Consider the following 72,089-nt stretch of genomic DNA (forward strand, 5'->3'; position numbering starts at 1 on the left):
GCTCCTGGAGCGCAATTCGATCCCCGAGCCCTAGCTTAGCACCTAGTCACAACCAAGATAAAGGATACCATCAACAATCTTAAATGAGTTTCTAGACAAAGTTCTAGTCTCTGGAACATTGAATTTCACCAAACATGGTAAAAGATTCAATTTCGGGCACCCTAGGTTAAATTCCCAAGCCTAGAATCTTAAAATCCCAAAATCCCTTAAGGGCTACGGCGTTAGCCACCCATGCCGCGACATGGCCCCAATCAGAGACCTCCCAATGCCCAAAAACAGCTAAGGGCCGCGGCCCTACTCAGACCATGCCGCGGCCCGCCCTCCTTCCTCAGCACACTTCAGCTTCGAAGGGCCGCGACTCACAAAGAACTATGCTGCGGCCCGACCCCTTCGAACCCAGAAAAACCTCCATTTTTAACTTTCAAACCTCATGCAAAAACTCACTCAAAACTACCCCAATTCCATAACTCAATTATCCAAAAACTTCCCACAAAATTCCAACAACACAACCCAGCTGAAAACCTAGGCTAGAAACCCATCAAGAACCCATTTCAATTACTGAAACTTTCTAACTCAAGAATACAAAACCCAGCCATGAAAACACTATAACTCAGCCATTAAACCTTAGATTAGAGCTTACCTCAGCTGCAGAACCACTTCTCTAAGGAGAATCCAAGTCAATTCCCAAGCTTTTCCACCTTAATTCTGCCCTTAACATCAAAATCACAATCACCTCATTACTTAGCCAAAAGCTCAAAGTTTCTAACTTCAAAACATAGTTTAACTCTTACCTTAGCCTTGATTAAATGTTCCCTGAATAATCCTTGAGCTAGCCTCTAATTTCCCCTCTGAATTCTTCTGAAATCCCAGCTCAAATTCCAGCAATTCCTCCAAATACCCCTTGACTTGTCAAAAGTCAAGCATTAAGCCCCGTTGTGACTTTCTCGCTATCTAGCTCCCTAGGATCGCCTTAAGTCGCCTGCTGCAGATTTACCCACATAATAATGTGGTTCTCACAAGTATAACATTTAATCACATTTATATTCATATAATCATGCAAGCATGCCTATTATGTAATCGTGCATTAAATCAATAAATTCACACATAAGCCAATTATGCCCTCCTGGACACTAATCAAGGCCCTTAAGCCATATTAGTGATTTTGGGTCGTTACATGGATTTACCCTTTGAGAGCCAAATCTGATGCATTGGGAGCTTTCATTCAGTTCAAAAAATTAGTAGAAAATCAGTTTGATTTAAAAATTAAAACTCTTCAAACTGATTGGGGAGGTGAGTTTCAAGCATTCAATCAACTTGTCAATGATAGTGGCATTCATTTTCAACACTCATGCCCTCATACTTCAGCCCAAAACGGAAGAGCTGAACGAAAACACAGACACATTGTCGATATGGGCCTCACTCTTCTGGCACAAGCAAGCATGCCCCAAAAATATTGGTGGGTTGCCTTCCAGACTTCTGTGTAACTAATAAACCGTCTCCCCACTCTTGTTCTTGAAAACAAGTCACCATTTGAAACACTCTACTCAAGACAACCAGATTATCATTTTTTAAAAACCTTTGGTGTTGCATGTTTTCCTTGTCTTAGAATCTACCAAACCCATAAGTTTCAATATCATTCTACTAAGTGTGTCAATTTGGGGTATAGTGATGTACACATAGGTTATAAATGCTTGAGTAGTACTGGCCGAGTCCATATTTCACGACATGTTATATTCAATGAATCTGAATTTCCATTTCAAACAGGTTTTCTTAATCTTCATAAATCTGAACAACCAGTTCAGGTTCAGATTCCCTCTTGGTCATCTTTTGTTCCCACACCAACACCTATTTCAGCCACATCACCTTCTCAACAACCTTCACAACCTTTGGCAAGTTTCCATGCTTCAGCATCTCATGATTTACCACCTTCTCTGCACTGTGAGTCACAAAATTCCAGTCAGGTAGAATTTAATACTCACTCATTTCATGATATAGAAATTTCTAATGCACCTTATATAGTAGCTGACTCTCCCGATCACTCATCCTTTGAGCTACAACCAGCAGCTACTTCTTCAGCAACTGATCCATTAGTTCCCTCACCTCCGATGATGACTCGCTCTAAAGTGGGCATTTTTAAGCCTAAAGTTTACATGGGACAGTCACGTTGGACTCAGCTCACTAAAGAACCATCTTCTATAGAGGAGGCTTTAGCTCACGATGGATGGAAAGGTGCAATGCTTGAAGAACTTAAAGCCCTTGATAGAAATCAAACGTGGACCTTGGTTCCACAGCAACAAGGCATGAACATTGTGGGCAATAAATGGGTGTTCTGAGTCAAGAAAAATTCAGATGGTACATTTCAAAGGTTCAAGGCCCGCCTTGTTGCAAAAGGGTTCAATCAAAGACCTAGACTTGACTTTGGAGAGACTTTTAGTCCTGTGGGAAAAGCCTCCACAATCAGAATTGTTCGTACAATAGCTGTATCGAGGTCTTGGGATGTGAGACAATTAGACATCAACAATGCATTCTTGAATGGGAATCTTAGTGAGGATGTTTTCATGAAGCAACCACAAGGCTTTGAGGACAAAAATAAACCAGATTTTGTATGCAAGTTATCCAAGTTTCTATATGGTCATCGACATGCACCTCATGCTTGGTTCGATAGACTAAAAGAAACACTTCTTAGCTGGAAGTTCGTGAACTCTAAGGCTGACTCCTCCCTGTTCTTCTACAAAATAGACACTTTAATTATTTTGGTACTTATCTACGTTGATGATATAATTGTTACAAGCAACAATTTGGAGAAACTGAAACAATTCATCACTAAATTGAACCTAGAGTTTGCACTGAAAGATCTTGGGCCATTACACTACTTCTTGGGAGTGGAAGTCTATCGAGACCATACTGGTATGTATTTGAACCAAACTAAATATGTAGAAGAACTGTTGAGAAAGAACAGCATGCTTCACTTGAAGCCGTGTCCAACACCAATGACAATTGGAAAGATGATTTCCATCTCAGATGGGGAACTGTTGGAGAATCCAACAATATATAGAAGCCTAATTGGTGGTCTTCAATACCTTACTCATACACGGCCTGACCTTAGTTTTGCTGTCAACAAACTAAGTCAATTTCTTAAAGCTCCTACAACAAGCCACTGGAACACAGCCAAAAGAATTCTGAGGTATGTGAAGGGTACTCCACACCATGGATTGCACATCAAACACTGTGATCAACTTGCCTTGACTGGATACTCAGATGCCGATTGGGCATGTTGCCCGGATGATAGAAGATCAATAGCAGGATATTGTATTTATCTTGGAGACTCACTTGTTTCTTGGTCATTAAAGAAACAAGCGATTGTTTCACGCTCTAGCATCGAGTCAGAGTATCGTGCACTAGCACAAGTCTCAGCTGAGCTTTCATGGATTCAAGCTCTTCTATAGGAACTGAACTTTCCATTACCGAGTATACCAGTCACATGGTGTGACAACATGGGAGCTAGCGCTTTGGCCTCGAATCCTGTCTATAATGCTCGAACGATGCACATCGAGTTAGATGTCCATTTCGTTAGAGACAAAGTCACTGGGAAAACTTTAGAAATCAGATATATACCCTCACATGATCAAGATGTAGATTGCCTCACTAAAAGTCTATCACACTCACAATTTCAATTCTTAGTAGACAAACCTGGTGTGATTCAATTCCCACAAAGTTTGAGAGGTGTTAAGAAATGAAAATAACCCAACTCAGTGTCGTTTGATGTGAAGTGCTACAAGTTGTTTATGCTGTTTTAATTTCTTTGACAACTCATTATTTAATTATGTTTGTAAAGATATTTGTTAGGATTCTTCTGGTTAGAATATTCTTGTGTAGTCACCCTAGCACTGAATATTGATGATGAGCTGTACCTCAGTGCAGTGTATTCTAGAAGCTTTGTAATTGTTTACCCTACTAAATATAAATATAAAAATGTTATCTCAGCCTCCACTCGAGAAGGAGAGCTGAACCTTATTCATTACAAATTTCTACAATTTTCCTCTCATACATGTAAAATTGTAAATAACACATGTAACAATATTCTTGACGTTTTGATGTGTAATATCTCACTATCAGTGTACCATATAGGTGGTATAATAATAATAATAATAATAATAATAATAATAATATGTCAGTCATATGTATATAAAAAAAGGCCTTATATATACACAAGGAATGCTTGTTGAATAATATGGCAGTCATATGTTATCTTTGTTTGGTTACAAAAGTTACTGTTAGTGTAAGTGTAATATAGTATTAGATATACTGAGATATGCCAACGACAACCAGGAGTTACAAGCCTGTCCTTTTTTTCAACAATGTTCTGTGGGAGTTTACACATAAAATCACAAGATCATTAGAGGTCTTATCTTATTAAAAAGAAAGAAAAAACAAATGTATAGGGCCAAGCCAATAGGTGCAGTGGGTCGTTAGAACAACTTTATTATTATTATATTCAAACTTTCTTCTAAAGTCGTAGGAGTGATTCAACTCCCTCTTGTATTATTGTCGAATGTCTAAGTTATTTTTTTAAATTTAATGCAACTTTCGTTACCATATATTAATAATTAGTATTGAACGAGGTAGGAGTCTATAGTTTTTTTATTTAAATTAAGAAGGTGTCTCACACTTATTTTTTGAAAGGTAAATAAAATATCTATTAATAAGTCAATCAGACATAATCCATTACAAGAAGACAATGCTCATAAAGCAAAATCAACCTTTTAGACAGTCCATTAATAGGTGTCTCACACTTGTTATTATTGGATTTATTCGGTTGACATTCTCACACTCATAAACACATTCACCTTTCCATTTAAAAAATATATATTTGTGGCGAAAATACTTAAGTTTTATATTTTGTAGAACTTAAATATCTATTTTTTTTACGGTTAAAATACATTTCATCAACATTTTTTGCAGCAGTATGTACCTTGCCGTTAATGCTAGTAGACACATACGTGGCAGCTTCTGATTGGTCAAACTCAAATAATTTTTATTTTTTATTTTAAAAATTAATTTAAATCTTAAAAATCAAATAAAAAATTAAAAATGATTTTAAATATTAAAAAATTAAATAAAAATTGTTAAACATATTCAAAATGCATTTTTAATATTAAAATTTGTTGACGCGATTCTTTTGGTAACAAGGGATTTAGAAATTCGATAATAGGGAGACTAGGCTTTTAATAAACTGAATAGAAAGAAATGACAAAAAAATCAGAAAACAAACAACAATAGGGCTCTTGATGAAATTGTTTATGACAATTTCAACAGATTTTTGCATACAGAAAGTCGATCCCTTTTTCTGTCAATTTCAGCAGATTCTCAGGGACAGTTTTGGGTAACCGTACATTAATATGGTAACTTACAAATTTGGGTAACTTCCCATTTAAATAAATACATAATTGCATATTAATTCTATACCCGTTATGTCGGGTGATAAATACATAATAACACTTAGGCATTTTTGAGAAGTATAAAGAATCTTCGAGTCTTTTGGGATCCTTCATTCCGCGAGCTGAACACACTCCTCGAGCTGGATGGTGTAAGACCAATGCGAACTAACGCGAGTCATGTTCGGAGTTTCACGAGGGTGATCCGAACGATGCGTACCTCGAAATAAGTTATTGGCGTAAGGGGCGATCAAGAGACTCTCTAGTTGTCGTAGGCTGTCAAGTAAGATCGAGCTGTTCACTCTAGAGTTAACAAGATACTCTTAATGTATGTTTTGTTCATACGTTTGTTTGCCAGCTACACCTCGTGTTGAGTTATTCAGCCTGTAATTTTGGGGTACAACATTTGGCCCCCAAGCTCCTGTTTGTTTGCCAGCTACACCTCGTGTTGAGTAATTCAGCCTGTAATTTTGGGGTACAACATTTGGCCCCCAAGCTCCTGCTCATGCATGATGTCACTTTTGACATGCACATCAGGGGCTTTTCGGCTTCTACTATGAGGAAACGTGCCCACCCACTCACTCGAGTATGGGACACATGTTGTCTATCTATAATAGGAATCTTTTTGGGTTTCGAGTACTGTGACAACTGTCTTGTCAACTCTTTGCCGCCGTTTGGTTTATTTAATTCAGGCCATTGGATCTCGAACTAATCTAATCATGTGGCCTAGATCGGTTACCGAAGTTTATGTATAAATAGGAGAACCAAGCCTGAGCCTTACCACCTTTGCATTCAATATTTTCCTATTCTCTTTCTTCCTTTTCAAAATATGCAAAGCTCTCTGCACTCCCTTGTGTCCCAAGAATTTTTAGACTTTCACCTCAAATTCCTCTAGCATTTCTTGTTCTTCCCTTACCTTCTTCATTTCATCGACCAAGAAACCAAACTCTGAGTATTTTTAAATCTGGTTTAAATTTCATTTTCTTATATGCTAATTAGTTTTACGAAATTTTCCAGAATTTTTTTTACTTGTTTCGGTCTAGTACGAGTTTATTTTAGGTTTTATATGTGGCCAAAGCTGATAGCATTAGGAACGGATAGGAATAATGCACAAAAAAATGGGTCAGTTTCTGGGTTTGAGAGAGGAATGTTTGAACATCTGAATTTGAAGATTTGAGGGCTTTTAGGTTCAGTTCTAGGTAGCTTAAAGGTCATGGTATCTAGAGGGGTTTTGCATTAAATCGCTTTCTAGAGAGGTACTAGGTTTAACATGTGAATCTCGAAGTATCAGGGTTTCCTGATGTTATGGCGCTTGATTTTTGACGGCGCGTGAACTCATGTAATAATATTATGTGAGAATTTAGCTCGTAGGTAACATAGGTCGAGTAGAAAAAATCCAAAACTCCAGGTTGCCCTCACTTCTATTATCGAAGCGAGATTATATCTTAGGTCACCTTTAACAGGCCGCTTTGTCACTAGGCAAACTAAATTATGGCAAGTCAGAAGAAGAAATCAGTGGGAAACTCCTCCTCCCAAAATAAAAATAAAGATAAGCAGGTCACCTCTAAGACCCCTATTCCCCACTTTGGCCCAATGGTGGATAAACAACTCGAGGTTGGCCCCGACACCTTCTTCGAGGCCAAGCACATCGAGTCTCGAATAAAGACTCAAGACAAGGTGAACAAAATGTTTTTCAGTCATGGGATCGAGATGGGTTCCAAAATACTTGTTGCCCATCCTCCATTGGATGGAGAGCAGAGCTGCACCCCGCTCTAGGACAACTTTGGGGCTTGGAGTGATGAGCACCTGAAGGCAGGTGTGTTCCTTCCCCTGGACCTGTACTTCATGGAATTTTTAAACTACGTTGAACTGGCACTGTTCCAGCTCCCCCTGAACTCATTTTGACTCCTGGCGGGGTTGAAGTATTTATTTTTGAAGCACGAATGGGAGGTCGCCACCCTACCGATTGTAGGGCAGTTGTAAATGATGCCAAAATGGTGAATTGTGGTATGATCAAGGAAGGTCAGACCTTGAGGCTGAGATCTCGAGCTCTAGTTAGAGCTGTAAATACGGGCCGGGCTTTTGAGCACGGCACGAAACCGGCACGAGCCCGGGAGGCACGAGCACGACACGGCACGAAAAAATATGGGCTTGGGCCAGGCACGGCACGAAAAAATATGGGCTCGGGCCAAGCACGGCACGACACGGGCTTAGCACGGCACGGCACGACAAGCCCGAAGGCACGACACGAAAGCACGAACAAACTAGCCCGAAAGCACGACACGATAAAAAACCCGATATTTTGACATTAATAATCATAATAAATTTTTATTTGTCAATAATTAATAAATTAAAATGATAATATATGTCTTATTTTTTTCAATGTTTATATTTTTATAATTATATTAATTTATTTTAAGATTTGTTAATTAAATTTTTAGCATTTATTAGTAGGTATTAAAATTCTAATAATTATCTTTGATATAATTTTGTGTAAAATATTGTTAAAAATTATATAAAAATATCTAAAATTATAATTTAAACAAAGAAATGTATTTGGTTTGGTGGTAAGTCCATTGATGGTTAAAGATGAGGTGGAGGGTTCAATTCTCCATCCTCACATTTTTTGGCAAAAAAAAAGTGGGCCTAAAAGTGGGCCCAAATTTGGGCCTGAATATAGAAAGTGGGCCTAAAAGTGGGCCCGAATATAGAAAGTGGGCCGGCCCGAATAAGGAAAGTGGGCCGGCCCGACTTGGGCCCAACACGGCACGAGCACGGCACGACATGGGCCGGGCCCATGGGCCGTGCTGAGCCTACTCTTTCAAAAATGGCCCGGCACGAGCACGGCACGGATTGAATATGGGCCGGGCCCGGCCCGGCCCGAATTTACCGGAGGCACGAAAAATGTGGGCCGGGCCGGGCCGGGCGGCCCACATTTACAGCTCTAGCTCTAGTCATTGAGGAGATTGAGGAAGAAGAACAGAAGGAGGTCGCACCCTTAGTGCGCAAGAGGCCTGCTGAGAGGGCCCTGGGAATTGAGGAAAGACAAGGGCAAGTAGAGTTGGGGGCAACAGTCGACACCATTGACCAAGGTAATAATGATAAGGACATAAATCGAGCTGCTGCCGAATTTATTTTGGCTCGGCATGACCTGAGATGGGTCGTGAGTTGCCATTGTGAGAACTCGGACCTAGATATCATGGTTCAACAGTGCGTGGATCATCTAGTAGTCTATCACTATCTGTCTCTCCCTAATACATTGTAATAGTATACAACACCTGGTTTAGGTCAACTATTTTAATCACAAGGGGACCAACCTTCTGGCATGGGAGTCCATTCATCGGCGAAATCATGCCTTTGGAATTTCCCAGCCCGAGTGTAACACCCTAGATAACCAAGACCGCTACACTGTGTGTTCAAAACAGTGCAAGACTTGCCAATAAGTCATTTAAATAAAAATGTGAACCTAAAGCCATAAACAGGTTAGGTTTAAAAGATTTTGGTCATAAACTGATAATTTTCATTAAAATAAATGTTTAGTACATGGGATCCTAAAATATGGTTTAGAAGACATAATTACAAGAATTCCAAGTGTTATAAATAAATAAAGCCACTCTAATGGAAAAATACAAATTTTAGGTGTTCAGTCCCTGTATAATCCTTCGACCGTGGCGGCCGAGCAGCTGACAATGTACACCTCGGCCCCAGAGCTCTCCAACCCATGGTTGAACCATCATACCCTTGCCTTTACCTGCACCACGTAGCACCCATGAGCCGAGGCCTAGTAATAAAACCATAACATCATAGCATGATCAATATCAATAACCAAATAATTCATAAAGAATAACCAGATAATCAGCAGTCCATAGAATTCACATAATCAGTGATAACAATTGACAAATCAACAATCTATTATCATGGTATTCAACATATCATGTTCATCAAATTAACAACAATAGACATAACATACAATAACTAGGGTTGACGCCCGTAGGCCGCACCCTCTATTTAACCCACTGTCTTCGGCTAACTTAGGTCGAGTCCAGTGTTCAACCCACTGACTCTGGCTTGCTTAGGCCAAGCTCAGTGATTATTTAATTAACCTCAGCTACCAGTGGCCGAGTTGCGTCCTTGTGTGCCAATATTAATTCCGACACTCTTAGGCCGTTTATTTCATGTCCACATGGCATAACACCATATGGCATTGCATACGAGTATCGGGAACTCTTAGTCCCAACATAGCCACACAACAAAGTGCAATTTTCTTACCTTTAATTCCGGGTGCTTTAGTTACTACGAACGGTCCTCAAGTATGATCCCATTCTGAGCCTTGGCGTACACCTAGTCATAATCCATAAATAATACTTCAATGAGTTTGAATTCCAAAGGACAATCTTGGAACAAAACTCGCACTCTCGGGACCCTAAATTCCACCAAACGAGGTGGTGAACCCGTCCCCCGAGCCCCCAAGCGAAAACCCTAAGAAAATACCCAAAATCCAATTTCAGGAGGCTGAGGAGCGCTACAACGCTACAGAAAGAAACCCGAAACCCCCAAAAAGCACAGCCTAGTGCTGGAGCGCTCCCAACCTAGAGCTACAACGCTAGTGCCAGAAATACAAATTTCTGGGTTTTCTTTCTTCGAACCTCCCCGAGCCAAAGCTCCAAAAATCCACTCCAAACCTCAACTAAACTCAAAATTGAACCTACAATACACTATAGCTCAACCAAAACACCCACAAACCTTGACTAACAACTTCATCAAACACAAAAATCACACTTGAGCACTGAAGCTCAAGAACACCATCTAAACTAGAAACCCAGATAATCAAGGTCAGAAATTGTTACCTCTGATGACTGAATCCGACCATAGGTTGCCTTCAATGTTTCTCCTAGCCATGATTCGTCCAATTCCCAAGTTTAAATCCTTAAACTTCATCCCATAATCCAAATTTCAGAATTCTTAATCACATTCCTCAAGAACAACAAGCAATACCCAGAATCATAAAAGGAAACTCTTACCTCTTCTTGAATTTTGAAATTCCTAAGGATTGATGGCTGTTAATTCTCCTCCATAGCTTGTTTCTATTCCCAATTTCCTCAAAATTCAACTACCTCAGGCTTTGTTGTTTATTTCTCCTCTAGAGATTTTTGAACTAAATAGTTATGGAGATAAGTGACAAAAACGTGAAATGGTTTCCCTCAGCCATTGGTTTTTTAACTCTAAACCCAAAAGACTACTCCACCCTTCCCTCTAACCTAGTTCTAGGCTAACCCATAAGGGTATCTAGGTCTTTTCACCCTTTTGCAAAAATACCATATATCCTTAATATTTCAGTAACAACACTAATACTTAGGTTACTAATAGTTATCAGTTTCACAATTAAATATCAATTAATCCCATCATCCAATTAATTACCATTTATTTTTCCCAATGTCTAACAATCCCCAATATATTTTCTAAATTCCCAAAATACCCCCCAGGCTTCCCCGAGTCGGTATAAATTCTCGTCGTGACTATTTTGCCAATCCGCTCACTAGGACCGTCTCGAGCCACATGCTACAAATATATCCACATAATAATGTGGTCTCAACAATTAATCACATAAAATTACATTTATGCCCTTTACGGGCCAAAATTACAAATATGCCCTTAAAAGCAAAACAGGGCCCACATGCATATTTGATACTCATAAACATGCACTTAATCATTCCCTTGTAATCATAAAATCACGCATTTTATCATTAATTCACATAAATACCAATTATGCCCTCCCAACACACTAATCAAGGCCCTTAAGCCTTATTAGTAATTTTGGGTCGTTACACCGAGTATGAACCTAGCCTAATTGAGGTGCCCAGTCCTAGTGAGCCTCACGAGATTTTTAGATTCACCTCTTCCTCTGGCTATTTGAGAATTAGAGGTCGAGTCTGGCCTAGATCATAATTCGGAGCTAATCATAGTCGTCTCCCCCTTTAGCTCGGAGGGTAGGGTTTTCTCCTTACTTCTTTGTATTATCTTGACTCATTCCTTGGATCTAACTTTTTTGCTATTTTTCCTACAGATGAAAACATGGACCTAAGGAGCGCCTTTAAACCTGCTGGGGCCGGAGCTGGGCCTGTCATCAAGAAGTCGAGAATATCAAAGAAAACCACCTATGGATCCAGAGCTGCTACCGGATCCCTTACAGAAGATAAAGGTGCCAGCTCCACCGAGAAGCAGCTGCAACCAAAGCAGACACAAGATTGGGTAACAATCGTTACAATTCATGAAGCCCCTCTGCCTCTTCCTCATGAACATGCATTGATTCCTCAAGATATACAAGGTGAGGCCCCATCTGTGCAGCTTCTAGTTATGCCGCTCGAGGTCGGAAGGGTCCTGGAGGTACTTCATGGGTCCCTCCATGAGATGAAAAATCACTTGGTGGGCAATGCCAGTCAAGTGAACATCAACGACCTGAGGGCCATAAAGGAGCATTCCCCAGAGAACGTCCTGGAGTTGGCCTTAGGAATGACTCTGACTGTAAGTTATCCTTTTCACATGCACCCTTTTTTTTTGCTTCCCTCCTTTTTGCGAGCTAATCCTGATTTTTTTTTCCCAGTATTATTTAGCCTAAATCCGCAGCATCGCCCAAATTCGAGCTAAAAGAGACGAGGCTAGGGGCTGCTCTGGAGGCATCCCAGGAAAACGAGTTAATTGCTAAGGGACATGTCATGGAGGTGAGCCAACATCGAGAACAGTTGCAGGTCGAGATCAACTACCTAAACAAGAAACTTGAGGAAGTTGACATGCTTAAAAAGAGGATGCCCGAGGTCGAGGAAAAAGCCAAGCAGGATACTGAGAAGGCCAAGTAGGAGGTTACTGAGGCGGCAGACTTTCTAGGGGAAATGCTTATCGATCGAGGAAATGATTTATTTGAAAAATCAATTTAAATCTTAAAAATCAAATAAAAATATAAAATGATTTTAAATATTAAAAAATTAAATAAAAATTCTTAAGAATATTAAAAATTCATTTTTAGTATTAAAATTTGTTGACGCAGTTTCTCAGCAACAAGGGATTTAGAAATCCAATAATAGAGAGACTAGGCTTTTAATAACCCGAATAGAAAGAAATGACAAAAAACAAGAAAACAAAATGCTCACACGATTTTACGTAATTCAGTGGTTAAAATCCACCTAGTCCACGAGTCACTCTTATTAATCTGTTTAAGGCTCTTGATGCAATTGTTTATGAAAATTTAAGCATATTTTTGCATATAGAAAGTTGATCCCTTTTTCTGTCCATTCCCCTTGTATTTATAGGAGATTCTCATGGACAGTTTTGGGTAACCGTACATCAATATGGTAACTTACAAATTTGGGCAACTTCTCATTTACATAAATACATAATAGCCTATTAATTCTATACCCGTTATGTCAGGTAATAAACACAGAATAACACCTAGGAATTTATGAGGCGTATAAGGAATCTCTGAGTCTTTCAGGATCCTTCACTGTGCGTCTTAGTCAAGCTTCCGTGAGCTGAACACACTCTTTGAGTAGGATGTTGAACACACTCCTCGAGCTGGATGTTGCAACCCTTGATGAAGCTTCAAAACCCTAGGAAAAAACCACCACTTTGAGCAATACTTTAGAACAAAGCAAATTCACAAATCCAAGGCTTATACACGTTGCAAAATGTTGCCCTAATACTCTATTTCCTAGCCACCATGGATGCTTGAGGCTTTTTCTAAAAGGAAATGAGGATTGAGATTGAACAAGCCTTAAACTCTCAAAGTCAAGCACTTTCTTTGAGAGTTCTAGGAGAAAACTAGAGATTCTTGGAGCTAGAGAAAGAGAGAGAGAGAGAGAGAGAGAGAGAGAGAGAGATTGGAGAAAGTGATCAAGTCTCCCAAAACACTATTTTGACCCTTATATAGAGTAGGCATCGTCATTAGTTTGAACCAATAGGATTAGACTTGTAAAACACGTCAATAAGAACATTTCACATAACTTGTACGTACTATAGTAGGCGTCGCGTTGCCTACATGCAGGTGATGTATTGCCTGTTAGGATTTTTGAAACCCTAAGCATCAGGCAATGCTACGCCTCTTTGGTGGCGACGTATCGCCACCCTCTCTGTTTTTGGACACTTCAAAAGGTCCTAAAATTTTTCTAAATGCTACCAAACTTTTTGGGAACCCTTAGATACCTTCATGCATCACTTTGGATCCAAAATTGCATTTTAAAAGTAACTACAATTGACTCTCAAATTTCACATCTTCACTATTTGAAATTTACTAAGTGTTTATACATAGCTTGTATTTTAACACTTATCTTTTGTATTTAACCAATCATAACATTGCCAACTAATCCACCTAACCTGTTAAATTACACGACAAGGCTCATTTAGCTATGTCGTAGGCACAATAATTAAAAGATCTAGGGATAAACTGAAACTCACAACTAAAAAACTTGGAGGCCAAATTCCTAGCAGTGGAGATGAAGTGTTTGATTTCCCAATTTTGAACCTGACCACTCAATGTGTAACGCCCTGCGTTTTAGGCACCTACGAGTAGCTAATATCAAAGTGCTGAGATGTATTTGAATATCATTTTGAATGATAATATATGCTTGAAAAAAACTCATGTTGCAAATGTTAGCCAAAATACGGTAAGTGCGGTTTGGTGACAAACCGAGCAGTTTAGTCCCGAACTGAAATGGAAACCCTAGTTGGGTAAATTCTCGGATAATCGGTATTTGATATGAATAATTATGAAAAATAATATTGGGCATTAAATTATTGGATTAATTTAAGTTAATGTAAAAAAATTTGGTTTTATTTGTTGTGAAAAACCATAAGAAATGTATTTTTGTGAAAAATGCACATTTTTAGCCAAAAAATGTGATTTTGGCTAATTAAATTATTTGAGTTATGTACATAGGGGTGTGACCATTTAAATTAAATATCAAGGCCTATTTAATTTAATTACCCTAAATTAAAATCTCAATTGGGGAGTTGTGGAAAAAAAAACAAATTATTGCTATGTAGTAACTTTTTGGAGGAAAACACAATTTACTTAAAGACTTGCTAGACTTAAGACTTAAGTTAGATTAATTAAAAGACCAATTAAGCTTGAATTATATTTAGTCGGAGGCGGTATGGTCAATTTATTTTTACTTCCTATAACATATAAATAGATACAATAGTCTAGAGTTTCATTATTCATAAAAACACAAAACTTGAGTCTTAAGTTTTCTCTCAAACATTCTCTCAACTTCTCCATTGTGACAGACTGCCTCAAGGTCTATCTATTTTGAGAATTTCCTTCACAAGTTTCTCAGTTATCATCTTCTATTTATCTTGAACTCAATCCTAAGAGTTGGGGTATTAGTTTGGAGCTAAGGAGAACACACAAGTTAACTCCACAAAGGTAAACACTAGACTATCTTTGTTCAAGTTTTGTTCTTGGATTAGTTATGCACTTGGCTGAGTTCCCATAGTTTTATAATCTGACTTGTGCACTTTTGGGGAGTGTATATATATATAGATTAAAAGCTGAGTGAGGGATTCAAAGTGCTAGGGAGTGTCAAAATTCAATCCAAAGGCTACAAGAGGTATGGCCACCTCTTATGTGCTCCTTTGACGAGTTTGTGTTGAGTTCTTTTCCAAGCAGCCATATTTTGTTTAATAGTTGTACTTTAATTGGTTATTAGAACTGTGTTGATGTTAAATTAATGGCTGATTGTACATGCATAAGAACTTACATGGTTGTTAATAATGGAACTTACATGGCTGATTGTACATGCATAAGAACTTACATTCCATATGTGAAAATCTTGATTTTGTAAGAAATAGGACCTGACTTCTAGTGGGTCAAACGAGTTATGGATCAAACTGATTATAGATTTACTTTAAATCAGATTGAAGTTTAGGATGTTTAGATATCCATAATGTATAAAAATGTGGAAGAAGGTTTTGAATTGACCAAGTTATAGCCTTTGCAAAATTTGTGTGCAGTCTGGGATTTTGACTTTCAAAAATTAGGTAAATGGTCGATTTTAGACAATTATTTCTGTAGGGAAATCATTGAATTTTTGGTTGATTTTTGGAGAGAACATTTTTTTAATATTGAAGAATAAAATTTCTAAATTTAAAAGGATAATTTTAAAATAGCTGTGAGTTATGAATTTTCAAAGTTTGATGAATATTTCTGAGAATTTTCCATAGTTTCTAGACAGCCAACTGTTTTACCAAGTAAAAATAGATCAAATGATTTAATTTTTAGTGTGAGTATTATTTACATAGCCTATTATGGGTCTAAGAAATTTTGGACTGAATTAATAAACCAGATAGATTTTATGAATTCCCAAAGTTTGTAAAAAAGATTGACCTATTTCTAGACAACCTTAAAGTAAGATTTTTGAAAATAAATGTCACTAAGTAAAAATGATTATTTTTGTGTGAAACTTTACAAGAAACTTCTTGGTGTAGCCAAGATAAATTTTGTAAAGTTTGAGTATTTTTGGAGCTATAGTTTTCCAATTATATTTTCAAACTAATCCACTTATAACTTAGGAATTATAAAGTTAATACTTAGAGAAAAAGATGAGGATTTTTTTTAAGTATTTAACTAAGAAAGCTACAAATTTATATTGGTAATGGTAAAATTTACTTTAGCACACCACATGATTATTAAGGTTAATTAGATATTAAAGGGCTAATATTATTGTAATTAAATGTTTTATTTAAGAGAAAATTTAAAAAAATGTTAAATACCCCAACTTTTAACGATAGGAATAAACTAATCTTTCCACAATAACAATCAATTTTTAACTTTGATAAATTGAACCTAGTTTTAATAATTCTTTTAAATTGTTTCTTGACTAATTATTTCAACTTGAATTGTCAAGGTTTGTGATTGATGTGATTTTACTTGAAAAGTGGAGTTTTTGGTAAAATCAAATAAAGAGTAAAGTTTGGGTAAAGCTTTAAGCTTTCGAATGATATTTTCCTGGCTAAGCTCGATAATGAGTGTGGGACGAGAAATTTGGTAGAGAACTGATTTTTAATAATTAGCCTTGAGAGGGAGGTTTTCTCGAAATTTTTTAAGTGTTGTTATGATTTAAAAACATGTGAGGACGAGAATACCCTTGGTAGGTATTTTGTTATGACCTTAATGCCCAAGTAGATTGTGATCTAATATTATGCCATAAATAATCTGACTACACTATATACAACATTGGCTAGTGAAGTGGGGCTCTCCGAAGGGAGGGTTTCGGTACGCAGCTAAGAACAACTGGTAAGTCATTTTATAATTTACATGTCTACAACATGAGTTAACTAGTGTATTGCTTGCTAGAGTTAGGGCTTATATGCTAGTTAGAGAGAGAGAGAGGGCTCATTGGGAGACAGTCTCTAGGGGTGCATATGCTTCACATGAGAATTTACCAAGAGGTAAGTAGCTAGGTAACCTAGGAGTTTCAATGATCCTAGAGGTGCTTACGCTCCACATGAGAATTGAACATGAGATTAGTAGGTAACCTAGGAGTCTGAATGATCCTAGGGGTGCTTATGCTCCATTATAATATGTTATTTTAATACAATTTACGACCGTGAGAATTGGCCAGGAGTTAAGTAGACCATGTAACCTAGGAATCTGAACGATCCTAGGGGAACGATGCTTATGCTCCATTATAATACGTTGTTTTATTAGTTCGGTTAGATATTGTGAAATTTGGCTAGGAGGTAAGTAGCCAGGTAAACCTAGAGATCTCCATGAGCTAGCGTGGATCCACCAACCCCAGTTCTTTGTTTGAAATTAGTATAAATTCCCTTGGTAACTGATAGTTACCCTCGAGAGGGATTTTTGAACTAGATATCAGTGTTGAGACGTGAGTCTCCACTGCGAATTTAGATGAGATGCTCGGGGATGCTTGGAAACTCCCGAATTGGCTTTTAGGGTCAGTTTTACTATTGGTTATTGCTATTATTCTGCCTTTGCCTTGGTATGGATCTCATATGCAAGATTTTATGCTTTGCAGTTTCTGTTTAAGGTATTATGATACCGCCAGGACGTTTATGCATTCTTGAAAATGTTTGTTTAGGGTCTGGATTTATCCAACATCTTAAGTGTGGTAAGTTATATGTTGCAAGAACAATGACTAGGTCATCGTTTCTGTTGTGTGCTCCTACTGTATGTTGTTAAATTTACTTACTAAGTGTTTTTGCTTACCTAGTTGCTCATGTTGTAGGAAAGGGCAAGGAAAAGCTGATGCTGTGAGAGTCGGAGTTTGCCTGCAAAAGTGTACATGTGGCCCATCCTTTGGGAAATTTGCACTTTCAAACTGAGTCTTTTGATTTTTCTTAAACTATGTTGGGTTTTCCCTAATACTTTTAAATCTTTTGTGTAAATGGTTTTAGTCTGCGCACACATTACAATAAAAGTTTTTTATCTGTATTTTTGAGACCTTTTTAAATGTTATGAATGGTTTAACTCCGCAAAATGAGTGTATGTATTTTCGGGTCGTTACACAATGTGTCAATAAGCACCTTTGAATCCCCTTCCAAGATGAAAAACTTGTGTCTCGATGCCACCGCAATGTTAAGGCCATGTGTTGTAGTCTAAGCCTCCCCTACCAAAGGAGAGGTTTGGGTCACTACCGTGATATTAATTGTTAGAATTTTACCTTCCTACTATCTTGTCACCACACTATGCATCATGACTCCTTTGCCAATCGCCACATCAATGTAACACTTAATCTAGCCACTAGTGAGAGGGCGCCAACTATTTATAAGGTTAAGAGAAGTCACCTTACTACCATTAACCAATAAGGCTCGACAATACTCCTCATAACTTAAGATAACTTAAGATGCCTTAATGCTATCAATTAGCTTAGCAATATTAGGAGCCATCTTTCATGAATAATTTGGTTCCTGGCCTTCTAAATAAGGTCCATTTCCAAGTACGTGTGCCGCCAAGGGTGGGACTCAGATTCCAAGGACAACAGAGGAGAGCCCTTTCCCCAACACTTGTTGGATTCCCCAATTCCCTAGGGTTCAGAATTCCCACCATGGATTCTTCCCAGGGACGGAGCCACATGGTGATGTGTGTAGGTTCTAGCCTACACTCGAATTCAATAAATATATTTTTTAGTTTAGCCTAACAGTAAATGCACTTGGTGTAATGGTAAGTCTCACTTTGATTTTTCCACCAGCTCCTAGGTTCAATCCCTGCATCCTTCTTTTTAAAAAAAACTATATTGATTTAGAGGGAAAAAAAGTCTAGGGCTTCTGTTGTACCATAAAAACACAAGTTGAACTATCTTGCTCGGGGTACAACAAACACATAATAAATAAAGGAGGCAAGACTTCGAAGATGTCTTGCTAACTCTAGGTCAAACAACTCGAGGCTCTGTCACTGAGTCTGGGACAGCCCGGGATCCTTCAGATCGTTGGAGATGCCAACGATAGAGATCGAGGTGTGCAGTGTCCAGATCGCCTTCATTAAGTCTGAGTATTATCTGAGTCAATCTGTCCTGCTCTAGTTATATCTAGTTCGAGTGTGTCATCTAGCTTGAGGTAATTCAAAGATGCACATGGAGGAATCCCTACAGACTTGGATGCCCAATAGGCGCAATAAATGCACACAATCGCTATATACAATTATTGATTGATGTAAATTGCAATAGGCTTAATTGAGGTATTTACGTATCCATTTATTTGGGAAGTTACCCAATATTGTATGTTATCATTTATAGTACGGTTGCCTAATATTCTCCATCATAATTCTCTATAAATATAAGGGGAATTGGTGGTAAAAAGAGATCGACATCTTGTATGCCAAAACTCTACTAAAATTGTCATAAATAATTTCCTCAAGAGTTCAAAAGAAGAATAAGAGTGCCTCGACTAAGTGTATTTTAACCACTGAACCACATAAAAATTTTGTGAGTTTATATTTACGGTTTATTATCAAGCTTAATCTCTCTATTTAGATTTCTTAATCCCCTGTTGGTGAAAAACCGCATCAACAGATTGCTGCTTTTATTGAGAGCAGATTGATTAGGCTTGAAATTTGTCAGAGAATATTTGACACAACTATCAACATGGTAGTAACTCGTTCTATGTGTGACAATGAATTAGAGAGACCTGGTGATCATGGAGATTACCATGCGGCCGAGCCAACTAGAGAGGGCACCTCTGTCCAGCATTTTCTGTGAAAATAACAAATGAACCAGGACGATACTGGAAGTTCGGCTTCGCGCCCACCAAACCCCGAGTATTTGACTACTTTCGAAATGGCGAATGCCCAACTAAGGAGCCACCTCGCCTAGGCTAACAAGCAAATAGATGAGGTCATGGCTTGGTTACATCCTCCTGCAACTAGCGGGAATGTCGAAAGGAGGCAAAGTGGGTCCCACAGTTCTCGGTCCCACATAAATAGTTGACCCAAAGTGAGTCATTTTATCAGAACAACAACACCGAGCTCCGTGTCTTCTGAACGGAATCCTAAAAAAATCCTCTTACTAATAATTGCATGAATGAACAAGTGGCTCGCATTCACATAATCAACCTAGTCAGACAGGGCGAGTTGAGACCACAACGAGAAGGGCGGAGTTCCGTGTGAATCCACCAGCACCTCAACCAACCGCTCAGGTACAAAGAAACAACTTTGTGTTGCCACCAACTCGAGAAATTGGACTGGACCATGGGTGAGCTAATCTGGTCCATCCCAATGGGACACGGATTGCTTCACTAATAAGCCATCCTCCCTTGCTTATACGTCATCCAACTCCACCTCGTCCACAGAGGAATGCTTAAGTGTGTGGGAATGAAAGGAGTTCTATACCCACAGAAGAGACGTATGTCTCGCGACCTCGTGGGAATAATCAGGTTCTACGACCTCAATCATGAGCAGTAAGCTTCGTGAATGGTAGCTATTGGATGGAAAGCCACCGTGGAGGACGAGCTGGGAGTGTACGCAACACGCCCTCCCAGAGATATGAGTGTGCTATGAGAAATTAGTTGAGCTCCACCCAAAGCTTGTGTTCCAATCCCCAGTCTGATTTGCACAAACATCTAAACATGCAAAGATGACAGTCAACCCATTTCAATGATTTGAGTTATACTCAGACGATGGGAGATCTGTCAATCATGCGTGAAAGTGGGAATGTCCCATCTAATCGAGCTTTGACTTGGAGGGACAATAACCCACATAACATGTAAGATCAGATGGGAGCTGGTAACTAGTTCCCAAATAACATAGAAACAAAGGATCCAACCCTTGAAGGACTGGCCTTGATGGAGGAACAAATGAAGAGACTTAAGTATGGGAAAAACGTGGACAATTGCAATTCTGATGAGGAGAACGAGCTTTTTTCTCCTCACATCACAGCCGCTCCTTATCCCATTGGCTTCAAAATGCCAAACATGCCCATGTACGACACAACCATCGATCTATCAAACCATGTTGGGACCATCAACACTTTGATTAAAGCCCTTAACATCGACATCGACCTGTGCTGTGTCTTGTTCCCAACCACGTTGATTGGACCAACCAAATTATGGTTCAACAAGTTTAAAAGGCACTTGATCACGTCTTGGAAACAATTATCGACCGAGTTCAAAAAGTAGTTCGAGCCGCGAAAGAATCTCGAGTAGAGGCCAACTCCCTGGCCAATCTAAAGTAGCAATCCTCAATCGATTCACTAACATAGCAAAATGTGCAAGAGATGTCGATGATGGTGCCAAGCTTATGGCCATGAAGACATGGATCACCGTGGGAGGTGAACTATGGAAGGAACTCTAAAGGAATGGAGTGAAGAGTACCGAAGAGTTCTTGGCTCGAGCTCAGAAATGGATCAATATGAAGGAAGTAGAGTGTGCAGTCGCAGGAACCAGCTAGACCTCTATTCAGCCCGTTGGAGTGGTGACAGATGGTGTAGCTACGACTCAGCACGTGGTCCATAACAACCAATCAGGGAATAACAAAAGAAAAGGGAATGGTGAGTGCGACCAGACTGGGTCCAAGAAAAATAAGCATGGTGAGAAGTACACTTCCATCTTCACCGCGTATAACTACCTAACAGACACATGGGAACACATTTATATGGCTAATTCTGTCCATCTTCCATGAAAGAAGCCAGAGCCCATGAAGCACCAGTGGGCAAAGAGAGATCAAACCAAATTTTGTTGCTTTCATAACGACATTGACCATAATATTGAAGACTGTCGTCAATTAAATGATGAGATTGAGACATTCATTCGAGTTTGATCGTTAGCGCAATATGCTCAGAACCGAGTAGCCCTTAATCAACCAATAGCGCCAAATTCTCTACCATCTTAGGGAAACCAAATCAACCCACCAGAAGCTCTCCCAGCTCCTAGCACCCCAATCATCCCTCCTTATGTTGAAGGAAGAAATATAGTCACCATTGTAGGCGGACCTCACCCAGTAAAAACAAGCAATGGAGCTCAAAAAAGATATATCTAGTAGTTGAAGATTCTTGAGGGCGCAATATTTACTCCGGAGTAGAGGTTATCTAAAAAACAATGATTGGATAAGCAACCAATCATTTTTACAGAAGAAGACATTAGCCATGTCCAACTCCCTCATAATGATCCGTTGGTGATAACCATTCAGCTCGCTAATCGGAGGGTGAGAATTATCTTGATTGATAATGGGAGCCCAGTGAATGTGCTCTTCTGGTCCACTCTAGAAAAGGTGGGACTCTCTGTAACCAATCTTAAGGCAACCTCCATGACTCTATATGGGTTTTCAAGAGAAGGAATGGAAGCAGTAGGAACGATCGAGCTCATTTTAACCTTAGGAGAAGAAGTACAGGTTGTCGCTAAAATGCTAGAGTTTGTTGTAATTGACTGCCTAAATGCTTACAACACAATCTTGGGGAGCCAATGCTAATGGTGTTTTCCGCCATAACTTTTGCTCGCCACTTGGCCATGAAGTTCCCTTTGTCCTCGGGGATATGCACTGTAAGAGGGGATCAACTCACTGCCAGGGAATGCTACAACATTTCCATGAAGGGAAAGTAACAACCCGGGCAACAGGACATGGTGGTAATTGAAGAGAATGAGGAGTCTTAGGCAATGGAAATCGCTGAAGAGGCAGAACAACCTCAGGAGACGGATAAGGAAGTCGCCCAATTAGATGAAATAGACCCAATAATAGGTGAAGAATGATCTGAGCTCCAAGCTCTGGAGGAGATCGAAGAGGTAATTCTTGACCCAGAGACACCTTCGAGGGTGGTGCAGATTGGAATGAACCTAGGAGTTGAACGAAAGAAGGAGTTGGTCGAGTTTCTAAGGAAAAACCTTGAAGTCTTTGCCTGGTCACACGAAAATATGGCGGGAATTAGTCCAAGTGTGATTATGCACGCCCTAAACTTGGACAAAAACGTGCCTACGAAACAGCAGAAACGAAGGTTATTGGGGAAGGAGTGAGGAAAAGCTTTAGAAGAAACAATAGTTCGCCTACTAAAATGTGGGTTCATTAGGGAGGCAAAATATTCGACCTGGATCGCCAACCCTGTTTTGGTTCCAAAGCAAAACGGAAAATGGAGGACCTGTATTGAATTCTCTGACTTGAATAAGGCATGTCCAAAAGATTGTTTCCCACTGCCAAGAATAGATCAACTGGTTGATGCCATGGTTGCCCACGAGCTCATGCCCTTCATGGACAGATATTCTAGATATAACCAGATCGCGATCAACCCTGCAAACTAGGAGCACACCAACTTCATGACTGAACACAATGTATACTGCTACATAGTCATGCCATTTGGGCTAAAGTGATGAGGACACCAAGACTAAAGATCCAAGTCTAGTTCCAGTTGGTCTGGTGACGAGGGCGCGAGCCAAAAGACTCGGTTTAGGAGCTTGATGAGTCTTTTGCGTTTTGTCATCTTGTATTTTTTATTTAGTCTTTGTTTTTTTTTTTGTGAAAAGTCAAACACTTGACTTGTGTGAGTCCAAGAGTCCTTTTTGTCTTTAATTTTCGGTTTTTATTAGGAAGACAAAGGGTTGTCTTTAAATTTCAGTTTTCATTAGGAAGACAAAGGGTTGTCTTTATTTTTCGGTTTCATTAGGAAGACAAAAGGCTTGTCTTTAATATTTCGGTTTTTAGGAAGACAAAGGGGCTTGTATTGATGTAATTTTCGGCTATATAAGGCCTTGAAAACATTTGGAAAAAGCAGATTATGTTGAATGAAATTGTGAGTTTATTTCTTCTTGAGTTCTTGAAGAAACTTTTGAACTTATCAAGGAGATTCCTTGTGGCGTTCATCCTGACTTATCAAACGGATTCCATCCCCGTTTGTGGCGTCTTCCTCATACCAAGGTTCGTGCTTGGCTAAGCATTGGGTCGCGGTTCCATTCCAATCTCGTGTGTTCTTGGTGGCTGTTCCATATTTGGTGTCGGGTTTCGTCACACTTGTTGGCGTGGTTCGTATCATAAAGAATGTTGGTGCCACGTATCAGAGGCTAGTCAACAAAATGTTCATTGATCAGATTGGAAAAACATGAAAGTGTACGTCGATGGCATGCTTGTCAAGTCAAAAGCTGCTAATAACCATGTATCTGATCTGGAAGAATGTTTTTGAGTACTGAGGAAGTAACATATGAAGTTGAACCCCCAGAGTGCACCTTTGAAGTCTCATCGGGGAAATTTTTGGGCTTAATAGTTAACTTGAGGGGGATCGAGGCAAACCCTGAAAAAATCAGATCATTGCTATAATGATGTTACCCAGGTCACATAAAGAAATCCAGAGCATAATTGGAAAAGTCGCGACCTTAAAATCGGTTTGTGTCTAAGTCCACGGACAAATGCCTCCCTTTCTATAATTTTCTCAAGGGGAATAGATGATTTGAATGGACAAAAGAATGTGAACATGAATTTCAAGATCTGAAGACACATTGAGCTGAACCCCTTGTTTTATCAAACCCAGTTGCTGAGGAATATCTATACTTATACTTAGCGGTAACAAAACGGAGAACATGGTTAGTGCTGTGTTAGTTGGAGAAGAAAATCAAGCACAAAAACAAGAGTACTACACAAGTAAGAGGCTTTTGGGAGCTGAATTTAGATATCCTTTGATTGAGAAGCTCACATTTTGCTTAATCTTGGCTTCGATGAAGCTCAGTCCATATTTTATGTCCCACACCATACAAGTCTTAACCAAACAACCTTTAAGGAAGGTCTTGCAAAAGCCTAATGCATCATGGCATTTATTGAAGTAAGCCATCAAACTTAGTTAGTTCGAAATATTATACAAGCCACGGGCAGCAATAAAGGGCAAAACGCTCGCTAACTTCGTAGCTGAATGTATTGGGTTCCAGGATGAGCCTATGAGGGAACCGATACAAGAATTGTTGAAAATATTCCTGACATGTCATAATGCTAATTACACTTGAAGTACATCGCTTCCATATAGCTCTGAGATCCAGTTTTGACGCATCCAACAATGAAGCGGAGTACAAGACTTTGTTGGCTGGAGTTCAGGTAGCAAAAGAGTTGAAAGCGAAGGCAATTCAATGTTTCAGTGATTCTTAGCTCGTGGTTAATCAAGTATTGGGGGAATATCAAGCTTGAGTAATCAAAATGGCATTTTATCTAGCTAAGGTGAAAAGAGAGCTGTCAAAGTTTGAATTCTACTCCATCGAATAAGTACCACATGAGCTGAATACAAATTCAGATGCTTTAGCCAGACTCGCCACCACCAAAAAAGTGAACACATTGAATGTGGTCCCCGTAGAATTCTTGGACAAACCAATCATAGATGAAGAGCTGAGAGAGGTCTGAATGATTTACAAAGAACCAACCTAGATGACTCCAATCATTGAATACCTTACGTTTGGGAAATTTCCTGAAAATCGAAAGTATGCACGAAAATTTGTATACCAGGCCCCAAGGTATGTTATTTTCGAGGGGATTCTATACACACGGGGTCACTCAATGCCCTTTCTAAGATGTGTCTTGCCCGAGACAGTGCAAGTTATCCTCAGAGAGATTCACAAAGGGTTTTATGGAGACCACGTTGGGGGGCAAAGCTTGGCCCTAAAGGTGTTAATGTAGGGCTATTTTTGGCCCACACTGAAAAAGGACTCGACCTCATATGTCTTCAAGTGTGACAAATGCCAACACTTTTCCACCATCGCCCGAGCCACACCCATGGATTTAACCATGATCTCCTCGCCCTGGCCATTCGTTGTATGGGGGACTGACCTAATTGGATTGTTGCCAATTGGAAAGGGAGGAGTTCGCTACGCGGTTGTCACAATCGACTATTTCACAAAGTGGGCCGAGGCCGAATAATTGGAAACTATAACCTCGAAGATAATGCTGGACTTTATGGTGAAGAACATAATATGCTGATTTGGACTGCCAAAGAAGATTACGTCGGACAATGGGACTCAATTTGACAGCGACCCGTTCACAATTTTCTATGAGAAATATGAAATAATTAATAGATACTCTTCAGTGTCATACCCTCGAGCCAATGGGCAAGTCGAGGCAGTAAATATAACCCTTAAGGAAAATCTAACGAAACAGCTAGAGGATGCTAAAGGGCTATGGCCCGAGCAATTCCCAAAAGTACTTTGGGCCTACAGGACCTCACATCGCACTTCCACCAGACATACTCCCTTCTCTCTAAATTTTGGGAGCGAAGCTATGCTCCCAGTCGATGCTTTGGTAACGTCACACAGGAAAAATACCTTTGATCAGGATCGAAATCACGAGAGTTGATTAGTGCATCCCTGGATTTAATCGAAGAGTGACGAGAAGAATGTCAACTACAACTCGCCCATTACCAGGAAAGGGTGGCGCGCTTCTTCAACTCAATGGTCAAAGAGTGAAGACTTGAACTAGGAGATTTGGTGCTCCAGAGGGTGTTACAAGCTAACAAAGACCCTAAAGACGGTGTATTGGGACCGCACTGGGAAGGACCCTATCAGATGGTTCCAGGAAGGGTGGAAATCTTACAGGAAGGAACCTTCAAACTAGCTCGGTTAAACGAAGAGATGGTTCCACGAACTTGGAACGCCTTGCATCTCAAGAAGTATTACCAGTGATAGGTAGTTTTTGTTAGGCTAGGTTGAGCATCAAGAATCCTAAGCTAGGCTTGAAGGATTGGCAGAGGTTTAGCAAGAACACACCATCACTTGAGGTAAGACTTTGTAGCTTCTTCAGTTTCTAGTTTTAGTTTTGACCTATGGTGCATAAGCTGTATTTGATGGGAACTTTAGGGAATTCAAGCCAAAGGTTGAAGAAGAGCAAGCCAAGGAGGTGTAGAGGTTGTCTTGAAATCGAATTCCCATTAAAGGTATGAAATTCTAAGCTTTGAACTTTGAAGGTTTGATTGTTGTTGCTGAGTTTCTGAGGTCTGTGAGCAACAATGGTGAATTGTGAGATTAGGGATGCATGTGATTGGGTTTTGAGTCTTCGGGGTGCTTGGGATGAGTGGAGTGTGTTAATAAGCTTGTTTTTGAGTTTGGTGAAGGTTTGGAGAAGTTTTTGTTGAGTTTGGCTCGAGGAAATCGTAGGAGGGAAAATTGAGCTGTTGCCTGTCCGTGACTAGCGCTACAGCGCTAGCCTTTGGGTGCGGTAGCACTAGGCCATGCATGCTGAGGGTATTTTGGTTCTGTTTGTAGCGCTGTAGCGCCCTCCAATGAGCGCTGTAGCGCTACCCTGTCTTTAGAAAGGGATTTCAGGGTTATTTTCAAGGGTTTTTGACCAAGGGTTCAGGGTTTGGTTCCACCACCTTGTTTGGTGGAACTAGAACTTCCCGGGGGCTCGGGATTGGTCCCGAGGCTAGGTTTTGGACTTGAGGTTTGGTGATGACTTTGACCTGTATTAGGTGAGCGCTAGGGCTCGAGAGGGATCATGCTCAAGGATTCAAGTGATCAAAGCTAGCGAATCGAAAGGTAAGAAAACTGTACCCGGTTATATGTTTGTGTTGGGACTAAGTGCTCCCGATATTTGTATTATGTCAATGATGATATTATGCCATGGGACATGTGATAGCGGCCTAAGGGTGCCGTACACTATATTTGCGCACAGGGCGCGGCTTGGCCACTAGTAGCCGAGGACAGCTTAATATTCACTAAGCTCGGTTTAAGCGGGCCGGAGTCAGTGGGATAACGGAGGGTGTGGCCTGAGGGCGCTAACCCTAGTTATCATATGTGATTTGGTGTATGATATGAATTGATATGTTTAGTATGCTGAATACTTGACTATTCTGAGTGTTGATATGATTAAGAATATGTGATGCAACATGAGATATTGATTTGTCTGTTGATTGCTTATGCTCTGTCGTTGTGTTTTCTTGCTGGGCCTTGGCTCACGGGTGCTACGTGGTGCAGGTAAAGGCAAAAGAAAGTTGGACTAATCCCGAAATGGAGGGCTGCGGGGTTGAATGTACATAGCCAGCTGTTCAATCACCATGGTCGAGGAGTGGATCAGGACAGAGATTGCCTATTTGTCTGTTTTTCCTTAATATGGCTAACACTGTATTTAGTTCTTGAATCTTTTGTAAACGGTTCAATCTTAACATTTTTGGGATCCCGTACAAGCAGGAAATGCTTCTTTATGAAAATGTGACTTTTGAGACCAAAACATTTTAACCCTAGTTCCTTTATAGTTTCAATAACACGATTTAATTTAAATGACTTGATTAGCAAGTCTAGCACTTTAAAAACACACAGTGTAACGGTCTTGGCTAACCAGGGCATTACAACCAAGGTTGTTCTAGATATTATCGGGTAGTAACTAATGCAATTTAAGTAATGCTTTGATAATTCGTGTTTAACGAGCTTCCACATCCTTTTATCTTTTTTTAACCTTGTTCAATTTGAACTACTTGACCTTCCATCATTCGACGCATTTCCGCAATTTGTTCCACAACTCTTAAGGCTTGGGCTAGTACATAAGCTTGCTCCATCCCAGGTTGTTCAGCTTGAGGCCTAAGTCCAATTCCCACTAATCCTACTACTCGGGTGATTGGAGAAAATAAAATCTATAGAAGACTACAACTCCTACTAAATAGGCAGTAACTCAATGACTAATTCAAGCAATAATAGAATCTACAACGACTTACTTCCGACAACATATTCATGACAGTATATTCCTAATAGACACATATAAACAAATATGTCTATTGATTAGCTTAGCTGAACAATATCAATCCTAGTCTCGGGGTTTGATATTGGAATTTATATCTCAAAGGATTTACAAAATTTTACTATTTTTGGACCTAGAAATTTCCTACTCGGTCCTAACCTAACCGTTGTCCTTTCAAAATGGCTGAAAAAATATTAAGGTTTGTGATACACATTTTCTAGAGACTACGTTACACTATTATCTCTATGTCAGATTATCACTCGCTATCCTCCTCAGGGTCCTCCTCGGGGTTCTCCTTGGTAATAGCCTCACTAATGCTTGGGCATTCTATTCTATACGAAACTCTATGTACTACTCATGCCACATCGACCTTTTGTAAAGTGGTGCCAAGGTTGTCTTGATCGTGACTCTGAATTTTGTCCAATTCTTGATAGGGGCCTCGAATGCCTTGGTGAATACCATATGAATGTCGTACCCCTCAAGCATAAGCTAGCAAATCTAACCCTCAATATGAACTTTCGAATTAATTAACAACATTCAGACTAATAACCAGTTCGATAAACAACCCACCAATAGGCGTAATTATACAATAACAAGGTGATGAGGACACCAAGACTCAAAATCCAAGTCAAGTTCCAGTTGATCCAAGTCAAGAGGGGAGGAATGATGAGGACACCAGTTTAGGAGCTTGATCAATATTTAGCTTCTTGTAATGAGTCTTTTTATTTTTAATCACGTTTTTTAGTCTTTGTTTATTTTGTGATAAGTCAAACATTTGACTTGTGTGATTCCAATAGTCCTTTTGTCTTTAATTTCGGTTTTCATTAGGAAGACAAAAGGCTTGTTTTTAATTTCGGTTTTTATTAGGAAGACAAAAGGCTTGTCTTTAATTTCGGTTTCCATTAGGAAGGCAAAAGGTTGTCTTTAATTTTCGGTTTTTAGGAAGACAAAGGGGCTTGTCTTGATGTAATTTTTCGGCTATATAATGCCTTGAAAACATTTGGAAAAATCAGATTATGTTGAATGAAATTGTGAGTTTATTTCTTCTTGAGTTCTTGAAGAAACTTTTGAACTTATCAAGGAGATTCCTTGTGGCGTTCATCCTGACTTATCAAACGGATTCCATCCCCGTTTGTGGCGTCTTCCTCATACCAAGGTTCGTGCTTGGCTAAGCATTGGGTCGCGGTTCCATTCCAATCTCGTGTGTTCTTGGTGGCTGTTCCATATTTGGTGTCGGGTTTCATCACAGTGTTGGTGTGGTTCGTATCAGTTGGTATCAGAGCTTAGGATCATCCGGTTTGGCCTATCCTTTTTCATTTTTTTTTCTATTCAGTTCGTGTTATTATATTAGGATTTCTGGAAGAAGAAAAAAAAAATTCAATTCGTGTTCATCTAGTCATGTTTTTCTATTCTAGAGCTTATTAATTTCCTTGTTGCAATTGTTTCCTTGTTTCCCTTATTTGTTGTGAAACCCGAAACTATTCTAGAGCTTGTTTTAGGGTTCTTAACGTGAATTAGGGCTTTGAGTTTCTCTTGTTCTAATTGTGGAATCTGAATTTTCATTGAGTTACTCTTGTTGTTTTGTTTTGAAATCCGAATTTTGCCTTGGGTTTCTCTTGTTCTTGTTGTGAAATTCGAAATTGGAATTGAGTTCCCTTGTTCTTATTGTGAAATCTGAATTGGGATTGAGTAAATCTGAATTGGGATTGATATTCTCTTATTCATAGTGTTAAATCCGAATGTGGGTTGAGTTTTCTCTTTTCTTTTTTGTGAAATCCGAATCTGCATTGTTTCTCTTTTCTTTTTGAGTCTCTATTGTTTCTCTTGTGAAAACCGATTCATTTTGTTTTTGAATTGTTCCTTGTATCTTCATTTGAGAAAAAGAAAAGAAAAGAAGAAAGAAAGAAAAGAAAGAAGAAGAAAACCAAGAGGATCCGAATTCTAAAAAAAAAAAAAAAAAAAAAAAAAAGAGTCTGGAAACCTCTCTTAAAAAATTTTGTTCTATTCTTGTTCCCTATGGTCTAGAGGCCTTTTTGCCAAAACCCCACACAAGTGATCCAAAAATCATCATTTTTCATCAGTTTTTCTATGTTCGTTTGGTTTGTTCTAGTTTGATTTGCTACTTGAATCCTCCATGATATTGTGGATTAGTTTTGAAAGAACTTAAAGAAGAATATGAGTGGAAAAAGGCAGAGGTGTGAGCCTATTTGAGGGTAAAAGCCATTGAAATTGAGTGAAACACGAGGGGATTTGAGTGAAAATATTGTTCGAGCGAAACACGTGAGGGAGTGTGGTGAGGTCTTTTCTCCATATTATTCTAACCCTATTTTGCAGATTTCCATCATGGCACAAAATCCAGAGAAAGATGCAAGCAATGATATTCCGCCACCTGAGGTTCCGAATCTACAAATGCAAGCATTAATTGGGGAGATGCGAAGGATGATGAGGGCGGAGTGTGAGCAGATACATGAGAGGTTGGATAGGGTAGAAGAGGGAACGCAATGGAGGGCACGGAGGAACAGGGTGCACCAACGGGATGTTGAGGGTGAAAGAGAGTTTGATGGGGGCGATTTAGAGGAAGAATATGATAGGATGTTAGAGGGTAACCATAGGAGGTATGGCCGAGATAGAGAAGCTAGGAACTGGGTAGACAATAATTTGGGAAATATCAAGATGAGAATCCCCGCCTTTCAAGGCAAGAGTGATCCTGAGGCATACCTTGAGTGGGAGAAGAAAATGGAGTTGGTTTTCGATTGTCACAACTACTCTGACATGAAGAAGGTAAAACTAGCTGTCATTGAATTTACTGATTATGCTATTGTTTGGTGGGATCAGTTGTGCATCAATAGGAGGCGAAATGGAGATCGTGCCATTGACACTTGGGAGGCTATGAAGAGGGTGATGAGGCGACGGTTTGTACCATCTCATTATTATCGAGATCTATACCTTAAGTTGCAGGGTCTTCGTCAAGGTTCCAAGAGTGTTGATGAGTATTACAAGGAGATGGAGATGGCTATGATTAGAGCCAATGTGGAAGAGGATCGGGAGGCAACAATGGCAAGGTTTTTGAATGGGTTGAACCGAGAGATTGCTAATCCAATTGAGCTACACCATTATGTGGAATTGGAAGATTTGGTGCATATGGCAATCAAAGTTGAGAGGCAGCTCAAGAGGGGTAGTACAAGTGCAACACCTTGGCGGTCGAACTATCTAAAGAAGGAAGAAGACCAACCTACTTCATCCTTTACACCAAAACCAGCCACGACCCCTCAAGGTAAAACAGCCCCTACTTCGTCCCGTTCTAGTGAGATAAAGTGTTTCAAATGTCAGGGGCGAGGACACATACCTAGCCAATGTCCAAACAAGAGAGTTATGGTGATTCGAGAAAGTGGCGAGCTCGATTCTGAAGATGAAGATTATCTTGCTGACATGCCACCATTGGAAGATGCTTCTATCGATGATGAAGAGTATGGGCCAGAATCTGGTGAGATGCTTGCACTAGTCACAAGGCGAGTCCTGAATTTGCAAGAAAAAGAAGAGGAAGAAGAGGTGCAGCGAGAGAACATCTTTCACACTCGTTGTCATGTGAGAGACAAGGTATGTAGTGTCATTATTGATGGAGGTAGTTGTACTAATGTTGCTAGTGCTTCCATGGTTGCCAAGCTGGGGCTTACAACGCTTAGGCATCCTTGTCCATACAAGTTGCAATGGTTGAATGATAGTGGTGAAGTGAGGGTTACAAAACAAGTATTGGTCTCATTTCGCATTGGCAAGTATGAAGATGAGGTGTTGTGTGATGTGGTTCCCATGCAAGCTGGACACCTCCTTCTAGGAAGGCCTTGGCTATTTGATCGGCGAGTCCAGCATGATGGCTTCACCAACAAGTACTCATTCACGTCCCATCAACGAAAAATCACTCTAGCTCCATTGACGCCAAAACAAGTATATGAAGACCAAGTGAGGTTGCAAAAATTGAGTGATAAAAAAAAAAAATTGAGTGAGCAAAAGAAGGAGAGTGAAAAGATGAATGAGAGTGAGAAAAAAGAGAGACAAAGAGAGAAAAGGGTCGAATCAAGTGAGAGAGAAAAGAAAGAGAAGAGTTCGATCAATGAGGGAAAATTCGAGAGAAAACAAAGTAATTTTTATGCAAAAAAAAGTGAGGTTAAGGAGGCTCTTTTAAACACTAACCAACTTGATGCTAACAAGGGTCGTCACAAGCAGGTTTTTGATCCCGGTGATTGGGTATGGTTACACATGAGGAAAGAGCGATTCCCAGCACAAAGACGTTCCAAATTGCTACCTCGAGGAGATGGGCCGTTTCAAGTGCTAGAAAGGATCAATGAAAATGCCTACAGACTCGATTTACCAAGTGAGTATACTGTTAGTGCTACTTTTAATGTTTCTGATTTGAGTCCTTTTGATGCAGGTGACGATTTGAGGTCAAATCTTTCTCAAGAGGGGGAATGATGAGGACACCAAGACTCAAAATCCAAGTCAAGTTCCAGTTGATCCAAGTCAAGAGGGGAGGAATGATGAGGACACCAGTTTAGGAGCTTGATCAATATTTAGCTTCTTGTAATGAGTCTTTTTATTTTTAATCACGTTTTTTAGTCTTTGTTTATTTTGTGATAAGTCAAACATTTGACTTGTGTGATTCCAATAGTCCTTTTGTCTTTAATTTCGGTTTTCATTAGGAAGACAAAAGGCTTGTTTTTAATTTCGGTTTTTATTAGGAAGACAAAAGGCTTGTCTTTAATTTCGGTTTCCATTAGGAAGACAAAAGGTTGTCTTTAATTTTCGGTTTTTAGGAAGACAAAGGGGCTTGTCTTGATGTAATTTTTCGGCTATATAATGCCTTGAAAACATTTGGAAAAATCAGATTATGTTGAATGAAATTGTGAGTTTATTTCTTCTTGAGTTCTTGAAGAAACTTTTGAACTTATCAAGGAGATTCCTTGTGGCGTTCATCCTGACTTATCAAACGGATTCCATCCCCGTTTGTGGCGTCTACCTCATACCAAGGTTCGTGCTTGGCTAAGCATTGGGTCGCGGTTCCATTCCAATCTCGTGTGTTCTTGGTGGCTGTTCCATATTTGGTGTCGGGTTTCATCACAGTGTTGGTGTGGTTCGTATCACAAGGTCCAAAATACACAAAGCATATCATAACTCCTCATAACAAAACGTACCAAAACTTATCACATCAATCTCACAACTCAATGTGTGTTACCCCTCAACATAAGGCCTAGCTGCCCTACATGTTATTGTGCCAAGAAAAATTTGACTCCTCCAACTAAATTTATACTAACCTAGCCCCAACATATCTATCATCATCTAGTCTTATAAATGGTTTTGGTTTTGGGGACAAAAAAGATTGTAGGATCTCAGTTCTCTGATTCAGGTCATAGATTCTACGAGGGTTTACTATGTTGGCATTTATCTCAACAAACTCTAAAGCCATATTTCCAACAATCTATGGCACATAGTTAGAAAAGAAAACTCTAACACATTACAACAAGGAAATAATTATAGTGAGTGTCGTCTATCGTTGTGAATGTACATGTTTAGCCTAGTGCTCTGATATCCACTTGTAACAACCGAAATAATTTATAAGACTAATAATGATGAATAATAATAATTTTATTAAAAAGACTCAAAAATCTGCATAAAAAAATAATAATGCCTTAGCTTGGAAGTATGTGCAGACATAAAAGGTGATTACAACATTATAAAGTTCTAAACATTCAAAATACATATCCCAAGATATGTTCTTGTAAAAGTAAGACATTTTTCAAAAGTGTGGATTTCCCACGGTCAGGCCACATGTACATTTCCACAACGTAGACTCTAGCGCTCACTACTCTGCTTTCCCTTTCAACTTACCTACAACATGAAACAACTAGGTAAGCGAAAGCACTTGGTATAATCAACCCAACACAAATAACATCAATAAGGACATCCAAGCCTTAGCCATTATTGGAGCATTGAGAAATCTAACCAAAATTAGGGTTGCAGTATAACCGGGTCCTAAACATAAAATTCAAGAACACGTATGTGTCCTGGAAAACTTGTGGTCACGCACAATGACCAAAATTCAAAATTGAACCTGCACACAGAAGTTCCCAGAGCAAAACAGATATATAGAACATTCTCTGTAACCCTAGAGTAGTCAGAAGAAAGACTGAGCAATCTTATCAGCAATAACACCAACAAACACTATTCTAGAGGCAACTTATAATTTCGACCATAAATAAGTGCTCTACAACTTATATTCCTATGCAATTCAGATCATCACATCCTAATATAGTACATAGAGTAAATGCATTACATCAATAATCTCTCTCTATTTCATTCTTGTATTTAATCGAATTAACCAATCCTAACTTCAATTAGAGAGTGCATGCTTCATATCAATAATCTCTAAATTTCATTCTTGTATTTAATCGGATTAACCAATCTTAACATCATTTAGAGAAAGCATGCATCATATCAATATTTTATTAAGTAGTAGTCATATCAGTTATCAACTACTGCCACAGGTGTGGCAACATAAGTCTAAAAATGGTCCGCGCCTATCGGGCCCTCAGCCTCACTAGAGTATTTAATTGCCATTAGTGCCATTAGGTATTCTTACCTACTCACAGGCATAAGAGCTCTGTGGAATGATGCTTTCAGCCATTTCGTCAATGTCAGAATTAAACCTCGACTGATGTCCACTAGGATAACAACATTATAGACTTTCTACAACAATAGTGTATACTTGTGCTCTTGACCTAAATCTAACAAGCAATACACTAGTCATTTATGCTGTAGTCAAAGAAGTCAGGGTTGACTTACTAGTAGTCATTAGCAATATGCAGGACTTTCTTATACTAAAGTCCCACCCTCCATTAGCCAGTATTGTATTTATCCATACAATACTCTAGGATTATTTATGGTGATTAATAATTATTAAGTTTTCTTTGGGCATTACGATTAATATAGAAAATATTGAACTAGTACAATTACTCGTTATTGGTTTTTCAAACCTTCCCTCTAAGCCCCCGGGAACCTTAGAATCTTTAGAAAGGTTCGACCCTATGCCCAATGAAAATGTTTTCGACATAATTATTTACTTTTTAATATTTATTATCCAAGAGTTTATCCGTGTTAGGTTTTTGTTTTGGTCCGGGATCGAAATTCTTAGTGTACGCCCTGATTTTCCCTCGGGCTGATTAGCGAACTGATCTGCGGCCTAATCAGGATTATCTCGTGGACATCCCCAAAACTGTAGCTGCCATCATAAGATCATACCTCCTTAGCACGAGGTAACCTAAGGGTTCGCCTTTGATAACTTAAGGACAGAGTCCGGGCTCTGAAGGCCGATGGTCGAGTTAAGTATCCAGCTCGTAGTGCGAGCTAGAGTTGGAGCTATGACCTTTTATAAAGTCAGCCACGCAAGGTAAACGTGCATATATCAGAGATCACGTGTCTGATATATCCTTGACTTCTTGGACACGCAACAGGAACGTGCGTATTCAGACACCCACGACTGGGTTGGGCCGTGCGGCCCATTATCTCCTTACCTATTGATTTGACCACACTTATGTGTCAGGTTTAGGAATTAATCATGATTGTCACAGAATTGACATGATAGTTAAGAAGGTCACGGGATGACCTTCTTACCAACTCCCAGGTGCCTTCTCCTATAAATATGGAGACCTTGGGAGTTAATAAGGGTTGGATTCTCTCTTGTAAGAAATACCCTGTAATCTAATATCCAGTATATAGTAATAATACTGACTAGTGGAGTAGAAGGATTTTAACCTTTGAACCACTCAAAAAACGTACTTTGAGTCACCATTTCATTCCCTAAGATCATATATCTGTTTCGGTTCAACACAAGCACTAATCCCTTTCTCTTCTTTTCTTAATTTCCTGTTGGCGAAGAACCGCGTCAACAGTTTGGTGCTTTCATTGAGAGCAAGTTCGATTAGTGCTATCACAAACATCCAACTATGGTGAGTACTCGATCCAGGCACGGTAACGAGGCAGAACAGCATGATGGGCAGGAGGCTCATCATACTGCCATCCCTGGTGAACAAGTTCTTGAAGCCCAGCAGCCGGCGGGCCAAGATGACACCGGAAGTTCGGCACCCCGGCCACCTAATCCAAACCTGTGTTATTACACTGCGGTGGAGATGGAGAATGCTCAGCTGAGGAGCCAGCTAGCAATAGCTAGCCAACAGATCCAGGATACGCTGGCCCGACTACCCCCTCTCACAATCGACGCTAACGTCGGAGAGAGGCAAGGCGAGGCTACTAAGTCTCACCGGGGTAACCGGTCCAGGCGTAGCCGCTCGGACAGATTTCTGACAGCCAACTCCACTCCTTCATTACACCATCGGGAGGCAAACTTCGAAGAAGTGCCTGGAGCCAGGCAACAGCAATACAACCGTTCGGTCAGAACGTCGACTCCTAGCTCCCAACCATCCTCGAGAGCGCCCAAGGGAGCTCGAGGAAATTCCCGAAGGAGATCCGGGGAGGGCTCGCAGCATCAACTCGTCCCCAACAACCGTCCTGCGCCTCGTCCAGATCGCCAGGCTCGGGACCAGCAGGTTGGCAGGGCCGAAAGTCCCCCACTAAACTTGATCCATCCAGACGGAACCAGGATCGCCTCTCCAGTCAGGCATCCTCCGTCTCCAATCAGATATCCATCTCCTCCTCGGCCCGTCTGAGATATTCCAGCCTACGGAAGTAGCAGGAGAGATCCGCCATCAGCTGGACATTCCCGACGTAGTAGGGTGCCAAGGGAAAGCCCAGGTCCTCAGCACCAAAGGCAAGCTCCAAGCCTCTCTAGCAGGAGCTACTGGACCGGCAGTCGCCGGAGTGACCTTTCTGGCGGAGAGCTGCGTCAGTGCCTAAGTTTGGCACAAAGCCCACAAGCCACTCAGGGAGGCGATCTGCGGGATCGCCTTAACTCCCATAGAGGGGAGCAAGTAGGAGGAGACAGCCATGCTCGCTCAGGGGGGGGGGGGCAATAACCCACCAAATATGTACAATGGATCCGGAGCTGTTGAACAACCCCGGGAAAACCAAGGACATCAGGACCAAACCCTCGAGCACCTGGCCCAAATGGAGGAGCTAATGAGGAAGCTCCTGTCAGAAAAAGAAAAAGATGAATATGATTCTGGGGACGAGATGGAGCTCTTTGCCCCCAGCATAGCAACAACGGCTTACCCACCTGGTTTCTGTATGCCGCACCTGTCTAAGTTCAATGGAGACGGAGACCCGTCGGATCACCTAGGGATGTTTAACACCCTGATGATGGCCCACAACATTGGCCCCGAGCTGAGGTGTCTAATCTTTCCTTCCACACTGACTGGACCTGCCAGGCAGTGGTTCAAGCAAGGTAAAAGACAGTTAATCAGCTCCTGGAAGACTTTCTTGGCAGATTTCAAAAGGGCATTCCGAGCCTCCCAGGCTGACTCTTTGGCTAACGTGAGGCAGCAGCCCGGCGAAACTCTGAAGGCCTACCTGAGCAGATTTGCGAACGTCACTGCTCGGGCCAGAGATGCGGTTGATAGCTCCAAGCTCATGGCCATGAGAACTGGAATCCTCGTCGGAGGGGATCTCTGGAAAGACATACAAAGAAAGGGAGTCAGCTCGGTTAACAAATTCCTTAACAGGGCCCAGGAATGGATAAACTTGGAGGAAACCAAAGCCTCAGCCGCAGGAACCAGCCAGGTCCCTGGTCAGCCCGCTGGAGTGGGGACAGAGGTCGTAGCAGCGACCCAAAACGTCACACAGAACAACCAGCTCAGCGAAGGCAAAAGAAAGGGGAATGGTGAAGGCAACCAGCACGGCCAAAAAAAGAATAGGTCCATAGACAAGTTTAAGCCCATCTACACTACTTACACAGAGCTCACCCAGTCTAGAGAGAACATTTTCCTAGCTAATTCTACTCGCCTCCCCTGGAAGAGGCCTGAGCCGTTGAAGCACCAAAAGGGGAAGAGAGATACCTCCAAGTTTTGCCGCTTTCACAACGATGTTGGCCACAACACCAATGATTGTTGGCATATAAAGGATGAGATTGAGACTCTCATCCGAGCTGGCCCCTTGTCTCAATACGCGCGGAATAGAGTCCCAGCAGGTCGACCCGCTCCAGAAGTCCCGGCCAGTCAACCCGGGTCTCGGATAGATTAGGACGTCCCTCCTCCCTAGGTTGGAGGGGAGATATCCACCATCTCTGGAGGACCGCATTTGGCTGGCACGAGCAAGGGCGCCCAGAAGAGATACGTGAATGAACTGAAGGTGCATAACGGAGTAGAGTTCGTCCCGGAGCAGCGCTTGCCAAAGCAGCAGCGATTGGAGAAGCAACCGATCATTTTTATAGAGGAAGATGCGGGCCATGTCCAGTTCCCTCACAATGACCCTTTGGTCGTGGCAGTTCAGCTTGCCAATCGGAGAGTGAGGAGGGTGCTGATCGACAATGGGAGCTCGGTGAACCTCCTATTCTGATCCACGTTAGAGAAGATGGGTTTTACCGTCGCCGAGCTGAAGGCGACCTCCATGATGTTATATGGTTTTTCGGGAGAAGGATCGGCAGCCATAGGGACGATCGAGCTGGTGATCACCCTGGGAGAAGGACCTCGAACAGTTTCGAAACTCCTCGAGTTCGTGGTCATTGACTGCACCGCTGCGTACAACGCAATTTTGGGACGACCTACGCTCATGGCATTTGAGGCCATCACTTCCATTTGCCACCTCGCGATGAAATTCCCTACTTCCACGGGAATATGCACTGTCCATGGCGATCAGCTCGCTGCCAGGGAATGCTATAGCATTTCCATGAAGGGAAAATCTAAACCTGGGCAGCTGGCAATGGCCATCCAAAGTGGTGAAGAGGAATCTCAGGAACCCTTAGCTGATCCTGAGATTGAAAAACCTCAAAACGCCGAAGGGGAAAATGTCGTCTTAAGTGAGGATATTGACCCCCGAATAGGCGAGGACAGATCCGAGCTCCAGGCTATTGAGGAGCTCGAAGGAAGTGAACATTGATCCGCAGAATCCATCACGGATGGTCAAGCTCGGGAAAAACCTCTGCAGCAAGAGGAAGGCGGAGCTGATCAGATTTCTGCGGGATAACCTGGACGTGTTTGCGTGGTCCCATGAGGACATGGTGGGAATCAGCCTGAGTGTCATCATGCATACACTTCATCTAGATAAAAGCATTCCCGCTAAGTTCCAGAAGCAAAGACGCCTAGGAACGACCGGGGCTGAAGCCCTAAAAGAAGAAGCAGCCCGGCTAAAAAAATGTGGCTTTATCCGTGAAGCCAAGTTTCCAATATGGGTTGCCAACCCTGTGCTGGTCCCGAAGCCCAACGGAAAGTGGCGGACTTGCATAGACTTCTATGACCTGAATAAAGCCTGCCCCAAGGATTGTTTTCCACTACCAAGGATTGACCAGTTGGTAGATGCCACGGCGGGGCACGAGCTCATGTCATTTATGGACGCATACTCAGGCTACAATCAGATCGCCATGAATCCAACAGATCAGGAGCACACCAGTTTCATGACCCTGACTAACGTTTATTGTTACAAGGTCATGCCGTTCGGGCTGAAGAACGCCGGAGCTACCTACCAAAGGTTAGTCAATAGAATGTTCGCGGACCAGATCGGAAAGAACATGGAAGTATACGTTGATGACATGCTAATCAAGTCAAAGACTGCCGATGACCATGTTTCCGACCTGGAAGAATGTTTTAAGATATTACGGGAATATGGCATGAGGCTTAATCCACAGAAGTGCACTTTGGGTGTCGCGTCAGGGAAATTCTTGGGGTTCATTGTCAATACCCGAGGAATCGAGGCAAACCCCAACAAGATCAGATCGCTGCTCGAGCTTCCCTCGCCCAGGTCGCGAAAAGATGTCTAAGGCCTGACAGGAAGAGTGGCGGCGCTCAATCGGTTTATTTCCAAGTCCACCGATAAGTGTTTGCCATTCTACAACCTGCTCCGAGAAAACAAGAAGTTCGAATGGATAGAAGAGTGCGAAAGTGCATTCCTCGACCTGAAGGCACATCTGGCCGAGCTGCCCGTACTATCCAAACCAAAGGCAGGAGAGCCTCTTTTTCTCTACCTGGCTGTCACTAAGGATGAAGCCAGTGCCGTATTGGTCTGGGAAGAAGACCAAGTTCAGAGACCAGTCTACTACATCAGCAAGAAACTTCTCGGGGCTGAATCCCGGTACCCGTTGATGGAGAAATTGGCGTTCTGCCTTATCACGGCCTCGCGAAAGCTTAGGCCGTACTTCCAGTCCCACTCGATACACGTCATGACCGATCAGCCTTTAAGGCAGGTTTTGCAAAGACCTGAAGCATCGGGACGTTTTTTAAAGTGGGAAATCGAACTCAGTCAGTTCAAGATTTTGTACACTCCGCGAACTGCTATAAAAATTCAGGCCCTGACCAATTTTATGGCAGAATGCGCGATTCCAGGAGGATCCCGCGGAGGACTCACCCCAAGTCACCTCGCCCCAGGCGTCATGGAGGATCTTTGTGGATGGTTCATCCAACGAGAACGGCTCCGGAGATGGAATCATTTTGATATCCCCCGAGGGACATAGATTCCACTCGGCACTGAGATTCGGATTCAAGGCCTCCAACAATGAGGCCGGATACGAAGCTTTGTTGGCCGGGCTGAGGATAGCCCAGGAGTTGAAGGCGAGCTCCGTCCAGTGCTTCAGTGACTCCTAGCTCGTGGTAAACCAGGTTCTAGGCGAATATCAAGCACGTGGACCCAAGATGGCCGCCTATCTGGCAAAGGTAAAAGGTGAGCTGTTCACGTTTAGGCGAGGCTCGATCGAACAGATACCTCAGGAGCAGAACGCTAACGCAGATGCTCTTGCCAAGCTCGCCACCTCTGGGGAAACGGAGACCTTGGGGTTAGTACCAATAGAATTCTTGGAAAAACCAAGCATAGAAGATGTCAGGACGGAGGTCGAGATGATCGATGTCAGGCCGACCTGGATGACCCCCATCCTTGAGTATCTCGTCGATGGAAAGCTGCCTGAAGGGCGTAATGATGCACGGCGAGTCCTGTACCAAGCCCCAAGGTATACGATGGTGGACGGGGTGCTATACTGGCGTGGGCACTCCCTACCTCTCCTCCGATGTGTTCTTCCAGGCGAAGCAAAGGCCATCCTGCAGGAAGTGCATGAGGGTTTTTGCGGAGATCACACTGGGGGGCAGAGCTTATCCGTAAAGGTCCTGAGGCAAGGATATTACTGGCCCACTCTGTCCAAGGATTCGATTTCATATGTCAAAAAGTGCGACAAGTGCCAGCGATTCGTCGCAGTTGCCCGAGCTCCTCCAGTCGAGCTGAAGATGATCTCGTCCCCATGGCCGTTCGCTGTTTGGGGGATCGACTTGGTGGGCGCCCTCCCTACTGGAAAAGGCGGGGTCCGTTACGCCGTGGTAGCCGTCCAGTCTTATGACCAGGACCGCAACCACGAGCTTCTGTGCAATTCCCTTGACCTAGTTGATGAAAGGCGAGAAGATTCGCAACTCCAGCTCGCCCATTATCAGCAAAAGATCACTCGCTATTTCAACTCCAAAGTCAAAAAGCACGCCTTTAGCGTTGGCGACCTGGTCCTAAGGAGAGTCTTCTTAGCCGGTAAGGACCCCAAAGATGGAGTCTTGGGACCGAACTGGGAAGGACCATATCAAGTCATCGTGGTCATTAAGGAAGGAACATATAAGTTAGCTCGCCTTGATGGAGGGGCAGTCCCGCGGACTTGGAACGCCATCCATTTAAAGAAATATTATCAATGATTCACTTGTAAGGCCTGGAAGGCCATTTTTTATGTTTTAAGCAATGAGAATCAGCTTTTTGTTATATCTGTACATGTTTTCAAGTGTAATCTAAAGTAACCACGAAAGACCCTTTCCCAGTTACTTGGGGGGCATATGGTACCTGGATATAACCAGGTCACCTTAATGACTTAGAAGTTGATTCATATCGATTGATCGTTGTTTTTCTTAAAAAATGCAAGACATTGATAAGGATTAACGCGAACTAGGTCCTATCCTGGATATAACCAGGTCATAAAACTTAGAAGTTGATTTAAATCTATTGATCGTTGTTCTTCTTAAAGAGCTCGAGATATGGATAAAAGTTAACACGAACTAAGTTTTAAAATTAAGTTCCTGGATATAACCAGGTCATAAAACTTAGAAGTTGATTTAAATCTATTGATCGTTGTTCTTCTTAAAGAGCTCGAGATATGGATAAAAGTTAACACGAACTAAGTTTTAAAATTAAGTTCCTGGATATAACCAGGTCATAAAGCTTAGAAGTTGATTTAAGTCTGTTGATCGTTGTTCTTCCTAAAGTGCTCGAGATATGGACAAAAGTTAACACGAACTAAGATTTCAAATTAAGTTCCTGGATATAACCGGGTCAGAAAACTTAGAAGTTGATTTAAGTCTATTGATCGTTGTTCTTCTTAAAGAGCTCGAGATATGGACAAAAGTTAACACAAACTAAGTTTTAAAATTAAGTTCCTGGATATAACCAGGTCATAAAACTTAGAAGTTGATTTAAGTCTGTTGATTGTTGTTCTTCTTAAAGAGCTCGAGATATGGACAAAAGTTAACACGAACTAAGTTTTCAAAAATTGTAACTAAAATGCGTAGGGGCAAGAAAGAGAATCAATTAAAAATAAAATTGAGTTAAATTGTCTCGAGGTGGAAGCACCTCATGCAAAGGTTACACAAAAAAAATTAAGTTAAGAATATTGAAGGAAAGGGCACAAGAGAAGAAGGCCCTAAGCCCCGCCAGGTGGCCCCTTAGAGATCGCCGTCTCGCCCTGCTCAGCTGGGCCGGAGCCATCCCCGGCATCGGAGGGCGCCTCTTTATCGAGGCAAGCCTGGAACTTCACCAGCAAGCGCTCCCAGAGGCTCGTTGACAGGAAGGAGAAGTCAGCGTCTGGATTGTAGGCCCAGCAATGGTAGAACAGGTCTTCCAAGGCCTTTTCCAAAGTTGTCCGCTCAGCCTCCAGGGCGGCCTTGGCCTCAGCCTTCGCGGCATCTAGGTCTGTCCGCGCGGTGGCAAGGGCGGCCTCGAGCTCTTGAACCTTTGGGCGGGTTTTCTCCAGCTCAGCCTGCGAGGCCGCCAAGGCATCCTTAGCCGCCTGCAGAGAAGTCTGGTGCTCGCTCTTCATCTCCTCGAGCTGAGCCTTGGCCCTGGAGATGCTCCAGTGAAGGGCAACGACGCCCTGCGAGAGATGAGGGACAATTACCTTAGAAAAAAGAGAAGAAAGAAACAACAGGGCAGAGTGTAATAATAAAAAGCCATAAAAGGGTAAGTCGGCTTACCGTTAGGGTCATGCCCATTGAAGACTCCATCACGCCCACCGGGCTCATTGTCTCGATGGCCCGAAGCTCCTTCTCGTTGAACTTGTATATGTGGCTGACGGCGTAGTTCGCCGACTCATACACTGTTCCCCGGAAGGTGATGAGGACACCAAGACCCAAGTATCAAGTCAAGTTCCAGTTGGTCCAGTGATGAGGGCACGAGCCAAGAGATTCAAGGAAGAACTTAACAGCCTAGTCCACAAAGTCCTAAAACAAGAGGAGACCGTGGTCAACATTGAAGGAGAACAAAGACTTGTCTTACTCATCAAAGTTGACTGAGTTTAGGAGCTTCATGAGTCTTATTGTATTTGTCATTTTAATTTATTTACGTTATTGTTGTTATTTGGTCTTTCTTTATTTTGTAAAAGTCAAACACTTGACTTGTGTGAGCTGAAGAGTTGTGTGAGCCGAAAGGTCTTGTTTATGGTGCTTTCATTAGGAAGACCAAGGGTCTTGTTTTCATGTAATTTTCGTCCTTATAAGGACTGCCAAAACAATGTGAAAAGGCAGATTATGTTGAATGAAATTGTGAGTTTATTTCTTCTTGAGTTCTTGAAGAAACTTTTGAACTTATCAAGGAGATTCCTTGTGGCGTTCATCCTGACTTATCAAACGGATTCCATCCCCGTTTGTGGCGTCTTCCTCATACCAAGGTTCGTGCTTGGCTAAGCATTGGGTCGCGGTTCCATTCCAATCTCGTATGTTCTTGGTGGCTGTTCCATATTTGGTGTCGGGTTTCATCACAAAGTTGGTGTGGTTCGTATCAGTTGGTATCAGAGCTTAGGATCATCCGGTTTGGCCTATCCTTTTTCATTTTTTTTTTCTATTCAGTTCGTGTTCTTATATTAGGATTTCAAAAAAAATAAAATAAATAAATATCAATTCGTGTTTATCTAGTCGTGTTTTTCTATTCTAGAACTTGTTAATTTCAATTGTTTCCTTGTTTCCCTTATTTGTTGTGAAATCCGAAACTATTCTAGAGTTTGTTGATTTCATTATTTCAATTGTTTCCTTGTTTGAAATCTGAGTCTTTTGTTTTCTTGTGAAATCCGAAACTACTATTGCTAATTTCCCTATTTCAATTGTTTCCTTGTTCAATCATTCCCTTTTTTCCAAAGTTTCCATTATTTTTTTTGTGAAATCCCTTGAAATCCGAAACTAGTCTACACAAAGTTTCAATTCCTTTGTAATCGTGAATTAGGGTCCTTTGTAATCCCCTATTTTGTTTTCTTTTCGTTTCTGAAATCATGAATTAGGGTTCTTAACGTGAATTAGGGCTTTGAGTTTTTCTCTTGTTCTAATTGTGGAATCTGAATTCTCTTTGAGTTTCTCTTGCTGTTTTGTTTTGAAATCCGAATTTTGCCTTGGGTTTCTCTTGTTCTTGTTGTGAAATCCGAAATTGGAATTGACTTCTCTTGTTCTTATTATTGTGCAATCCGAATTTGGCCTTGAGTTTCTACTGTTTTATTGTGAAATCTGACTTGACAGTGAGTTTCTCTTGTTTTTCATTGTGAAAATCCGAATTTGCATTGAGATTCTCTTGCTCTTTTGTGAAATCTGAGTTGTTGTCAAATCCAAGTTTGATTTTTTTTTCTTGTGTCTTGTACCTGCGTTTGAGGATCAAGAGGAAAAGAAAAGAGAGAAAAGAAAGAAGAAGAAAAATTCAAAGGGGATCCGAACCTAAAAAAAAAAAAAAAAAATAAGTCTGGAAACCTCTCTTAAAAAATTTTGTTCTATTCTTGTTCCCCATGCTCTAGAGGCCTTTTAACCAAAACCCACACAAGTGTTCCAAAAATCACCATTTTTCGCCACTTTTTCATCGGTTTTCGTTTGATTTGTTTGGTAGAATTGGATGCTTGAACCTCCATATCACCGTTTCATTAGTTTTCAAAGAGCTTAAAGAAGGAAATAGAGTGGAAAAAAGGCAGAGGTGTGAGCTTATTTGAGGGTAAAAACCATCATTGAGTGCAAACACGAGTGTACTTGAGTGACCATTTTCTTTGAGTGAAACACGTGAGGGAGTGCAGTGAGGTCCTATCTATAATTGTCTAACCTTATTGTTTTGCAGATTCTCCATCATGTCACAAAATACAGAAAGAAATGCAGGCAATGACGCTCGACCACCTACAGTTCCAAATCTACAAATTGAAGCTTTAATGGGGGAGATGAGGAGGATGTTGAGGGAGGAGTGTGAGCAAATACATGAGCGGTTGGATAGGGTAGAAGAGGGGGCACAACGGAGACCAAGGAGGGGTAGGGTACACCAAAGGGAGGATGAGAATGAGGGGGATTTAGAAGGGGTAGTTTCTGATGATTAGTTTGATAGGATGTCGGCGGGTAACCATAGGAGGTATGGTGGGAATAGAGAAGATAGGAACTGGGTAGACAATAATTTGGGAAATATCAAGATGAGAATCCCCGCCTTTCAAGGCAAGAGTGATCCTGAGGCATACCTTGAGTGGGAAAAGAAGATGGAGTTGGTTTTCGATTGTCACAACTACTCTGACATGAAGAAGGTAAAACTTGCTGCCATTGAGTTTACTGATTATGCTATTGTTTGGTGGGATCAGTTGTGCATCAACATGAGGCGGAGTGGAGATCGCCCTATTGACACATGGGAGGCCATGAAGAGGGTGATGAGGCGACGGTTTGTACCACCTCATTATTATCGAGATCTGTACCTTAAGTTGCAGGATCTTCGTCAGGGCTACAGAAGTGTTGATGAGTATTACAAGGAGATGGAGATGGCTATGATTAGAGCCAATGTTGAAGAGGATCGGGAGGCAACCATGGCAAGGTTTTTGAATGGGTTGAACCGAGAGATTGCTGACCCAATCGAGCTACACCATTATGTGGAATTGGAGGATTTGGTTCATATGGCAATCAAAGTTGAGAGGCAGCTCAAGAAGGGTAGTTCAAGTTCAAGGTCAAGACCGAGCCCACACAATCCCAGTACAACACCTTGGAGGTCGAACTATCCAAAGAAAGAAGACCAACCCACTTCATCATCTACACCAAAACCAGCCACCACAGCCACACCACCTCAAGGTAAAACAACTCCTACTAAGTCTCATTCTAGTGAGATAAGGTGTTTCAAATGTCAGGGGCGAGGACACATAGCTAGCCAGTGTCCAAACAAGAGAGTCATGGTGATTCGAGAAAGTGGAGAGATAGATTCTGAAGATGAAGATGATCTTGCTGACATGCCACCATTGGAAGATGCTTCTGACAATGAGTATGGGCCAGAATCTGGTGAGATGCTTGCACTAGTCACAAGGCGAGTCCTGAATTTGCAAGCAAAAGAAGAGGAAGAAGAGGTGCAGCGAGAGAACATCTTTCACACTCGTTGTCATGTGAGAGACAAGGTATGTAGTGTCATTATTGATGGAGGTAGTTGTACTAATGTTGCTAGTGCTTCCATGGTTGCCAAGCTGGGGCTTACAACGCTTAGGCATCCTTGTCCATACAAATTGCAATGGTTGAATAATAGTGGTGAAGTGAGGGTTACAAAACAGGTGCTAGTCTCATTTCGAATTGGCAAGTATGAAGATGAGGTGTTGTGTGATGTGGTTCCCATGCAAGCTGGACACCTCCTTCTAGGAAGGCCTTGGCAATTTGATCGGCGGGTGCAGCATGACGGCTTCACCAACAAGTATTCATTCACATTCCATCAACGAACAATCACTCTAGCGCCTTTGACACCAAAGCAAGTGTATGAAGATCAAGTGAGGTTGCAAAAATTGAGTGACAAAAAGAAAATGAGTGAGCAAAAAGAGAGTGAAAAGATGAATGAGAGTGAGGAAAAAGAGAGACAAAGAGAGAAAAGTGTGGAATCAAGTGAGAGAAAACAAAATAATTTTTATGCAAAAAAAAGTGAGGTTAAGAGAGCATTGTGTACAAAACAGCCCATGATTTTTTACTCATGTATAAGGAGGCTCTTTTAAATACTAACCAACTTGATTCTTCGCTGCCAAGTGTTGTTGTGTCTATTTTGCAGGAATTTGAGGATGTGTTTCCTGAGAAAGTACCACATGGTTTGCCACCTGTTCGAGGAATAGAACATCAAATTGATTTTGTTCCAGGTGCTTCCATCCCAAACCGACCAGCCTACAGAAGTAATCCTGATGAAACAAAGGAATTGCAAAGGCAAATTGAAGAATTGATGGAGAAAGGGCATGTGAGAGAAAGCATGAGCCCTTGTGCTGTTCCAGTGATTCTAGTTCCCAAGAAGGATGGAACATGGAGGATGTGTGTTGACTGTCGAGCCATCAACAATATAACGGTAAAATATCGACATCCCATTCCTCGTTTAGATGACATGTTAGATGAATTGCATGGTTCTTGTTTGTTTTCCAAGATCGATCTAAAAAGTGGGTATCATCAGATACGTATGAAAGAAGGAGATGAGTGGAAAACTGCTTTTAAAACTAAACATGGATTGTATGAGTGGTTAGTCATGCCTTTTGGGTTAACTAATGCTCCTAGCACTTTCATGCGCTTAATGAATCATGTATTGCGTGCTTTCATTGGAAAATTTGTGGTTGTGTATTTTGATGATATTCTTATTTATAGTAAGAATTTGCATGACCATGTTTTGCATCTGCATTCTGTTTTGGATGTTCTTAGGAAACAGAGTTTATATGCTAACCTCAGTAAGTGTACTTTCTGCACCGATAAGCTTGTTTTCCTAGGCTTTGTTGTAAGTGCTACAGGTATTCAGGTGGATGAAGAAAAGATCAAAGCCATCCAAGAGTGGCCGACCCCTACAACTATAGGTAATGTTAGAAGTTTTCATGGACTTGCTAGCTTCTACAGGAGGTTTGTGAAAAATTTTAGCACCATCGCCGCACCACTTACAGAAGTTATCAAAAAGAATGTGATCTTTAAATGGGGTGAAGCTCAAGAGGAGGCATTTCAGCTACTGAAATACAAGCTTACTCATGCTCCTTTACTTGCTTTGCCTAACTTTTCTAACACTTTTGAAGTTGAATGTGATGCTTCTGGAATAGGTATTGGCGCTGTTCTTATGCAGGATGGGAGACCGCTTCCATACTTTAGCGAAAAGCTAAGTGGGGCTGCCCTCAATTACCCCACCTATGACAAAGAATTGTATGCACTAGTGCGTGCTTTAGAAACATGGCAGCACTATTTGTGGCCAAAGGAGTTTGTGATTCGCACAGATCATGAATCCTTGAAACATTTGAAAGGCCAACACAAGCTCAACAAGAGACATGCAAGATGGGTTGAGTTCATTGAGACATTTCCTTATGTCATTCGCTATAAACAAGGTAAGGAGAATGTGGTTGCTGATGCCCTTTCTCGCAGGTATGCCCTAATCTCTACTCTTGATGCTAAATTTCTTGGGTTTGAACACATAAAGGAGTTGTATTCTGCTGACCATGATTTTGGGGAAACTTATGCTGTTTGTGAAAAGTCTGCTGACGGAAAATTTTATAGGCATGAGGGTTTCTTGTTTAGGGAGCATAGGTTGTGTGTACCTAATTGTTCTGTGAGAGATTTGCTAGTTAGAGAGTCCCACGGGGGAGGGTTGATGGGACATTTTGGAGTTGCTAAGACCCTAGCTATGTTGCAAGAGCACTTCTTTTGGCCCCACATGAAACGAGATGTTGAGCGAATTTGTGGTAGGTGTGTCACTTGTAGGCAAGCTAAATCAAGAGTTCAGCCAAATGGCCTTTACACACCCCTACCTATCCCTAGTTCACCATGGGTTGACATTTCAATGGATTTTGTGTTGGGTTTACCTAGAAGTAAGCGTGGGAGGGATTCAATCTTTGTGGTTGTAGACAGATTTTCTAAGATGGCTCATTTTATTCCTTGTCATAAAACTGATGATGCCTCTAACGTTGCAGATTTGTTCTTTAGGGAGATTGTGAGATTACATGGTATGCCTAGAACAATTGTATCAGATAGGGATGCTAAGTTCTTAAGCTATTTTTGGAAAACATTGTGGGGAAAACTTGGGACAAAACTATTATTTTCTACTACTTGTTACCCTCAAACTGATGGTCAAACAGAAGTAGTTAATAGGACCCTATCCACCTTGTTGAGGGCTATCATAAGTAAGAATATTAAGACTTGGGAAGATTGTTTGCCACATGTTGAGTTTGCTTATAATCGTTCAATGCATTCTGCTACTAAATTTTCACCATTTGAAATTGTTTATGGTTTTAATCCTCTAACTCCTTTGGATTTATCACCTTTACCTGTTTCTGAGCATTTGAATTTAGATGGCGAGAAGAAGGCAGAATTTGTGAAGAAAATCCATGAGAGGGCGCGACTCAACATAGAGAGAAGGACTGAACAATACATTAAGCAAGCTAACAAGGGTCGTCATAAGCAGGTTTTTGAGCCCGATGATTGGGTATGGTTACACATGAGGAAAGAGCGATTCCCAACACAAAGGCGTTCAAAATTGCTACCTCGAGGAGATGGTCCATTTCAAGTACTTGAAAGGATCAATGACAATGCCTACAGACTCGATTTACCAGGTGAGTATAATGTTAGTGCTACTTTTAATGTTTCTGATTTGAGTCCTTTTGATGCAGGTGACGATTTGAGGTCAAATCCTTCTAAAGAGGGGGGGAATGATGAGGACACCAAGACCCAAGTATCAAGTCAAGTTCCAGTTGGTCCAGTGACGAGGGCACGAGCCAAGAGATTCAAGGAAGAACTTAACAGCCTAGTCCACAAAGTCCTAAAACAAGAGGAGACCGTGGTCAACATTGAAGGAGAACAAAGACTTGTCTTACTCATCAAAGTTGACTGAGTTTAGGAGCTTCATGAGTCTTATTGTATTTGTCATTTTAATTTATTTACGTTATTGTTGTTATTTGGTCTTTCTTTATTTTGTAAAAGTCAAACACTTGACTTGTGTGAGCTGAAGAGTTGTGTGAGCCGAAAGGTCTTGTTTTGTGAGCTGAAGAGTTGTGTGAGCCGAAAGGTCTTGTTTATGGTGCTTTTATTAGGAAGACCAAGGGTCTTGTTTTCATGTAATTTTCGTCCTTATAAGGACTGCCAAAACAATGTGAAAAGGCAGATTGATTATGTTGAATGAAATTGTGAGTTTATTTCTTCTTGAGTTCTTGAAGAAACTTTTGAACTTATCAAGGAGATTCCTTGTGGCGTTCATCCTGACTTATCAAACGGATTCCATCCCCGTTTGTGGCGTCTTCCTCATACCAAGGTTCGTGCTTGGCTAAGCATTGGGTCGCGGTTCCATTCCAATCTCGTATGTTCTTGGTGGCTGTTCCATATTTGGTGTCGGGTTTCATCACAAAGTTGGTGTGGTTCGTATCAGAAGGCCTCTGGGATCTTCTCCAGGTCCTGGGGATTGACTGGGATGCGTACCTCGGAGGGTACAATCGCCGAAGCCTCGAGCTCCGTTCCTGCGTCCCGGGCGACGGTCGGAGCTCGCGGAGGGGGTGGGGGCATGTTGCTTCCCCCTGCAGCAGGAGGAACCGCTCCCACGACCTGGGCAGCTGGGGCTTGCTCCTTCTCCTTTGCAGGAGACTTGGTGGGGGTCCCAGCGGCGTGCTTGGACGTCCGGAGCCTTTTCATTCTTGGCCCAGTGGCCCCAGCTGGGGGGTTCTCCCCGGCGAACGCACCTTCCAGGCTCTCTTTGGGCTGAGACATCTCTTCTGTCAAAACAAAGACATGGTTAGTACAAGAGTTAGCAATCATACAAAAAAAAAGGGGGAAAAAGAGAAATTAAAGTATATGTATACTAAAAGGGATCCTACCCCCGGGGCTAGAAGAACCTATGGTTACGACCATCGGCTCCGGAGCTCCCGCGGGAGAATCTAAGTCGATTATCTCCCGAGCTGGTGAAAGTTCTGGATCTGACTCCGGTTCCGGGCTAGATTCTTCTACATATTGCCTAAGCCCCGGAGCTACGGCACCCCTCCTGATGAGGACACCAAGACTCAAAATCCAAGTCAAGTTCCAGTTGATCCAAGCCAAGAGGGGAGGAATGATGAGGACACCAGTTTAGGAGCTTGATCAATATTTAGCTTCTTGTAATGAGTCTTTTTATTTTTAATCACGTTTTTTAGTCTTTGTTTATTTTGTGATAAGTCAAACACTTGACTTGTGTGAGTTCAAGAGTCCTTTTTGTCTTTAATTTTCGGTTTTTATTAGGAAGACAAAGGGTTGTCTTTAAATTTCGGTTTTCATTAGGAAGACAAAGGGTTGTCTTTATTTTTCGGTTTCATTAGGAAGACAAAAGGCTTGTCTTTAATATTTCGGTTTTTAGGAAGACAAATGGGCTTGTATTGATGTAATTTTCGGCTATATAAGGCCTTGAAAACATTTGGAAAAATCAGATTATGTTGAATGAAATTGTGAGTTTATTTCTTCTTGAGTTCTTGAAGAAACTTTTGAACTTATCAAGGAGATTCCTTGTGGCGTTCATCCTGACTTATCAAACGGATTCCATCCCCGTTTGTGGCGTCTTCCTCATACCAAGGTTCGTGCTTGGCTAAGCATTGGGTCGCGGTTCCATTCCAATCTCGTGTGTTCTTGGTGGCTGTTCCATATTTGGTGTCGGGTTTCGTCACACTTGTTGGCGTGGTTCGTATCAGTTGGTATCAGAGATTAGGATCATCCGGTTTGGCCTATCTTTTTTTCATTTTTTTTTTCTATTCAGTTCGTGTTATTATATTAGGATTTCTGAAAAAAAAAAAAAATCAATTCGTATTCCTCTATATTCAATTCGTGTTCATCTAGTCATGTTTTTCTATTCTAGAGCTTGTTAATTTCCTTGTTGCAATTGTTTCCTTGTTTCCCTTATTTGTTGTGAAATCCGAAACTATTCTAGAGCTTGTTTTAGGGTTCTTAACGTGAATTAGGGCTTTGAGTTTTTCTCTTGTTCTAATTGTGGAATCTAAATTTTCATTGAGTTACTCTTGCTGTTTTGTTTTGAAATCCAAATTTTTTCCTTGGGTTTCTCTTGTTCTTGTTGTGAAATTCGAAATTGGAATTGAGTTCCCTTGTTCTTATTGTGAAATCTGAATTGGGATTGAGTAAATCTGAATTGGGATTGATATTCTCTTATTCATATTGTTAAATCCGAATGTGGGTTGAGTTTTCTCTTTTCTTTTTTGTGAAATCCGAATCTGCATTGTTTCTCTTTTCTTTTTGAGTCTCTATTGTTTCTCTTGTGAAAACCGATTCATTTTGTTTTTGAATTGTTCCTTGTATCTGCATTTGAGAAAAAGAAAAGAAAAGAAGAAAGAAAGAAAAGAAAGAAAAAGAAAACCAAGAGGATCCGAATTCTAAAAAAAAAAAAAAAAAAGTCTGGAAACCTCTCTTAAAATTTTTTGTTCTATTCTTGTTCCCCATGGTCTAGAGGCCTTTTTGCCAAAACCCCACACAAGTGTTCCAAAAATCATCATTTTTCATCAGTTTTTCTATGTTCGTATGGTTTGTTCTAGTTTGATTTGCTACTTGAATCCTCCATGATATTGTGGATTAGTTTTGAAAGAACTTAAAGAAGAATACGAGTGGAAAAAGGCAGAGGTGTGAGCCTATTAGAGGGTAAAAGCCATTGAAATTGAGTGAAACACGAGGGGATTTGAGTGAAAATATTGTTCGAGCGAAACACGTGAGGGAGTGTGGTGAGGTCTTTTCTCCATATTATTCTAACCTTATTTTGCAGATTTCCATCATGGCACAAAATCCAGAGAAAGATGCAAGCAATGATATTCCGCCACCTGAGGTTCCGAATCTACAAATGCAAGCATTAATTGGGGAGATGCGAAGGATGATGAGGGCGGAGTGTGAGCAGATACATGAGAGGTTGGATAGGGTAGAAGAGGGAACGCAATGGAGGGCACGGAGGAACAGGGTGCAACAACGGGCTGTTGAGGGTGAAAGAGAGTTTGATGGGGGCGATTTAGAGGAAGAATATGATAGGATGTCAGAGGGTAACCATAGGAGGTATGGCCGAGATAGAGAAGCTAGGAACTGGGTAGACAATAATTTGGGAAATATCAAGATGAGAATCCCCGCCTTTCAAGGCAAGAGTGATCCTGAGGCATACCTTGAGTGGGAGAAGAAAATGGAGTTGGTTTTCGATTGTCACAACTACTCTGACATGAAGAAGGTAAAACTAGCTGTCATTGAATTTACTGATTATGCTATTGTTTGGCGGGATCAGTTGTGCATCAATAGGAGGCGAAATGGAGATCGTGCCATTGACACTTGGGAGGCTATGAAGAGGGTGATGAGGCGACGGTTTGTACCATCTCATTATTATCGAGATCTATACCTTAAGTTGCAGGGTCTTCGTCAAGGTTCCAAGAGTGTTGATGAGTATTACAAGGAGATGGAGATGGCTATGATTAGAGCCAATGTGGAAGAGGATCGGGAGGCAACCATGGCAAGGTTTTTGAATGGCTTGAACCGAGAGATTGCTAATCCAATTGAGCTACACCATTATGTGGAATTGGAAGATTTGGTGCATATGGCAATCAAAGTTGAGAGGCAGCTCAAGAGGGGTAGTACAAGTGCAACACCTTGGCGGTCGAACTATCCAAAGAAGGAAGAAGACCAACCTACTTCATCCTTTACACCAAAACCAGCCACGACCCCTCAAGGTAAAACAGCCCCTACTTCGTCCCGTTCTAGTGAGATAAAGTGTTTCAAATGTCAGGGGCGAGGACACATAGCTAGCCAATGTCCAAACAAGAGAGTTATGGTGATTCGAGAAAGTGGCGAGCTCGATTCTGAAGATGAAGATCTTGCTGACATGCCACCATTGGAAGATGTTTCTATCGATGATGAGGAGTTTGGGGCAGAATCTGGTGAGATGCTTGCACTAGTCACACGACGAGCCTTAAATTTGCAAGCAAAAGAAGAGGAAGAAGAGGTGCAGCGAGAGAACATCTTTCACACTCGTTGTCATGTGAAAGGCAAGGTATGTAGTGTGATTATTGATGGAGGTAGTTGTACTAACGTTGCTAGTTCTTCCATGGTTGACAAGCTAGGGCTCCCAACGCTTAAACATCCTTGTCCATACAAGTTGCAGTGGTTGAATGATAGTGGTGAAGTGAGGGTTACAAAACAGGTGCTGGTATCATTTCGAATTGGCAAGTATGAGGATGAGGTATTGTGCGATGTGGTTCCCATGCAAGCTGGACACCTCCTTCTAGGAAGGCCTTGGCTATTTGATCGGCGAGTCCAGCATGATGGCTTCACCAACAAGTACTCATTCACGTTCCGTCAACGAACAATCACTCTAGCTCCATTGGCGCCAAAGCAAGTATATGAAGACCAAGTGAGGTTGCAAAAATTGAGTGATCAAAAAAAATTGAGTGAGCAAAAGAAGGAGAGTGAAAAGATGAATGAGAGTGAGAAAAAAGAGAGACAAAGAGAGAAAAGGGTCGAATCAAGTGAGAGAGAAAAGAAAGAGAAGAGTTCGATCAATGAGGGAAAATTCGAGAGAAAACAAAGTAATTTTTATGCAAAAAAAAGTGAGGTTAAGGAGGCTCTTTTAAACACTAACCAACTTGATGCTAACAAGGGTCGTCACAAGCAGGTTTTTGATCCCGGTGATTGGGTATGGTTACACATGAGGAAAGAGCGATTCCCAGCACAAAGAAGTTCCAAATTGCTACCTCGAGGAGATGGGCCGTTTCAAGTGCTAGAAAGGATCAATGACAATGCCTACAGACTCGATTTACCAGGTGAGTATACTGTTAGTGCTACTTTTAATGTTTCTGATTTGAGTCCTTTTGATGCAGGTGACGATTTGAGGTCAAATCTTTCTCAAGAGGGGGGGAATGATGAGGACACCAAGACTCAAAATCCAAGTCAAGTTCCAGTTGATCCAAGCCAAGAGGGGAGGAATGATGAGGACACCAGTTTAGGAGCTTGATCAATATTTAGCTTCTTGTAATGAGTCTTTTTATTTTTAATCACGTTTTTTAGTCTTTGTTTATTTTGTGATAAGTCAAACACTTGACTTGTGTGAGTTCAAGAGTCCTTTTTGTCTTTAATTTTCGGTTTTTATTAGGAAGACAAAGGGTTGTCTTTAAATTTCGGTTTTCATTAGGAAGACAAAGGGTTGTCTTTATTTTTCGGTTTCATTAGGAAGACAAAAGGCTTGTCTTTAATATTTCGGTTTTTAGGAAGACAAATGGGCATGTATTGATGTAATTTTCAGCTATATAAGGCCTTGAAAACATTTGGAAAAATCAGATTATGTTGAATGAAATTGTGAGTTTATTTCTTCTTGAGTTCTTGAAGAAACTTTTGAACTTATCAAGGAGATTCCTTGTGGCGTTCATCCTGACTTATCAAACGGATTCCATCCCCGTTTGTGGCGTCTTCCTCATACCAAGGTTCGTGCTTGGCTAAGCATTGGGTCGCGGTTCCATTCCAATCTCGTGTGTTCTTGGTGGCTGTTCCATATTTGGTGTCGGGTTTCGTCACACTTGTTGGCGTGGTTCGTATCACCTCCGGAGTGATGGCCATGACCGAAGGTTGGTCCCATACTCCTCGAATAGGATCGACCTAAAGGCTAGGGTGTTATCTACTACTACGGTACCCCTAGGCCGGCTATCTTGGTAGTCCAACACAAGCCGGTCGACACAGTGGAGCAGGGTTGTGTTCAGGTCCGGATCACTTCGGTGACGATGGACGAGCTGCCTAGGATTGAACCTAGCTAGCTGGGGGTCTGCTGTGGCCCTATCTACACTCCTAAACAAGTAAGGGTTACCTTGGCCAGAAGGACCCACGACTGCTCCAGACTGGATCCTCTCCTCGCCCGTCCTCTGGGCGACCTCCAGCGCCCGCTTCCTGTTCCTCACGAGGGGAACTTCGTCGTCCTCGTCCTCCTCATCTTCATTTCCTGCGACCTCCTCCACGATGATGGGTCTGGTGCGCGGGCTGGGGGAAGCCCCCGGGGCCTCCTTAGGTTCAAATTCTGATTGGGAAAATCAGCTTACAGGCTACCATCGTCTCGTCTGTTACGAGCACGCGATAATCCTTCTCACTGAGGGGCAAGCCCGTCAGTGTATTGTATTGGGCCCCTAGGGTCACAGATTTCTCTGTCCTCGCGAAGATGGCTGCAGGATTAGTCTAAGTCAGAAAGGGATACAGGAGGAGCTAAACGATACTCAACTTACGAGCTAAGGATGAAAAGCACTTACGAGGGCGATTGAAGTAGTGGAGCTCGCAGTTTCTGAACCCCGTCGACATGAAGAATTGATCCTTAAAGTCGTTGGGGTGGCTGGGCAGCTCGATGACCGTAGCCGTGTTGGGGAATCGGGTCAAGTAATAAAACCTGTCGCCTCGACCTCGCTGATCCGGGCTGGCCTTGAAGCAGAAAAAATACAAAATATCCGCAGGAGTGGGGACCTCCCACTCGTGCTTCAAAAATAAATATCTCAACCCCGCCAACAACTGATAAGAGTTGGGGGGGGGGGGGGGGGTGATACGAACCACACCAACACTGTGATGAAACCCGACACCAAATATGGCACAGCCACCAAGAGCACACGAAATGGAATGAAGAACCGCGACCCAATGCTTAGCAAAGCACGAACCTTGGTATGAAGGAAGACGCCACAAACGGGGATGGGAATCTGTTTGATAAGTCGGATTGAACGCCACAAGGGATACCCTTGATAAGTTCGGATAGTCTCTTCAAGAACTCAAGAAGAAAACTCACAAATTTTCATTCCACATAATCTGATTTTTCACATTGTTTTGGCAGTCCTTATAAGGACGAAAATTACATGAAAACAAGACCCTTGGTCTTCCTAATGAAACCGAAAAATTAACGACAGCCCCTTTGTCTTCCTAATGAAAACCGAAAATTAAAGACAAAAAGGACTCTTGGACTCACACAAGTCAAATGTTTGACTTATCACAAAATAAACAAAGAAAAAAACGTGATTAAAAATAAAAAGACTCATTACAAGAAGCTAAGTATTGATCAAGCTCCTAAACTGGTGTCCTCATCATTCCTCCCCTCTTGACTTGGATCAAATGGAACTTGACTTGGATTTTGAGTCTTGGTGTCCTCATCAGGGGGGGGGGGGGGGGGGGGGGGGGGGGGAGCTGAAATGGAGCCAACTTCACATAATTTAAGAAGTCAGCAAAGTACTGGTCCAGTGGGAGGAAGGCCCCCGCCTTGAAATGCTCGCTGCTCCAGGCCGCGAATTCCTCGTCAAGCAGCGCGCAGCTCCGCTCGCCTTCCGCGAGGGGTCGGGCAATCACTGACGCTCTCCCCAGCCTGATGTTGTGGGAGAGGAATAGCTTGTTGATATTCGTCTGATCGGTAATCTTTGAGACAATCCTCTCCGCCTCGAAGAATGCATCAAGAGTCACCTCGAGCTCCTGCTCCACTGCCGGCCCAAAGTTGGGGATCGGGGAGTCCGGTATCACTGCCTTTCCTTTGTCCTGCTGGGAGGCCGAGCTGCCGACGGTCTTCTTTGGAGCGTTCCTCATCGGTGCCATCTGGTCACTTAATGAACAAAAGAAAAGATTTCAAAAAAGGCGACCTAAGCATAAGGAGGAGTCAAAAGGAGTGTTCTTTGCACGAGCTGAGATAAGCCCAGCCCGTGGAGAGTGAGACCACGCGGTTCAATGAACACGCGTCTGTGCTCCCAACAGATCCCCGATTACTCGGAATTTGTGTGTCAGGAGGGTCAGGTTAAAATTTTGCCTTGGAGGGAAAGTTCCAAGAGGCATGAAAGGAAAAACCGCTTGTGAAGTGTGTCCCCTAAGCTACCCGGTTTTGCACCCAAAATTCCAAAACTCCTACCCAGAAATTTTCCCCAGAAAATGTATCTTGTAAACCATACTCCTAAAATGATTTCCTACAGCAAAGATACCCTAACCTAAAAGGCTTTCACCCTTCATACCCACAAAAACCAGTAAACCCTTGCATGTGGCTACAGTAAATATTTACCTAAGCTATAGTGAAAAATATTTTCGAAACACGCATGGTCAGGGGACTTACAGAGTGTTTGTTTGGGAGGTAGATGAAGGTGTCGCCTAGGTGGGAGCTTCGCTGGAATATCTATTTCCAAAGCTTTGAAGGAGTCCTCACACCTGAGCTTCTTGAACGCTGGAAATGGCAGTCACGAAGAAGATGGTTTTTTCTTCTGAGATGAAGAGAGAAGAAGGAGAGAGTTTCTGAGAAATTTCAAATGAAAGGGTGGCCCATGCGTAGGGTGGCCACCCCTGTTATATACGCGAAGGGTCACGTAAAAAGGGCCGTTGGATGGCCCTGATGTGGGATCCAAGGCCCTCCACGCGAAATACGAAACGACCGCTGGGCATAGGCTAGGCCATTAAATGTGGTTCTCGGAAGACGTACCGTCACCAACCATGATGTTCCACGTATCAGGCGCCTGCGTAAAATGTGGAAAATGAAGAGTTCATGGGGAAGCCTAAAAGTCCCTACTGTGGCCTTATACGACGTCGTATACCACGAGAAGGGACTTGGGGGGCAGATGTACGCCCTGATTTTCCCTCGGGCTGATTAGCGAACTGAGCTGCGGCCTAATCATGATTATCTCGTGGACATCCCCAAAACCGGAGCTGCCATCATAAGATCATAACTCCTTAGCTCGAGGTAACCTAAGGGTTCGCCTCTGATAACTTAAGGACAGAGTCCGGGCTCTGAAGGTCGAAGGTCAAGTTAAGTATCCAGCTCGTAGTGCGAGCTAGAGTTGGAGCTATGACCTTTTATAAAGTCAGCCACGCAAGGTAAACGTGCATATATCAGACATCACGTGTTTGATATATCCCTGACTTATCGGACACGCAGCAGGAACGTGCGTATTCAGACACCCACGACTGGGTTGGGCCGTGCGGCCCATTATCTCCTTACCTATTGATTTGACCACACTTATGTGTCAGGTTTAGGAATTAATCATGATTGTCACAGAATTGACATGATAGGTAAGAAGGTCACGGGATGACCTTCTTACCAACTCCCAAGTGCCTTCTCCTATAAATATGGAGACCTTGGGAGTTAATAAGGGTTGGATTCTCTCTTGTAAGAAATACCCTGTAATCTAATATCCAGTATATAACAATAATACTGACTAGTGGAGTAGAAGGATTTTAACCTTTGAACCACTCAAAAAACGTACTTTGAATCACCATTTCATTTCCTAAGATCATATATCTGTTTCGGTTCAACACAAGCACTAATCCCTTTCTCTTCTTTTCTTAATTTCCTGTTGGCGAAGAACCGCGTCAACACTTAGTATGACCAAAAGTCAATTAAATTCATAATAATGCCACATATTAATTTGAAAATTCATTTTCAAATCGTAATACAACCCCAGTACGACATATATTATGTGAATAAAATCCTGATTCGAATTGATATTATCACGTGCCCAAAATGTTGGGCGTTACAGCGTGGGCAATGACTTTTTCTTGTACAACATGTACAAGGCTGCAAGAAGCCTGTACGCATTAGGGAATAGCTAGCAGGGGGTCCGCTTAACCCAAACCATGAAATCTATGAAGTACTCAGTCAAGTGGAGCATCGCCCCTGCCTTCAAATGGGATTGTCTCAAAGCACCAAACCCCTTGTACTCGTAGTAAGCTCGCTCTATCTTGTACACAAGTCGATTCGTGAATTCAAGAGGAGTTACCTTGTAGTGCCATTTGATGGCTCTTAATGACTCCAAAGATGTTAACTTTGAGATAGTGATCTCTGACTCAAAGTATGTTGCCACTGGCGCTGGGGCTTCTTTGTCTTCATTAGGCCCAACTATTGGTATTAAAATAGAAAATTAGAGTGACAACAGAAGGTGGGGGTAATTTTAAAAATAATAATACCAAGCCTAGATCAATACATATATCTATACATTTTATCAATGCAAATAGAAGATAGAAAAATACATCTTGATGCCTATCAAGTATCCTAGCTATTTTTTCGTATATTCAAAGAATCATCCAATCCACGTATACAATCTATTTTAGACTAAAATCATAGTCTACATCAATCACACATGTGTCCGCATGTGTGATGCACATAGGTTTGATTTAGGCTCTCTAGAATTTCTCAATACATAAGATCAAGAAAGTTTGGACAAGAGATAAGGCTTTGAGAATTTTTCACAAATTTTAGACTTTGAAATTTATTAATAAAAAATATGTCGTATGAAAAATCACAGATAATAAACTATTTATATATGTCTTTCAAAATCTGATTACTTATGATATTTTATTTAATTATTATTCTAATCAAATTAAAATAATAATTAAACAATTAATTAAATAAACAAGTTAACCATATTTAACATATTAAACTTAAACAATTCAAATTTAAATTCCAAGCACATGGTAACTACCATGTGGGGCGCCACTTACTGTGCAAGCACAGTTAGTGGCGTGTGGCACCCTATGGTGCTCCCCAATTTTCTCATTTGTTTATTTAATTAAAATAAGACAATATATTTATTCACTTAAAATAATATAAATATTATTTCAAAAATAAATATCAGCTAACTCATAATAAACCTTATCTTATATTATCATATTTGAATAATTCTCTTATATTAAGATAATATTAAACTCTATTAGAATATTATTACAAATATGATTACTATTAATTTTAACTAATATAAAAATTTTCAAATAAAATCTAGATAGTCAAATAATTAATTAAATAATTTATTACATATAATTAACTCATGATTATCACTGAAAAATTAATTCATTTACAATTTAGTCATTTTTCTCAATTTATCTTGCTTGTGACACCTTTATCCTTGACAGTGTAGTATAGAGGCGACTCACGGACCATGGACCTATAATCTTAAACTTCAATATACTAGATTATTAATTTCATTATCACTCCACTATAAATATGGAATTGCACTCTTAGGAATTATATAATTATACTTGTAGAGTTATTTCTTGCAGTCCATTGATATAATCCATACATCTAATTATGTCCTCCAATTATTGGTTCGTTAATTAGAGTTGGTCAAAGTTTAACATTTTACCCTTCTTTTTACCTATTGTTCCTTTAGTACCATTAATTTACTAGTGAATAAATATGTTATAATCATATTATAGATTTGAGTTCAATAACTATTCAGTTACAAAATTAACCCTTAAGGGAACAGATATTTGACCCATTACGAAAGCTTGGATTCCATTATTGTAAAATCATGTTCCCAGCCATTCAATTTATTGAATCTAAAAAAAAAAGTCACTAGCCTTATTATATTAAAATATCTTAACTAATGAATCAAAAGATGCAATAGACATGAACAGGAGTTCATGACCACTCAGGATTTAGACTGATTTAGAAATGATCAACATTTTAGATATGAATTATATCTTTATGGCAAACAATAAGTTTATATAAAGAAATTAATTCACATTGGTCATGTCATATATAATCTTAATTATATTAAGTACCTTTACTAAGATGTCTATCAACATTAGTAATTCGTATCTAAATTACTTGCATCCATCTATATCCACATCACCAAGACTTTGTAGGAAGTGTTTTGGTGAATGAGTCTTCGAGGTTTTGTTCTGACGCTGTCTTCATCATTGTCACATCACCTCTATGCACGACCTATCTTACCAGATGGTATTTTCTTTCTATATGCTTTCCTCTCTAGTGACTTCTTGGTTCCTTTAAATTAGCTACAACTCCACTATTGTCACAGTACATGATTAATGGCTTCTCCATATTTGGAATTACTTCCAAATCAGTGTAGAAGTCACCTAGCCAAACCACTTCCTTAGCCGCTTCACAAACTACTATATATTCGTCTTCTATGGTTTAATCTACAATACTGGATTGTTTGATACTTCTCCATACTACAACTCCTCCACCAAGAGTTAAAACCGACCCAGACGTTGATTTATGACTGTCTTTGTTTGATTAAGTATCAGAATCTGTCTATCCAACAAGGTTTAATTCACCCATGCATAAACAAGCATATAAACTCTCGTTCTCCAAAGATACTTGAGTATGTCCTTTACCACAATCCAATGTTCTAAACCAGGATTTCGTTGATAACTACTAACAATACCCACTGCATAGAATACGTTGGGCCTTGTATAAAAAATAGCATACATCAGACTCCCAATTGCTAAAGCATAGGGATACTTTCTTATGTCCTCTTCTTCTTGAGGTGTCTTTAGACACTGCTCTTTGGAAAGAGTAATTCCATGTCTAGTCAGTAACTAACCAATCTTAGAATTCTCCATTGAGAACTTTTCCAGCACTTTATCTATATAATTTTCTTGAGAAAGTGTTTGGTGTGTTTTCTCCTTATCCCTTGGGATTTGGATTCCCAAAACATAGCTTGCTTCACCCAAATCTTTCATTTGAAAATTTCTGCTAACCACTTCTTTACATTTGATAGTGTCTCTACATCATTGCCGATGAGTAGAATGTCATCCACGTAAAGAACTAATAAAATTACTATTTTTCCTTTGATATACTTATATATACATGCTTCATCGACATTTTGTTCGAAGCCGTATGTTTTAATTGTCTCGTCAAATGTAATATTCCAATATCTGGATGCTTGCTTCAATCCATAATTGGAATTGAGCAACTTCCACATTTTATGATTTCCCCTTTCTGCACAAACCCTTTTGGTTGTACCATATAGATACTTTCATCAAGAAAACCATTTAGAAAAGTTGTCTTGGCATCCATCTGCCATATCTCATAGTCAAAAGTGGTTGCTATGGATAAAAGAATGCGTATGGATTTTAGCATGACTACAGGAGAAAATGTCTCTTCATAATCACTACCCTCTCTCTGTGTATAGCATTTGGCTACCAGACTTGCCTTGAAAGTCTCTACTTTCCTAATCAACACCTCTTTTCTTCTTGAAGATCCATTTGCACCCAACGGACCTGACTTCTTCATGTGGGTATAAAGTTCCCAGACATAATTGGAATATATCAATTCCATTTCTTGGTTCATGGCTTCTTGCCATTTCTCCTTTTCATGGTCTTTCATTGCCTCTTTATAGGCTCGTTGTACTTGAAAAACACGAGTTCAAGTGTCTTTTTCATAGTACAGCTGACAAGCATTTAATGGAGGTTCTTTAACCTTTATAACGTTGGATAAATGGTCATGTTGGCAGCCCAAGTAAAGCCAGGCTAAAATTAGGTATCATGGAAATTTCCTCGCAACTTCTTAGATTGCCTAGTCCACAATTCGAGCATCTTAATATTAAGGTCGTAGAAGCCTACGAACAACCTCCAGCTTGAGAAAGGCATTAGCTCATTGGGATACACAAACTTGAATTTCTACAGACACGGTGACATTACGCAATGAATAATGTTTTGTAACTATTGTAAGCCCCTGCTTGGTAAACGTATTTTACCAAGCGATTAATGTCTTAATTATATTTATTTGTATGTTTGGGAAGTAACTCAAGCACATACGTTATACATATCTCAAATTGCTACCCCATTTGTCCATTAAACACCTATAAATAAAGGGGAAAACGATGGATTTAGGACAGAATCTTGTATGCAAAAACTATGCCACAATTGTCTTAAACAATTTTTCCAGAGATCATAAAGTAATAACTTAGACTCGTGCACTAGGTGACTTCGAATCACTGAACCACGTAAAATCTCTTGAGTAATCTTTTCTTACAGTTTACCAAAGAGCCTAATTATCTATCTCAGACTTCTTATTCCACTGCTACCGAAAAACTGTGCCAACAAATTGATGATTTCGTTGAGAGATCAATTAGGCTTATCAATATCTTCTGCAAACCTTTCACCCAGAAAAAATGGTGGTAGCACAATTGATGTGTGACAATGAGTCAGAGAGGCCTATAAATGAGTTTCGTGCAATCAGTCCTGCTGGAGATGGTACTTCCATACCCCGTCATCCTGTAAAACAACCCCAAAACCAGGACGAGAATCATCATGACATTGGCACCTTATCGCTGCCGCATCACCGTGACAACCCAGGTTACGTAGGAGTAGTTGAACTGGAGAATGTTCAGTTGAGGATCCATCTCGCCCATGCCAATAGGCGCATTGATGAGATATTGTCTTTATTGCCCCCTCCTGTAATCGATCACAACACCGGAGGGAGGGCTAGTGGGACCCGAAGGACTAGGTCCCACAAGCGTAATCATAATAATGTAGGTCATTCTGTCCGGACCTCAACTCCAAGCTCCGTGCCGTCAAAACGAATTCCCAAAAATGACTTGCCCGTTCATACTCATAGGAACGAGCATGCGACTCATGTTACTAGAGTATAACCAAATCAGATTGCGCAAGTAGAGACCAATTCAAAGCAAACAAGAGTTCCCCCAAATCCACCAGCTCCAGTTCTTCTGAACAATCAAGGTCAAAGAAATGAGGAAGTATTGGCACCATTGAGAGACATTGGGGTGGATGATGGGTGACCTAGACTGGTGTGTTCTAACAGACGACGGGTTGCCTTGTAACGACCCGACTTAAAATCCATTAATTTACTAAATACTCCATATTTAAGCAAATTAATGTTTACATATATCTCTTTAAAAACACAAAGTTGTTATTGAAATAAACATGATTTAACACATTTTTACAAACATGCAACTCGAGATCTCAATATTTCAAATAAATCTATTTTACATGCACGTCCTAAGTAAATATTAATGTTTAATAAACAACATAAAACCAAAGGTTTTGCTTTTATAAAAACAATGCATAAGTAGTACCCTTTTAAACCCCCAGGTCAACCAATCACGACATGCAAAAATCAGACCGAGCTTGCTCCAACTCATCGCCTCATCTACTTCGCTTTTGCCCTTACCTGCAACACAGAGTACCCGTGAGCTAACATCTAGCAAGAAGATCTATGTAGGTCACAACCCCAAAGCCCAAACAGAAAGCATAAACATAAAAAATAACCTAGTTCAAACTACGACAACCTAATTCATATACTATTCATAATCTACACCTTAACATAAACAAAGTTCAATAATAATTCATATCATATCACATCATCTCATCATACAATCGTAAAACGTATTAGCAATGTCATACCAGTCGGAAACTAGTGCTAACCGGGTCAAGTGTGAAACTAAGCACGAGAAACATAAGCATGCATTTTATCATAAAGTACACATGCATTTTCATCACGTAAGCATGTCACACAAGTATACCGCAAACAAACAACGTAAGCAAGTGTTGACAATTTATAGTAGCGAGTGGCGTCCCACCCTAAACCTCCACGACCTCGGACACTTACCTATTCCCATAACTACCCTTTCCAACATCTTACCAAACACCAAACAATGTCATAACATAAACATAGGTTATAGCAACTCTGCTCAAGTGTATTCATACCATGTTAATGTAAGCATGCAACAACGTACATAAACATGCAATATTCATAAACTCATAACATACATAACAAAATCATAACCATAACATACATAAACTTAATTAGATCACATATACATAAATTTGTGCCTTCAAATGCACACCGTGTGTTATAGTGACCACTCTTCTTGCCTGAATTCCAACAATTAAGTTGATAAAACAACCCAAGTGTGATTCTGTTCAAGCGTATCTAGCCAAACCTAACAAAACCGATCAAAATCAATTAATACCAAGCTTAGTTCATGACTTTATCTCCAAAGTGATAACATCTAAACTCGTCTTAGGTTCTAGGACTGTAGATCTTTTCACTGGGCATTTACCCGTTGGCAAATTCCTTGGCAAATATCAAACAACAACCAGGTAAGTCTCTCAAGGCGTACATAAACTGGTTCATGAATATAGCAGCTCAGGTAGGAGACAGTGATGATAGTGCCAAACTTATGGCAATGTGATTAGGAATCACTGTAGGAGGTGAATTGTTGAAGGAACTCCAAAGAAAAGGAGTTAAAAATACAGATGAGTTCCTATCCTGAGCTCAAGAATGGATAAACATCGCGGAGGCTAAATCCACAATGGCAAGAACTAGTTGTGTTCTCGCTCAGCCCGCGGGAGTGGTAGCCAATATTCTAGCTACGGCTTAGCAAGCATCCCATAATAACCAGACAGGGAACAGTAACAAGAGGAAGGGAAACGACGATGGTGACTAGACAGGGTCCAAGAAGAACAATGCTGGGGACAAGTATACCTCAGTAGTCACCATGTATACTGACCTAACTGATACACGTGAGAACATATATCTGGCCAATTCTGCTCGCCTTCCATGTAAAAAGCTAGAGCCCATGCGGAATCAATGGGAGCAACGTGAACGTTCTATTCAGGTCCACCCTAGAAAAGACTGGACTATCGGTAGCAAATTTGAAGGCCTCCTCCACAACTCTATATGGGTTCTCAGGAGAGGGATTGGCAACCATTGGGACAATCCAACTCGTGGTAACCATTGGTGATGAAACTCGAGCTTTGAAAAAGATGCTTGAGTTCATTGTCATATATTTCCCAACATCCTAAAATTCCATTCTAGGGTGACCAACATTGATAGTGATCAAGGTAATAAATTATGTCTGCCACTTGGCCATGCAATTCCCTTCGCCAATTGGGAAATGTACATTAAGAGGGGATCAACTTGCTACCAGAGAATGTTATTGCATTTCCATGAAGGGAAGGTCATAACTCGGGCAGCAGGGCATGCTAATAGTTGGGGAAGCTGATGAGCCTAAATCAATGGTAGTTGTTGATGAGGCAGGAGAACCTCAAATGGTGGAAGTTGAGGTCTCCCATCAAGAAGAAATCGACCCATGGATAGGCGAAGATCGACATGAGCTCCAAGCTTTCGAAGAGCTGGAAGAGGTATTTCTCGATCATGAAACTATTGGGAATATATGGCTTTACTTTTTGCAAATCAACAATGAATTATGATAATAATGTAATATTCCAAACCCAAGATTTTGATCAAGATTCAAATTTAAAGTATGAAGGATTTTCTTGTTAATCAAATAAACATGTTCATGATATGAATGTTAATCTTGAATATAATGAACTAAATGATTATATGATGATAAGATAAATTTATATACATTTAATCATCAATAAAAAGAATGAATAACATAATAGAATTACAAAATACAAGATTAGGGTTAGAGAGATACAACCTTCGTATTGAGCAACTTGAATCTTCAACTTGGGGAACTCCTAACTCTTATACACAATATGAATATTTTTGTCCAAAATCTCTATTCCAAGCCTTCCCAAATGCTTGAAGCTTCAACTAAGTAGAAAGAGATTTAGGATTGCACTATTGTAATGACCCACTACTCTAGACTTTTGGACCATTAACGAAACTATACATACAAATCCTTAATAAAACTTACATTTTGCGAAAATACCCTAACTTTATTGGAAACTTGTAGAAATAAGAGTTACTTTCATAAAATAAGTAGGATATGGGATCCCATTGTCTTAAAAACAAAACATAATTTAAAATAAAAGGAGTTACATAGCAAGTGCGGAAAAATACATGTAAAACCATAAAACAAGACTACATCCTCGAAAATCGAACTCTCGACTCCTTGAATCCATTCACCTTCGATACACATTCCCCAAGCATCCACGAACCTTACTGCCACTATAGCTATTTTCCTGCACATATAAACAAAAAGGAATGAGCCTAATGCCCAGCAAGGAAAAATCTAACACATAGTTCATATACATAAATTTCATAAGAAACATAAAAACTTAACATAACACTTATATCATGCACATACTATAATGGCCATTATTACTTGGGGTCCCATAGACTAATCAAGTCATATGCCCATTAGATTAGTGGGGTCCTACTAGCTAAGTAGGTCATATGCCCATAATCTATTTGGGGCTTGTTAGTCAAATGGGTCATATGCCCAAGCCTACAAACATACATATTTCATAACATATTTTATAACATATTTCAAAGCATAAAACATAAGATAACATAAGCATATAACATATAGATTCTATCCTATTTTCCTTACCAAAGTTACTGGGATGTGAGGACAGAGTTGGGACTTTTGGAACACTCCTAAAACCATATATAACAGGGTGAGTAGATTTGAAGAAAAAGAAATGAAAGGAATGGAAGGACTAAACCTTTGAGAAACATACTTACCAAAACCTTTTTGCTTAAGAACTTAGATTTCCTAACCAAAATAAAAATTAAGGTTAGAGGCTGAGTAGAAGACTATGAGAACTTAAAAGAAAAGTACAGAATTGAACTAGAGTTTTGGGTTACCTCGAAGACTTGTAAGACCAATCTATACCTTAAATCGAAATACTATAAAACCTTACTTCCCCAAGTGTTTGATAAGCTTATGATGATCAAGCTTATGATTCCCCAACCCAGGTGTTTACACTCTCACACTCACCTAGCACTTCCAGCCTCTGAACTTAGAGCAAAAGATGAATAATGGCTGGGTACTAGGTCCTATTTATAGAGTTTAGGAATGAAAGGATCTTAATTTTACTTGAATAAAATAATAGCTTTTTAGGTGAAAATAATTTGAATTATCGTTCAGCAGAGGCTGAAGACTCGTTCAAAAAGGTGCTAGACTTATCAAGAGGTTGAAGGGCTGAATGGAAAACGATTTCAAAATGTTTCAAAATAAGCTGAAGGAGGCGATATATCGCCCCCTGTAGGCGATATATCGCCTGGGCCAGTATGCCCGAGGCAGTCGTGCATCGTCTCGTGTTTTCCGTATCTACGTGCTGCGATATATCGCCCCCTATAGCTGCGATATATCGGCACACGCTGATTATTTAAACACGAAATTACACATTTTTAGCTAAATTTGAATGGAGTAAACAGCCTTGACTAAGCCCTCAACGTATTCAAAGCTGCTGACTGACCTTAAAACATTCAGACTTTACCCTTATTAAATTAAATCCTCAAAATACTTAATCCTTAATCATCCATACATAACATGTGCTTAAAATCCTATTGGTTGTTATCTAAACCTTATAGTATAATAAATATTATCCTTAATATCAGTCATATTAATCAAACCTTAGGTTAACATTAATATTCTTAAACTATAGGTTAAACTTAGAAAATCTACAAGTACTACTATGAGTGTCCAAATAATTCCCGGTCTGAACCAAAAATCCACAGTCACAAAGATAATACTATAAATACTATAATACTACTATCTAACTAGCTAAGTAAAGTTCTTGGACTCTACAACTGTCCTCGAAACTCATGCAAGTCAAGCAAGCTTGATGAGTTTCTTGAAGAAAACTTTGGTCTTTGAAAACTAGAGAGAGAATGAGTTTAGAGAGAGAGTTGAAAAGTGTGATCAAGACTTTTCAACTCTAATAACCCATAGATATAGTGTAGGCATCATCATTAGTCTACCCAATAGGATTAGAGCATTTAAAACAAATCATTTGGAGCATTTTATGTAATATGTACGACCCTAAAAGATCGCCCAGGTGATGTGTCGGCTGCATGCAGAGGACGTATCGCCTGACAGGCAATACATCGCCTACTAGCAGGCGATGCGTCGCCTACATGCAGGTGACATATTGCCTGACAAGAAAAACGTCGCCTACTAGCATCACCTGCTAGGGCTTTTGAAGCCCTTCGCATTTAGACAATACTACGCCACTTAGGGGGAGACGTATTACCATCCTCTTTGACTTTGGACCACTCCAATGGTCCTAAAATTGCTCCAAATGCTGCCAAACTTTTTGGGAATGTTTGGATACCTCATTATATCACTTTAGAACCATAAAAGTCACTTTTAGATGCCTTCCACACAATCTCATGTTTTCACTTCTCTTTAAGAGAAAGCTGTTAAGTGTTTTGCACCTCGACGTGTAAACATCTTAACCATTATATTTAACCAATCTCAATAGAAGCAACTTCAAAGGTTGTAAGGATTGTGAAAAACCTTAGTATCGAACAAAAAAAGAATCTGATCAAGTCTTTGAGAAACAATCTCGATGTCTTCGCTTGGTCACATGTTGATATGGTGGAAATTAGTCTTAGGGTCATCATGCATACACTAAATCTGGACAGGAATTTACTCACCAAGCAATAGAAAATAAGACTTTTGGGAAAAGAAAGAGGAGAGTACCTAAAGGAAGAAGTAGCTCGCCTCTTAAAATGCAGATTCATCAGGGAAGCAAAATATCTGACTTGGATAGCCAACCCTGTTCTGGTTCCAAAACTAAATGAAAAATGGAGGACCTACATTGACTTCACTAATCTCAACAAGTCCTACCCAAAGGATTGGTTTCCTTTGCCAAGAATTGATTAGCTCATAGATGTTATGACTAGTCATGAGCTTATGTCTTTCATGGGCGCGTATTCTAGATATATGAACCCTCCATAATAAGAACATACCATTTTTATGACCAAGCATAATGTCTATTGCTATAAGGTCATGCCATTCGGACTAAAGAATGTTAGAGCTACTTACCAGAGGCTGGTAAACAAGATGTTCATTGACCAGATCAGGAAAAATATCGAGGTGTGCATTGATGACATGCTCGTCAAGTCAAAGACTACCAACAACCATGTATCCGACTTAGATGAAGGTTTTGTTGTACTAAAAAAGTACAATATGAAGTTGAATCACCATAAATGTGCCTTTGGGGTTTCAGCAGGGAAGTTCTTATGCTTCATCTTTAATTTGAGGGTGATTGAAGCTATTATGGAGAAAATCAGATCGATGTTGGATATTCCATCACCTAGGTTGCGAAAAGTGGTCCAGAATTTAAATGGAAGAATCGCCGCCTTCAACCGGTTTGCGTTAAAGTCAACCAAAAATTGTCTCCCCTTCTACAATATGCTAAGGGGAAATAGACGGTTTGAGTGGACGACAAGTGGAAACAAGCATTTCAAGTTCTAAAGAAACACCTAGCTGAGCCCTCGTCTTGTGAAAGGTTGTTAGTGGTGGGGATTTATATCTTTATCTGGCGGTAACCAAGAATGCAATCAGTGTTGTTTTAGTTCAAGAGGAAGATCGAACTTTGAAGCCAGTATATTATATCAGCAAGAGGCTTCTGGGAGCTGACTCCCGACATCTTTTGGGAGCTGAGTCCCGATATCCTCTGAAGCATCTGGAAATTTACTATTACTACTATGTAAAAGCAACCTAGAATATTCATAAATTGTGATCACTTGTGGGGTAGATACCCTTGATAGTATTTCAAGTCTTTGAAAAATTCGGTAACTTG

General features: G+C 40.8%; 2 protein-coding genes and 1 pseudogene across 2 annotated transcripts in view; all 3 read left to right on the top strand.

The window, feature by feature from the left end:
• LOC133806409 (uncharacterized) overlaps window positions 1-2,333 on the top strand; it is a 4,496-nt gene extending 2,163 nt beyond the window's left edge. Inside the window, exon 4 of the mRNA XM_062244515.1 lies at window positions 1,765-2,333. Within this exon, the coding sequence (XP_062100499.1) occupies window positions 1,765-2,333 (569 nt within the window). The remainder of the gene's footprint in view (window positions 1-1,764) is intronic.
• A 225-nt stretch (window positions 2,334-2,558) lies between these two features.
• Window positions 2,559-3,446, top strand: LOC133806410 (uncharacterized mitochondrial protein AtMg00810-like). Its single transcript, XM_062244516.1, has one exon. The coding sequence runs from the start codon at window positions 2,559-2,561 to the stop codon at window positions 3,444-3,446; it is 888 nt and encodes a 295-aa protein (XP_062100500.1).
• An 8,061-nt stretch (window positions 3,447-11,507) lies between these two features.
• LOC133806411 (uncharacterized) lies at window positions 11,508-48,546 on the top strand (annotated as a pseudogene).
• The last annotated feature ends 23,543 nt before the right edge of the window (window positions 48,547-72,089 follow it).

Source organism: Humulus lupulus, chromosome X (assembly GCF_963169125.1).
Source record: "Humulus lupulus chromosome X, drHumLupu1.1, whole genome shotgun sequence".
NCBI classification, from domain to species: domain Eukaryota; kingdom Viridiplantae; phylum Streptophyta; class Magnoliopsida; order Rosales; family Cannabaceae; genus Humulus; species Humulus lupulus.

Coding starts and splice junctions, on each gene's coding strand:
- LOC133806410 (XM_062244516.1), top strand. CDS start 2,559: ATGAAGCAACCACAAGGCTTTGAGGACAAAAATAAACCAGATTTTGTA.